General features: G+C 36.0%; 2 protein-coding genes and 1 long non-coding RNA gene across 5 annotated transcripts in view; all 3 read left to right on the forward strand.

The window, feature by feature from the left end:
- LOC126627982 (phosphatidylinositol 4-phosphate 5-kinase 10-like) overlaps positions 1 to 1,312 on the forward strand; it is a 7,054-nt gene extending 5,742 nt beyond the window's left edge. For 2 of the 3 annotated variants that reach the window (XM_050297564.1, XM_050297563.1), the window contains exon 9: positions 911 to 1,312. The gene's annotated coding sequence lies outside the window, so the exon portion shown is untranslated. The remainder of the gene's footprint in view (positions 1 to 910) is intronic. The other variant, XM_050297561.1, reaches the window with a different exon arrangement.
- Positions 1,313 to 18,589: 17,277 nt separating this feature from the next.
- LOC126630695 (uncharacterized protein At5g41620-like) lies at positions 18,590 to 23,032 on the forward strand. The gene is made up of 3 exons (XM_050300846.1): positions 18,590 to 19,111; positions 19,868 to 19,990; positions 21,289 to 23,032. Exons 1-3 carry the CDS (start codon positions 18,752 to 18,754, stop codon positions 22,738 to 22,740), a joined length of 1,935 nt encoding a protein of 644 aa, XP_050156803.1. The 5' UTR covers positions 18,590 to 18,751; the 3' UTR covers positions 22,741 to 23,032.
- Positions 23,033 to 30,497: 7,465 nt separating this feature from the next.
- LOC126629767 (uncharacterized) lies at positions 30,498 to 32,504 on the forward strand. The gene is made up of 3 exons (XR_007625846.1): positions 30,498 to 30,663; positions 30,906 to 30,969; positions 32,146 to 32,504. It is a non-coding gene; the product is annotated as an uncharacterized LOC126629767 (long non-coding RNA).
- The last annotated feature ends 39,585 nt before the right edge of the window (positions 32,505 to 72,089 follow it).

Below are 72,089 nucleotides of genomic sequence, written 5' to 3' on the forward strand. Positions count from 1 at the left end.
CACAACCCCCACAACCACTACCACCACTGTTACAACCATTGTAACCTCTGCACGCCAACCACCACACCTCACTATTGGCACCACCACCATACCTTACAGTTGTTGTTGCCATCACCATCATCGCGGTCTACTCCACCACCACTGATAATGTCACCGCCTTCACCACCATTATCATCGCCACCACCTATGACTGCAACAACCAACCTTACACCACGGTCGCCATCACCACCACCTTTGTTGCCACTACTACCACCAAAAGTGTTGCAATTGCCATCTCTACCACTAGCACCACTGCTACCTATAACCCTAACTGCCACACCTTATTATTAATACCACCACCACACCCCCACCATTGTTGCTGCCATCACCTCCACTATTTCTGCCAACAACCCCACTACTATGTCTATTTTTGTCATTATATACATATATATCACTTTGACATTAAATTTTACCAAACACTTTTACACAACTTTTCATAAATAACAATTTATCAAATGCTCAACTACTTCATTTTCCAGATAATTATCCTTAAAGCACAATATAAGCAGGTTTTTTTTTTTTTTGTTTTTTTGTTTTTAAACATAGCAATCCCAAACTGGCTCTAAACAGAGCCCTAAGTATGCACTGTAACCATGAAGGGTTTCTATTCTTGACACACCGTTAAGGATGTGATTTGCATCTCAATAAGGAACCGTTTGGAATTGTTTTTAAGATGACTGAAAGCACTTTTGGAGAACATGTTTTTGGATTCCAAAAGCACTTGACTTCAAGTGTTTTTTCAAGATTTACTTGCATTTTTGCTAAGGATTGGTACCAAAAATATTCACCAAAAGAGCTTTAACCATTTTAAAAGTACTTCCAAATGAGACATAATTAAGTTCTTAAAATAACTCTAAACATGTTTTGACAGGGATTCAGCCACAACATAGTCGAAGATTGAGCTAATTGATCATTTTAGACAACGTAGTAAAGAGGAGAGGTTTCCGGTCGAGACCAAGAGCTCTATCACTTGTCAGCTATCTCTGGATCCAAATGTCGCATTTCGTGCATGTTGTAGAAAATACAAGCTTCTGTATAAATAGGATTGTGAACTTGTAACTGATGGTAGTATTTATAGAGAAAAAAATAATTTTGAAGTTAGGTGCTTAGCGGTAAGTGTATCCCATTGCATGCACAAGTTGTTCATGATAGATGATTCTTGCTGTAAATTTCATAGGAACATAAACTCTCATGGAAATTAAACCTTCAAGTCATATTGTTCATAGTAGACTTCTGCATGCCATTGTATGCACAAGTTGTTAATACTAGACGATTCTTGCTATAAATTTTAATGTGATTACATGAAAATATTCATGTAATATTGTTCAATGTAGACCATTCTTTCTATAGATTTCAATATGATCATTGTTAACGCCAAAATCCGTTAAAAGGATTTATATTACAATGGTTTCACTCTTTGGGGGAATGGATCGTATAACTGGGTTGAACTTTGGTGGGTAGATCTTAGTGTGATCACTCTCCCTGCTTATCAAAGAATCCCTACGTCCATTGATTTCATCTGTATAAGTTAATTAGTTTAAATTTCTCTTACAATTATTGTATAGTATTAGACTTAGACATAGTCTATGTATATAAGTAATGGCAATTGCCATTGATCAAATCAATATAACAATTATCTGTTGGAGATTAAGCTTGCTGCATGATTGAAGATAACTTGGATTTCAAACACTTCTTGTGTGATTAAGTAATGGATTCAGTGTGTATGCAATCACTGAGAGAGCAATGTACTCTTTGCAACATTCTCTCTGATTGCTATCATCATACCTTCTTAACTGCTCGAATCCAACTTTCACCAAAATAACCATTTTTAAACTAAATTCAACATGGCCTCAGAGCTTGATTCTATCTGAATCAAAGGGCGTAATCTATGAAGAAGATTTCTGAGATTCTAAATGAAGAACTCAAGAGGTTCAGTTGTAACGGCTAGATCTGGAGGTGAGCTACGAGCTCTGATCTTCACTAAGATCAACTACGATTTCGTTTCAAGATGAAGATTGTATTCAAGTCTTATAATCTTGATATGTTTGTGGATGAATGTTATAAGGCACTAGCTGTGACTAAAGGAGAACAAGATGAGAAGAAGAAAGCTCAGGATCTGGTTGCTCATGATGCTAGAGCTCTCAAACTGATTCAGAACTCAATTTCAAATGAAATTTTCTCAAGGACTGCAAATCAAGAAACTGCTAAGGCAGCTTGGGATATACTGAAGCAAGAGTACTGAGGAGATTCTCACGTTCGAGCTGTGAAATTACAAGGTATTAGAAGAGATTTTGAATATGCCAGAATAAAAAATGATGAATCACTTTCTGTGTATGTTACTAGATTGTTTGACTTGATAAATAAGATGAAGATGTATGACGAAGATCTCTCTAGTAAAAGAAATGTAGAGAAGTTGCTTATAAGCTTGGCACCTATTTTTGATAATATTATATCTGTGATTAAGGGTACAAAGGATATGTTGTTGCAACTCTGAAAGGGTTTGAACAAGGGCTGAATAGACATGCTAATGATGGAGATGTTCACTGAGAGAGTATCCAATAGTCTTAGCCTACAATCCAAGAACAGCTCATATGCTGGGGGTTCCAAATGTAGAAAACCTGGAAGAACAAAGATAAGAAAGGAAATGTGAAATTTGGTGAAAAGCCAAACTATGTGCCTAAATTTGGGGGAAATAAGTAGAATACAAAAGATGGATGCAAATACCATGGAAATCTGCACTATGGAGAATGTTGGTTCAAAAGGAAAACCAAAATGTCACGAGTGTGATAAATTTGGATATATTTGAAGATAGGCAGCTTGAGCATCATGTGGTCACAGTGCAAATGACAGGGAACATATGCTTTCCTTTGCTTATGGAAGATATGAATATTCTATAGAGGCAGTGGTTGAAGAAAATATATGGGATTAGCATAGAAGGATAAGCCATCTGAACTTCCAAAGCTTTTATCTACTGGATGAAAAGGAAATAGTGCATAGGCTACCTGAGCTGAAAGGAAGTGGTGGAATTTGTGCTGGTTGTGCTGCAGGGAAGCAACATAGAAAAGCATTTGAGAAAGATCAAGTGTAAAGATCCACACAACCTCCGGAACTAATTCACTCAGATGTGTGTGGACCAATGCAAGGTTACCACAATTGGAGGAAATAGGTATTTCTTTACTTTCATTGATGACTGCACTGGAATGTGTTGTGTGTATTTCTTAACCTGCAAGTCACATGTCTTTGGAGTATTCAAAAGGTTCAAGTCAATGGTAGAGTTACAATCTGGCTAATGAAATTAAGAACCTATTGAGTGATAGAGGTGGAGAATACACTTCAAATGAGCTTCAAAGCTTTTGTGAATATATTGTGATTGAGAAACAATTGTTGAAATGGTGTTGCTGAGAGGAAGAATAGGACAATTGTTGAAATGGCCAAAAATATGTTACATAAGAAGAGATTACCTTACTACCTTTGGGGTGAAACTATTAATATAGCTGTCTATATATTTAATAGATGTCTTACAAAGGCAGTGAATGACAAAACTCCATTTGAAGCTTTTAGTGGGAGAAGACCAGGTGTGAAACATCTCAAAGTGTTTGGTTGTGTATGTTACGGTCACATCCTTGGAAAACTGAGGTACGAGTTGTATGAATGTTCAATTAGAATGGTATTTGTTGGATAAGGCAAAGCTGAAAAATGGTACAGAGTATTCATTCCAGAAACACGGAAGATTATACTCTCTAGAAGTATTCTATTTGATGAGAGCGCTATCTGGATTTGGAATTATGAGAATGAGAGGTCAAGCTCATCTCTCGTGAACTTGCACTTCAATTACAATGTCTATGCAATTGAGAAGGATACAAGTAATCAATCTGTAAGAGAATCACTGTTAGAAGGGAGTGGTTCTCAAAGGCTTAAATTCCCTAATCCTGTAACATAAATTGGTGAAGCAAGTTCTACGAGTTCCACACCAGTATCATTGAACCTGAGAGATATGAAGATGCAGCTACTGATAAAGCTTGGAAGAAAGCTATGTACAAAATTGAGATGATAAAAAAGAAAGAAATATAGGAGTTGGTTGATAGACCATCAGATAAATTCATTGTTGGGGTGAAATGGGTGTTCAAAACCAAATTGAAATTGGATGGCACCATACAAAAACATAAGGCAAGGCTGGTTGCTAAGGACTACTCACAAAAGCCAAGAATGGATTACAATGAAACTTTTGCTTAGGAAAGCTGGAAGTTATACCAACTGGATGTAAAATCAGCATTCTTGAATGGAGTGTTAACTGAAGAAGTTTATGTGGATAAGCCTGAGGGGTTCATTGTGCCTGACTCTAAAGAAAAGGTATATAAGTTAAGAAATACCCTTTTATGGCCAAAACAGGCTCCCACAGCCTGGTATGAAGAAATCAATTCCTATTTCTTGGAGTGTGGTTTTCAAAGAAGTTCCAGTGAAGCCACACTTTACATCAAAATTAAGGAAGGAGGAGAACCATTGATTGTATCAATTTATGTTGATGATATTGTGTATACAGGAAGTAGTATGGAATTGATAAAAGAGTTCAAGAATGATATGATTAAGAAGTATGAGATGACAGACCTTGGTTTATTATATCATTTCTTAGGAATGGGAATTGTGCAATCTGAACATAGGATTTTTATCAACTAGAGAAAGTATGCATTAAAATGTGAGTGGACAAAAGTAAAAGTTTTCTAAAACAATTTTATTTTCTAAACATACCAACCCCTTGTTTTGAAAACACATATAATACTACATATCATTCTTTATAATACTTTCTCACCAAAAAAAAAAATATAGAATTCCAGAATTACTCAATGGAACTAAACTAGTATAATTCACTAGAATCTATACTATATAACGAAGCCATATAACGAATCTATACTATATAATTCACTAGTATAATCCCCTAACTTTAGGGCTTGTAATTCCTTCGTTAAAACTATGTTTCTCAAATAGTTTTGGCCAATGCGTTTGTGGGACGAGTTCTATCCAAAAATACTAAGAGTGACCCCGAACGATCTACAGATTTTTAATAACTAATTATTAAAATTCACACTTTGTAACTAGCTGACTAAAGCTCTAAAATTACCGAAAATAATGTAAATCCCAGAAATACATAATAACTAAATTACAATACCGAAATCCAGAACGGGATTTCACAATCATTGTATTGACAGACTTTCCACGACTCCTCAGGCTATGAGTGTTCTGGCGTTTGAAAACGTCATAGAAGGGTTTTTATGATATTTTTCAAACGTAATTGAAAGTGTTTTATCTAGTAGTAAAACTTCTTATCACTACTCACTCAATTGTCCATTGGTGCTCCATGAATGATGATATACGTTTCCCTTATCATTTTACAGGTACAAAGATCAATATGATCATTACTCTAGGCGATTCAGCGAGCTCTATGATATAATCAACAAGAATTCAAATAAAGAAGATGCAAATTATATTCACGAACCAAAAGACGAATTTGTAGACGACTTTGCTAAAGCTTTCGCGGTAATTGACTTGTGATCAACCTCTATAGGTAGCAAGTTTTGTGTGTGTGTGTTTTAACTGGTAACATGTTTAAGCATTGCACTTTTATAATAGTTTGTTTCTAAATTGTAATCACTTTTGAATTCTAACATTTCTGATTGATTGTTATAGGCTGCTTTGGATGAGTTGGGATCTTCCGCTGATGAGGCGGGGAAAGCTCTTTTTCCAGAGTACGGGAAGAAAAAGATGGTAGTTGATGGATTCTTGTAGGTGGATAAATATAAGATTACCCTACAATTTGATCAGTTAATGAAAGATGTACAATGAAATGCTACTTAGGGGTGGGTTCAAAAAACCGAAAACCGAACCAGATCGAGGCCGAAAAAAACCGAACCGAAAAAAAATCGAACCGAAACTGTCAAACCGAACTGAACCAAATTTGACCAGTTCGGTTTGGGTTTTTGAGGTTCGGAAACCGAACCGAACCGAACCGATATATATTTAATTATTTTTTTTCAATATTTATAAATAGTTTAGTCATACAATAATAACAAAACAGAACTTGTTTCCAAGTTGGTTTCAATGAAACTTTTCAAGCTGAAGCGCATGGGTTCAAACCCTCATGCCTCCAGATTTCGGAGAATTTTTTTATTTTTTATGAAAAATCAACAAAACCCTTTAACCCTAGCCAGTAGCAGCCACACCTTTTCAATTTTTCATTTCCTTATCCCTCTCATCTGTACTCTGGACGACTGGACCCTTTCCTTCCCACTCCCAGCTCCGCCGCTCTTCGTCTTCTTCCTTCCCACTCCCAGCGACCCGTCTCACATCTCGTCGATTTGCAAGTGTCGCTGACTCGCCGTCTCACTCTCAGTCTCTCACCCCCGTGACCCGTGACTTCCTCTCGCCTTTTCGAATCTCAACCCACACGACTTCCTTCCTTTGCAAGGTATTTTCTCTCATGTTCTACAGATTTTGTTTTTAATTTCATGGGTTTTGTAGATTTTATTTTCAATTTCATGGGTTCTGTAATTTCATGGGTTTTGCGATTTGTTTTGGGTATGCTATTTCTGAACACTTAGTTGAAGCTAATTTTGGGGTTCTAAAGTAGGTAGGTGTAGAGAAATTTTCAATATTTAAGTCCATTTGTTGAATTTGCATGCTAAATTTGAGTTGGGAACTTTGCTTACTTGTTACGCAGTTGGATTTTTGAGCTACTTTTGCAGTTTCTTCGTCTTAATTTGCGAACAATTTGATCATGTTTGACTTATCATTTTATTTTTGGGGTAATATGTCAAGCTGGTAATATTTTTACCCCATCAATTCGAAAAGTTTTTGATAGATCCTTTTGATATTGGTGGAGAAATTTGTAGTTATATCAGTCAATCCGATCGTCGGTAATTCTGGTGGATGCTTGATTTTAATGCTGCTGGTGCTGGATACTTAGTCCCTTGATAATATTCTTCTCTGCATGTATCTAAATTTGTCGGTATACATTTTCGTATATTTTTTATTTGTAAATTTGTGAGTGTACTAAAGAGATCAAATGTATTATTTACCTCTTCAAGTTTGATAGTTCTCATATATATGTGTATATATTCTGATACTCTTCTGGCTTTCCTTGGTTAAAATGAAGATCAATTATTGATGCTTTCCAATTTTTTTATGTGCTGGGTCACATTATGTTGATTGCTGTTGAGTCAACAAATAGAGCAACACTGTGGAACTTAGCTAAAGTCAGCTACAGATTTTGTTAAAATCATAATGAAACATACAGAGCACGGCAATGAAATATACGGAGCAACATGATTCGGATTCAGGACTACCTTTATTTTCATTGTCTTAGAATGCTTATGTTATAATTGTGTTGGAGATGTTAAAATTTTAGATTACAATTTTGTTTTCATTTTTTCAAAAAAAAACACCGAACTGGGCCGAAACCGAACTGAGAAAAACCGAATCGAATACAAACCGAACCGAACACAAACCGATAGAAAATCAAACCGAACCGAACAGTAATTTTGGTTCGGTTTCCGGTTTTGGCAAAAAACCGAACCGAACGGAACCGAACCCACCTCTAATGCTACTTACAAAAGGGGGCCAGAAGTTTCTTTTCTACAGTTTGGCAATGGATTTTAGTTTGTCAATGAATTTGTAGGCAATTATGTGTAGTGTATAATACGATTGGCTTGATAAATTTTGAACAATATTAATATTGTCCACTATCTAAAATGATTGAATGTAAATTTTTTTGGACCTTTTAGCCTTTTAAATTTAGTCCCTCCTCCCAACATTCCTGGCTTCACCACTGTGTATGTGTAGTCAAGTTGTTATATACTGAGGGTGATGATGTTGAAATTAATGATATTATGTACTTGGAATATTTATTTTTTTATTTATATTTTATTTTTTATTTTTTTGCAGTTGTGGGCCGATGACGATTGGGATAAATGATACTGTCAATTTCTTCGTCTCCTAGCTATGTAATCAAGTAGATCTGCAATGGTGGAACAATCCATATAGTTATGTTTTGATTTTCAGTAGTTTGAGACAATTGGTGAATGAAGTATATCGGTGTCAGTCTGGCTGTGTGCATTATTGATCCATGCACAGATGATGAGCAGGAGCACATAAGGCTTGATAAAACATGTAATTTATAGCCTCTGATTCCTACCACATGAAAAATTCTTTCACCTTTATCTTCATCTCTTACTTCAACATATTTACTTTGAATCTTATGAGTATCCAATCAATCCATCAATCTCCAAGTTATGCAGTGTAACAACAAAGGGCTCGTTTGGATTGAATTTGATACTCATGTTAGCTATCTCAGCATCCGAGGGATGCGTCTGTAGAAATTACAGCTTGCTGCATTACTAGGATTGGAAAGTAATGTCAATATTTGTAGGAATAAAAAATGACGTTAGATGCTATAAGCGGTACGTGCATGCCATTGGAAAGTAATGTCAATATTACCATGTTGGTAACAACTTGTGCATACAATGGCATGCACGTACCGCTTATAGCATCTAACGTCATTTTTTTGTTCTTGCAAATATTACCTTGTTGGTTACAAATTATTCACAAGTTATTCATTAAAATACTTACGTACTTTTCATAAAGCATTTTAACATGCTACTAATAATGCGTTTTCAACAAAAGTGCTTGTAAATAAATATACAAGATGGACTCCTAAGTATTGAATTCCTAGAAACCAAACAGTCTCTATCTCAGTACCACTAGTAAAAAAAATCCCTTACATGACGAAACACATCGTGCAAAGTCAAATTATTTTTTTAAAACTTTGCGCGACGAAATCCAAATAGTTCGTCACCTAAACCCAATTTATTTTCTTTTTTATTTAATTTTATATTTTTAAATTGTAAAATAAATGTTTCATTGTTTTTATTATTTTTCAAAAACTTTGCGCGACGAAAAATTAATATTTTGTCGCCTAAACCCCATTTATTTTAATTTTATATTTTATATTGTAAACCTAAATTATTTTCTTTGTGCAACGAATCAATATTTCGTCGCCTAAACCTTATTTATTTTATTTTATTTATATTTTAAATTGTATAATAAAATTATTTTCTTTTAAAAACTTTGAGTGACGAATACTAATATTTCGTCGCATAAACTCTGTTTATTTTTTTATTTAATTTTATATTTTAAATTGTCTAATAAAACCAATATTTCGTAGCGCAAAATCGTTAAATTTGGGCAGGTACTGAAAATGGGACGTGGGAAATTTATTTTTTTAAACTTTGCTCGACCAATCCTTCGTCACACAAAGTTTTGGGCAACCAATATTTCGTCACGCAAAACCCTAAAAATTTGGGTGGGCGCCAAAATGGGATGTGGGAATTTATAATTTTTTTTAAGACTTTGCATGACTAATCTTTCGTCATGCAAAGTGATACGGTTTTTAAAACCAAAATAACTCCTCCACAATTTTCTCAATGCCTATGTAGTTCTCTTACCTCTCTTATCTTTCCCTCTCCCCAAATCCGACCATATCTCTCACACTCAATCTCTCCTCTCTCTCTCTCTCTCTCTCTCTCTCTCTCTCTCTCTCTCTCACTATCTCTTCTCACTCTCTCTCACTTACTCCTCTCTCCCTATCTCTCACTCACTCTCAATCTTGCCAAAAGGTATTTTCTTCGTAAATTTTAATTTATTTTTCATTAATATGATTTTTTGGACTTAATTTTAGGTTTGGGTTCGGTTTGGGGTCAGGTATAAGGTGAGGGGTGGAGTTTGGGGTCGAATTTGGGGTATGCCAATTTTAGGGGAGGTTATGCCCATTTTTTTGGTATTATTTTATGTTTTTTTTTTGTTATTTGACCATGTTTGTTTTTTCGTTGGGAATTGTCAAGACTTTGATGATGAAAGTTGAGGAGTTGAGGATTATGATGTTATCATACCATATCCCCCACCACCACCAACATAATAGACTTGTATTAGGATTTTATTATTGTAATTTGTTAATTTATATGTACATTTTTAATATAATCTATATTATGGATCATTTGATCACTATTTTTCATATGTAATTTTATTTTGAATATGTCAATTTAAATTAAAGTAATTAAACAAATAAAGCCATACAATTAAATTAAATTCAAAAAGTAAAAATTCAAAAAATCTTGCGCTACCAAATATTTCGTTGCGCAAACAATTACTATAATTAAATAAAATAATAAAAATAATTAATAAAAAAAAAGTCAATTTAATTAAATAAAAAAATAAAAACAAAAAACTTTGGTCATGCAAAATCTTGTGCTACCAAATATTTTGTCGCGCAGAATATTAAATTAATTTAATTAAATAAAAAATAAAAAACCAAAAACTTTGTGCGACGAAATATTTCATTGCGCAAAGTACCTTCACGAAATGAAGATTAATTTCCATGCGCAAACCCTATGCACGACAAAAAATTTGTCGCGCAAGGTGTTGAGTGATGAAATCTTATTTTGCGTAACAAATCTTATTTTGTCTCACAAAGAGTTTTTTGTAGCAGTGTACGTACATGACCAAATGTTATACCAGGCCAAGTTTCCCAATAAAGTCTATGCAAAGGCCGGCCAGTCACAAATTGGTACCTCAAAAATCAAAATACAGTAAATCCAATCTTGGACGCACCCAACAAAATGTGAGAAATGCAATGGCAAGGTACAAGTTTTACGAAAACAAGGAATGAAAGTTCCATGTTACTGTACCCTTTGAGGTTTAATCATTGCCCATGTTGGTAACAAAACCAGAAATGGGATTTTGTATATGTTCATCAAAAGCAATGCCCCCTTTGGACCACGCCATCTAGAACAACACCAAACCACACCAGTGGTCATGATCTTTTGTGGTACTTTCGTTGGTGGAATTCAATTGGCATGAAAGCTCTTGATGCAAGGTAGATGTGCTATATTTATGTTGGAAAGTCGCTAGATTCAACTCTCAACAATGACTATGTTGTAGTTGGCTTAGATAGTAATGAGTAATAAGGGTGCATATCAAACCGACTGATTCCACCCGAAATGAGTATTTTAGTTTGGTTTTTAATCTTCAAAAAGACAAACAATTTGCGTTATAACGTTATGAATTTAGAAACTAAAAAAAATGATTTGATTTTGTTCGCTTTCATCTAGTTTAGTTAAAATCGTAATTGGTTAATTTAGATGAAATTTGACTATAAAACTTATTCAAGCCAAACCGAGCTCACCCTCAGGGTTAAAAGTAAAAGAAAACCTAAGAAGCAAATTTGCATTGGAATTTTGGATAAAGTTTGGTTGTCTGACAATTGAATTGACTCTATACCTCGAATTTGCATTCAACAAGCAAAGCATTCAAGTGAAGAAAAGAAAAGGTGAGAAAGGAAATCCAAAATCGTAATCAAACGACATCAGGGAGATGACGGACACTTGCTGCCTGCACACAAAAAGCTGAAAGGCAACTAGAGCAATAAAGAGGCGTAATCCTATGCCTATAGACTGTTGCATGATAGGCCAAGGACCACAGTTTTGGGCCTTCCCTCTTCTGACTGACAGGTCCAGTGGTCCTGGTGGACAAGTGATCAGAGCTAAAATTTTGGCTTCAGTTATATACCTCGATTAACGTGTTTATTTAAAAAAAAAATTAGATTTTAATTCATAAATAAGATGAAATTTAAAAAAAATATCTTATACAAAATTAAGAATTGATTGTAGTCACTGAACTCTATTTAACACTAGCATATTAAATGTCTCTCTTTTTCATTTATAATTTTATGGTGTTCATAAATTAAATTTTAAGAAAATATTATAAATTTTAATTCTCATAATGGTAATTATCTTATATAAAAAAATATTTTCGTAAAGATTTTTTGGTACACATGTTTTTGCATATTTTCTTATGTGCCACTAATTCATTACAATATATTTAGATACGAACATTTTGGTACACTAGGTTAGTATGATATGTTTAGGTATGGACATTTTGGTACACTAGTTTATTATAATATATGTAGGTACAAACATTTGGGTACATTAGTTTAGTATCATATATTTAGATACGGAATTTTTCGGTACACTTATGTTTTTACATATTTTCTTATGTGCCACTAATTCACTATAATATATTTAATTACGGACATTTTGGTATACTAATTTAGTAAAATATGTTATGATAACAACGTTTAGGTACACTAATTAGAGGAAGTAAAATAAATATAATGAATTAAAATATGTATAATAATAAATAATTTTAATTTTAATGTAATGACATTAAATAAGATATCCATTAAATATTAAAACAAAAATATAGTATCAGTATGAGTTAAGTACACATTAGAGGACTAAAATCAATATTCAATCTAACATCAGGTTTTTATTGAATTTTAATCTTCTTCAAGGATTAAAGTTCAAAAAACCCCTATTTTTTTATTAGTAACATATTGTTTTGTTTGCATATTTAATTTAAAATTTTGATATTCCTAATATTATCTTTGTAAAAAGTCTCCGGATTGCAATGTTGGGACAAACATACTTCTCTAGTGATTAATTGAACAGACTGATTAAATTGGCTTAAAAAAAAAAATGTAACTTTCCTTCGCCTAGGATTCCAGTCCTAACCCTATATATTATCCTTTGGGGGTTGATCGGTTGGATATCAATGTTGGGATAGGATCCTCTCCGAATCATTTCCATTCATATTCGGAAGATCTTTCAATCTTAGCTGTTCAAAAGAAAATTGATCGGTTAGGAAAACGTTTTGGCATCATCGGAATAGGAAGTAGCTGCAATGGCAACAATGGCCATCATATCCTTTACATCGAATCCTTGGCAATGGAGTTGCGATGGCTTCGCAACTGTGCTCGAGGCAAGGCGTGCAGCAGCCAAAATTCAGGATTCAGAGAGGATCCTTTCTCATCAAAGTTGTGCTGTAATCGTCAAGAAAAATTATTAGTCTCGTGTTGTATGTATCTCTTTCTATATTATATGAGAAAGATGTGTATGGTTAGGGGTGTGCAACAGTTATGACGGACGGGTAACTGCGGTTATTTACCCATAGCCGTTTAAGCTTTTACCCACATAACCTTTTACCCGTTGGATATTTACATAAACGGGTATACTCATACCCATAATCGTTTATAAACGATTAACCATACCCATAACCGTATACCCATTTACCCATAACTGCTTACCTGTTTACTTTTTTTTTTACCCGTAACAACTTGAAAATTAAAAAGAAATTTGTCATAATTTTCTTTTATCTAACTATTAAATACTGTTATAAGTACATTTAACACGTATTTTTATATTAACGGCAATATTATTTATGAATATATTATATGTGATGTCTCCCAATTATTTGACGATCAATCTATTACAAGAAACAATCATGCATGGTTGTAGGTTAATTAATATTCTTGTATATATATAAGTACGCATCAACTTGCTAATAAGTTAATTTGATAAATATTTAGATTTTTATTTATAAACATATGTTCATCGATCCAAGCCATTTAATCGATTTCTAATTTTGGGGTCAAATATTTATTGAAAACTCGAGGCGAATTAAATTTATATATATATATATATATATATAGGTACGCATCATTTGATAATAACATGTTTCTAAATGCTTAGGTAATCATTATCTTGAATTGGTCAAAACTCCAAAAGACTCCAAAACAAAATTGTCGAACACTCTAATGCTTTAGCACATTCAATCATATATATTAAACATTAGCTCGTTCTATCAACAATATTTTTTTCTCAAGTGAGGCATAAAAAAAAAAATATATATATATATATATATATATATATATTATGGCCCTTTATAACCAAATATATATCGGGATACTAAACCTAGTTAGAAACTAAGTATTATTTTTTTTTAGTTTTACATATATCAAAATAAACAGTTAAATGGGTACCCGTTTATAACCGCGGGTAATACCCATAACCGCCCATTTAAATTTCACGGGTAAGTGGTTATACCCATAACCGTTTATTTATCTAACTGGTTACTAATAACCGTAACAGTCAAATTTAAATAGGTGGATAACTACGGTTACCCATAACCAATGAGTATTTACTCATCCTACGTATGGTAAACCATGTGAGATATTTAGAAAGCTATAATTATTTGTTGTAATGTATAGATGTAGGACGCATGAAGGCAAGAAAAGGGCAATTTCATCACGTGCATATCTTGTCATTTCTCTCTTTCAAGGGTCAAGATCTTCAGCTATCGTGTAAAACGTTTGAAAAATTGACCAACAATATCATTGTTTGCTAATTCTTAAAATTTAAGAGTCCCTTTACCAAACCACAAATGGTTATGATGTTTATTGGAGGTGTTTTCTAATTTATGGGTTGAGTACACAAGATAATACAATGTCATTTTAATTTTAGTAAAATATGCATCACGCTCATTATTTATAATTGATATCTGTTACTAAGTTAACTTTCAAAATGTCAAAAGTCTTATAAAATTCAAATATAAACCTACAATTACTACCCAAAAGCAAAAAAATGGTTTGATTTGCGAAAAAAAACTCATCTCTAATTGATAGTTGAGTTATAATTCTATAGAGGCCACCATACCATTATTTTGCCAAAGAGTGGCATCATGCTATCCAAATATAGCCTCTTTTAGCCTTTTTTTGGTCATTTTCTCAGTTGCAATAATTGATTTAAATTCAATTATTATAATATATGTAGGTACAAACATTTGGGTACATTAGTTTAGTATCATATATTTAGATACGGAATTTTTCGGTACACTTATGTTTTTACATATTTTCTTATGTGCCACTAATTCACTATAATATATTTAAGTACGGACATTTTGGTATACTAATTTAGTAAAATATGTTATGATAACAACGTTTAGGTACACTAATTAGAGGAAGTAAAATAAATATAATGAATTAAAATATGTATAATAATAAATAATTTTAATTTTAATGTAATGACATTAAATAAGATATCCATTAAATATTAAAACAAAAATATAGTATCAGTATGAGTTAAGTACACAATAGAGGACTAAAATCAATATTCAATCTAACACCAGGTTTTTATTGAATTTTAATCTTCTTAAAGGATTAAAGTTCAAAAAACCCCTATTTTTTTATTAGTAACATATTGTTTTGTTTGCATATTTAATTTAAAATTTTGATCTCCCTAATATTATCTTTGTAAAAAGTCTCCGGATTGCAATGTTGGGACAAACATACTTCTCCAGTGACTAATTGAACAGACTGATTAAATTGGCTTAAAAAAAAAAATGTAACCTTCGTTCGCCTAGGATTCCAGTCCTAACCCTATATATTATCTTTTGGGGGTTGATCGGTTGGATATCAATGTTGGGATAGGATCCTCTCCGAATCTCTTCCATTCATATTCGGAAAATCTTTCAATCTTAACTGTTCAAAAGAAAATTGATCGGTTAGGAAAACGTTTTGGCATCATCGAGATAGGAAGTAGCTGCAATGGCAACAATGGCCATCAGATCCTTTACATCGAATCCCTGGCGATGGAGTTGCGATGGCTTCGCAACTGTGCTCGAGGCAAGGCGTGCAGCCAAAATTCAGGATTCAGAGAGGATCCTTTCTCATCAAACTTGTGCTATAATCATCAAGAAAAATTATTAGTCTCGTGCTGTATGTATCTCTTTCTATATTATATGAGAAAGATGTGTATGGTTAGGGGTGTGCAACAGTTATGGCGGGTAGGTAAATGCGGTTATTTACCCATAGCCGTTTAAGCTTTTACCCACATAACCTTTTACCCGTTGGATATTTACATAAACGGGTATATTCATACCCATAACCGTTTATAAACGATTAACCATCCTCATAACCGCTTACCTGTTTACTTTTTTTTTGACCCGTAACAACTTGAAAATTAAAAAGAAATTTGTCATAATTTTCTTTTATCTAACTATTAAATACTGTTATAAGCACATTTAACACGTATTTTTATATTAACGGCAATATTATTTATGAATATATTATATGTGATGTCTCCCAATTATTTGACGATCAATCTATTACAAGAAACAACCATGCATGGTTGTAGGTTAATTAATATTCTTGTATATATATAAGTACGCAGCAACCTGCTAATAAGCTAATTTGATAAATATTTGGATTTTTATTTATAAATATATGTTCATCGATCCAAGCCATTTAATCGATTTCTAATTTTGGGGTCAAATATTTATTGAAAACTCGAGGCGAATTAAATTTATATATATATATATATATATATATAGGTACGCATCATTTGATAATAACATGTTTCTAAATACTCAAGGTAATCATTGTCTTGAATTGGTCAAAGCTCCAAAAGACTCAAAAACAAAATTGTCGAACACTCTAATGCTTTAACACATTCAATCATATATATTAAACATTAGCTCGTTTTATCAACTATATTTTTTCTCAAGTGAGGCATAAAAAAAAAACATATATATATATATATATATATTATGGCCCTTTATAACCAAATATATATCGGGATACTAAACCTAGTTAGAAACTAAGTATTTTTTTTTTAAGTTTTACATATATCAAAATAAACAGTTAAATGGGTACCCGTTTATAACCGCGGGTAATACCCATAACCGTCGATTTAAATTTCACGGGTAAACGGTTATACCCATAACCGTTTATTTATCTAAACGGTTACCCATAACCGTAACCGTCAAATTTAAATAGATGGATAACCACGGTTACCCATAACCAATGGGTATTTACCCATCCTTACGTATGGTAAACCATGTGAGATATTTAGAAAGCTATAATTATTTGTTGTAATGTATAGATGTAGGGCGCATGAAGGCAAGAAAAGGGCAATTTCACCACGTGCATATCTTGTCATTTCTCTCTTTCAAGGGTCAAGATCTTCAGCTATCGTGTAAAACGTTTGAAAATTTGACTAACAATATCATTGTTTGCTAATTCTTAAAATTTAAGAGTCCCTTTACCAAACCACAAATGGTTATGATGTTTATTGGAGGTGTTTTCTAATTTATGGGTTGAGTACACAAGATAATACAATGTCATTTTAATTTTAGTAAAATATGCATCACGCTCATTATTTATAATTGATATCTGTTACTAAGTCAACTTTCAAAATGTCAAAAGTCTTATAAAATTCAAATATAAACCTACAATTACTACCCAAAAGCAAAAAAATGGTTTGATTTGCGAAAAAAAACTCATCTCTAATTGATAGTTGAGTTATAATTCTATAGAGGCCACCATACCATTATTTTGCCAAAGTGGCATCATGCTATCCAAATATAGCCTCTCTTAGCCTTTTTTTGGTCATTTTCTCAGTTGCAATAATTGATTTAAATTCAACGATTAAATTTAAAAGCATCTAACAATAGTTTAATAATATTAACCAAACTATAAACTTAAAACTAATAAATTATTGAGGAGCTATGTTTAGTCTATTCGGTTAGAGATGATATATGAGAATGGTTTGATAGTGTTCATTTAACAACAATTTTATACAAGGTTATAATTCTGAACGGAACTATGTTTAGCTTTTCAGTTAGAGATGACCTAAGATCAAAGTTCTAAGAATGAATTTTAAGTTGTGAAGCTTAAATAGTAGTAACTTCTCACAATTAAACTGCTGGAGCCTAATGGGCCCAATTCTGGAGGAAGAGGATTCTCATCGGATCTATTTTGTAGGGATTTTAATTGTTTATTGTATATTGTGCAGTCAGTTTTCGTCAGATACTATTTATATTTAATTTTAAATAAAAAAATTAAATAATTTATAATCGCACGATACGCGATAAATAATTAAAATTTGAGAATTCTTAAGATCTCACGTGCAAATCCAATTTTGGAGGTCCCTGTCAGAATTCCTTTGACATATTATGGCTGAGGTGGATAAACTTCGGGGTAAATCGGGGGACAAAGAAACAGGAAACATAAAAATTCACTGCGGAAAAAAAAAAGAAAAGAAAAGGGAAATAGATGAAAAAAAGGGTAAACTGTCGGTTTACCCCCTGAACTTTCACCTCACTTTCGATTTCCTCCCTGAACTTTTTTATTGGAAAATTAAGGACTCAAACTAATTTTTTTAGCCAATTTGCCCCCTACCGTTAGTTTTTCATACATTCCATCCATATTTCCGTTAAGTGAGACCATGTGCATAACATGTGAGGATAGTTAAGTCATTTCAATTTAAAAATGATTAAAACTAGAGTGAAATAATAGAGGGAAAATTAAAATTGAGGATAGGAATTAGCGGGAAAAAATAGAGGGAAAATTATTATTATTATTTATTTTCAGTTTTTTAATCATTTTTAAGAGTGAAATAACTTAACTACCCTCACATGTTGTGCACATGGTCTCACTTAACGGAAATATGGATGGAATATATGAAAAGCTAACGGTAGGGGGCAAATTGGCTAAAAAAATTAGTTTGAGTCCTTAATTTTCCAATGGAAAAGTTCAGGGGGGAAATCGAAAGTGAGGTGAAAGTTTAGGGGGTAAACCGACAGTTTACTCATGAAAAAAAATGTAGGCAGAACAGAGCAGAACAAACCTCGACTCTGTAGGTTTGAAGTAAAAGAGAGTGAAAGAAGCAACCTTGTAATCTTGAAGCGCCAAAAAAAAAAAAAAAGCAGATACAAAAGCCAAAATCATGGGTTAGCAAGCACAGATTGAAATTTGAATTGAGAGAGAGAGATGGAGAGAGAGGAAAAAGGTTCGGAAAGTGAAAGGAAAAAGCAAGGAGGAGTGGTGGTTAAAAGGTTGAAACGCGGTGTGTTGGTGAGGAAAAGAGGGGGGCTTTGCAGTACTCCACCACCCATTTGGAGGCTCGTCGATTTCTGTTCTCAAAGTCACAGAAAACCCACCTCAGAATTTCTCAACCTTCACTCCGCAGCGTCAGTCTCTGCCAGAAAGCTCTGTTCCTCCGTCTGGGAAATCGAGCAAATGAGCAAAGCACGCGGTGGGCTCCACCGCAAGCAGCGGAGCAGAAATGGGGTTGGGATTTCCAGGCTTCTGGCGGAGGCTGAGAGTCCTGCTGGCTCAACTCACGACCAGGTGTGTGTGCAATTTGTGTTCTTTTGCTAAGTGTCAGATGTGTTGGCATCGTGGGTTTTCTTTTATTAATGTGTTTATTTTATTTTTGGTCGAATGCTCAGTCATGCTTTGTTTTGTGAAGCCTGTTGTAGAAATGGGATGCTTCTTCAAGTTTTTGCTTATTTGGGATGCTGCACATTAGTCCAAAGATTGTATCTGTTTTTTGCTTCTTTGGCACATTAAGATATACAATTCCGTAGATTTGAGTTAGGCCACTTGGTTAGAGCAATGTGTGAGCCCCCTTCCGTCCAAGGTCGGAGGCTCCGTAGATTAGAGTAGTTTTGTAAAAAAAACCAACAAAAGTGTGAGGCATTCTCATTGTCTTATGTGTGTGTCCATTACTTTCCTCAGAACTTTCAACATTTGTGTTTGTAGTTTTATTTTCTTGGGTTTATACACTTGCAAGTGCAGAATTTTTGAATTCCTTTTCTGCTGCAAATATGATTCAGAATTTCCTTTTTTTCAGAAACAAAAGTTTGAGTTGTTGATTCTTAATTGTCAAGGTTAATGTGTTTGGCATAGAGCTGTCTTGTTGGAACGATTATGCAGCAATAACAGTAGGGGAAAATTGTAATGTTCGGAAGAATTGCTCGTCGTTGTGTATGACTTGATAGTTGTTATCTTATTGTTGCTGGTTCCGAAATTTCAAAAACATGTGAAAGTGCTTTCATTTGTGTGTTTTGATTAATTACTGATCCTTGAACTTTCTCGTTCCAGCCAGCTAGTGCAAGCAGCTTGCGGAGGCTTGTATCAGCACCACTGATACAGAACCATCAATCAGTTGAGAGCAATGGTTGTGCACTCCAACCCCTATCTCCTGCTAGTTGTAGCTCATTGGAGGTGAGTAATTATGTCCCGGTAAAATAGGAAGTCGCTTCAAAGTTCAACAACAATTAGAATGAGGACTATGAGCTGAGTTTCCATTTCTTTGAATGTGCTTCTTCTTACTAACATGGTAATCAGAATGGCTGATTCATTGAATCGTCTACTAGTGATTAAAGGTAAATTCAATTGATAAGTAGACAAAAAATGTAAAGTGATACGTGTCAGAAAAAATCAATGTATTAAAAGGCGGGGGTGTGGCCGAGGCGTCCAATGGATAGCCCAGCGCGAGGCGTGAGGCGTAAAATTTTAATATATATTATATATATAAGTATATTTATAACAATACAATACTTTGTAAAAACAAATATAACTATAACGAAATCAAAGATAATATCATCTTCTTTATTACTAAGTCTAGTTGTATTTGGAAACTATGTCATATAGTCTCAAAATGTTATAATTATTTATTTTATTGTAAGCAATTATAGAGAACTTCAAGGAAAATAAGGATGAATGGTCACAATTATAGGAAAATTTCAAGAAAATAAAGACTTAATGTTGCAATTATAAGTAATTTAAAAGGAAATAAAGGCTGAGTGGAGTAGTTATAGGATATTTAAAATGATATAAAGCAATAATTATAGGAATTTAAAGGAAAATAAGGGGTTGAATGAAGTATTTATAGGGTATTTAACATGAAATAAATGGCAAAAATAAAGGGTTGAGTGGAGTATTTATAGGGTATTTAAAATGAAATAAAGGCTGAGTTGAAACTAGACTGGCAGAAAACATTTCAGAAAACCTGGATTTTGAAGAAAAAAACGCCCAGATGAACACCCTGGATGCTCCGCCGCCCAGACGAGCTCCGGCGAAGCCTTCCGCCCACTCCCTCAAAACAGAGGCAAGAACATTGACGCCTAGCCTCAGAGGCCGCCTAGGCGCGCCTTGAGGTGAGCCTTTTAAAACACTGGAAAAGATTCATCGACATATAGATTCCATGCTGGATAAAAATGTTTTCAAAGGACCATATAGGTTATGACATTATGTAACTACAAGAAATCCAAGAAAGAACTTTGAGGTATGATGTATAATTCATATAAACAATGTCATCCGTACAATTAGATTACTGTTTTGGGTTCTTGACTTTCACCAAAACAATTGAGAGCTAAGAGGCATGAAATGAAGAGAATTTTAATGCCTGAAAAAAGAGTTCCGTAATTATTCGTATTGGAACAGTTACATTGTAGAATCAATGTTATCCATTATCTGGGTCTGAGGGATTCAGATGCCTTTTGGTTTTCAATTTTTTGTAGGTGGCACCTTATAAGGGAAGGATGGGTGAATCAAGTCGTAGCTTTAAAACATCCACAGAATTACTCAAAGTACTCAATCGTATCTGGACTCTTGAAGAGCAACATGCATCTAATATATCATTGGTTAAAGCACTGAAAATGGAACTAGATCATTCTCATGCAAGAATTAAAGAGTTGTTGCATGAGAAAGAATCAGATAGGCAAGAAATGGGCGACTTGATGAAGCATGTTACAGAAAATAAACTTGTTTGGAAGAATAAGGACCAAGACCGAATCAAAGCTTCTGTCCAATCGCTTAGGGATGAGCTAGAAGGTGAGAGGAAGTTGAGAAAGCATTCAGAGAGCCTGCATTGGAAGCTAGCTCGAGAGCTCCCTGAAATGAAATCTTCTTTCTCTAATGCTCTGAGAGAGCTCGAAAGGGAGAGAAAAGCGCGTATCCTATTAGAAAACTTGTGCGATGAGTTTGCCAATGGAATAAAAGAGTATGAACAAGAGGTGCGATCCCTGAAGCAAAAGCCCGAGAAGGGTCACAGTGGTAACATCAGCTCTGACAGATTAATTCTCCATCTTTCAGAAGCATGGCTTGATGAACGGATGCAAATGAAGATGCCTGAAGCTCAGAGCGACTATGCGGAGAGGAATACAATTGTGGACAAGTTAGGTTTTGATATAGAAACCTTTCTTCAGGCTAAACGATCTATTGAGACAAAGAAAAATAGGAAGTTATCCCCAAAGGAGCTGAAGGGAAATTGCTCACGCCAGCAGTCATTAGAGTCCTTTCCATTGAATCAGGCTACAAGTGCACCACAACATGTAGCTGATGAAGATTCCACCGACAATGATTCACACTTTGTAGACGTAAGCAAGAGTGCTAGTGGAAGGCAAGTCAAGCGCGGCTCTAGACAGCGAAAAAATAATGTTGCAGAGGGCCAATATGAAGGAATAGCGAGATCTAATTCTGTGAGGGAGAAAGTATCACAGGAGAACACTAAGGCCAATAGCTTGTGTGATTTACAAGGGCAATTTGAAGAACGTATGACCAAAAGAGTGTCCTATAATGCAAACAGAAGCCAATCTGCAAATAGGGAACATGGTGAAATAGTGGGAGTAGAAAATCAAGCTCTGATTGACAATCTTGAAGAATCTGAGTACTGCGATTTGATCACAGGTCTAAAAGAAATACAAAGTAAACGACTTAGCACACGTGGAATGAAATCCAGTCATCCCGAAAGTAATTGCAGGGTGGAAACTTGTGTCCAGCCTGTGCATACAGGTAATGCTAGTCCAGTACAGCAATGGATGTCAAAACTAAGAACCCCAGATTTTGGGAAATCTCAATCTTCATGGGAATGGCCTCCAGGCCTCGACGAAAATACGTTGATGGCAAAACTACTAGAAGCCAGGTTAGAAGCAAAGCGCTCTCGCATGAAAACTTCCAAGGGGCCTCTCTAGTTTCTCATGGTAAGCTTATAACATGAAGAATATCTGATCTTTGAATTGAGGCCAGAATCTTTGGAAACTGGAGTTTCTTGTGCAAATGCCAAAACGCAGTATACTTTGTACATGAGGAAGTGTTTTGTTAGTCACCTTGTTATAAATATTACTTAGTTCTCATCCAAGTCTCCACTTACGATCAGTAAACCTCCCCAAAAAATTCAGTGACGATCTATGATTTTTTAAAATTTCTTGAATCTCATTCGAACAATCTAAAATCACACAATGGATTTGAACGTGGTTATTCTTATTTTTCTCTGGCTATGGATACAGGAACCAACTAAATTCCTTTGAGATCAAATGGAACTCTATTGAGAACTATCAAGAATGTACATAGGGCAAACGTATCAAACGTCAATCAAGAGGTCATACACGCTAAACAAAACACTACAACTTCACAATTACAAACTCATTATGAATACAAGATAATTCCACAACCGTAGAGGACTCGCATTCAACTAAAAAGAAAAATAACACCTCATGCCGACTAAATATTGCACGTTGTAGAATTATCATATGGAGCAATGTTTTAAAATCAAGGATAAATCATCTTCTTCATTGCTAAGTCTAGTTGAACTTGAAAATTATGTCATATGGTCTTAAATATGTTGTAATTATTTATTTTATTGTAAGCAATGATAGGGAATTTCAAGAGAAATAAGGCTGAGTGGGTGCAATTATAGGGATAAGGTTGTGTGACCGCAATTATAAGGCATTTCAAAAGAAATAAGGTTGAGTGGGCCATATGCTAGGTGACAATATTTGAATGGACAATAAAAAAAAAACAAAGAGTTAAGAGTTAAAGTTAGACTTTGTCATGTGGGAATTGGAGAGAGGAACTGAGTTTCTCTCTTTCTTCTCCATTGAAACCAAGAGCGGTATAGCTTTATGTGTTCTCTTCTCCTAGATTTAAAAAACAAACGTGAATTTCGAGAAGAAAAACAAAAAAGCCAAAAAGCAAAAAGAAAACGAAAAAAAAGCCTGGAAACGCTTTGGTGCGCCTCGACGAAGCCTAAACGACTTATTCGCTGACTTCCACTAAACAGAGGCGAACGCTGCCAACCGTCTCTAAGGATGCCTAGGCGCGCCCCAAGGCGATTTTTCTAAAACACTGTCGTGGAGGCACCAGGAGGAAAAGATTGCATCACCTTTTGATGATCTTGCAACCATTGACAAAGAAGGATTGTCATGAGTCACCTTCAACAAACACCAAGCTTCTTCCTCGTAATGTTTTTTCATGCACACAAATCACAAGAAACATCACCTTAACTCTAAACAACAGTCGCCACTCAAAGATATGAATTTGAGTCGAATGCAATAGACACTGCCAAGTAGGCCTGGCAATTCCTGACACAACATGACACGAAATTAACAGGTGTTCGGGTCGACACGATAACGAATCGGGTCATTATCGAGTAACCCGATAAGTACCTGTTAAGATAATGGATTGGTTCAGGTATACATGTGGATAACACAATACATGATAAGCAAAATATTAATTTTATAATTTTATAACCCTAAAAAAATACTATAATAATTATATATATATATTAAATTAAATTTTAAAAATTGGTGACCATTGGATGAGCTTAAATATACATACCATTTAATTTTTCAAGTGTTATAAACTTATACGTACAAAATAAATAAATTTAAATCTACTTAATAAATAAATAAATAAATAAATATATATATATATATATATATATTTGAACTTGATGGGATGCGAATTCTATGAAACTAATTTCAACGATCCAACCGTCAAACTTGTTTGTATATGCTTTGAGATTGCATCAGCAAAAAATCGCAAAAAACAAACATTCAACGATCAAGTAATGGGACAAAACTTTTCGACGGTTATAAAACGAAAAATCATGATTTAACGGTTATTTTAACTTCGATTTTGATAATGTTTTATAGCCACACTCCTTGATCCTATATGAATAGAATGAATGAATTCGATCTTCAATTTAAAATATTTACACTTTATACTTAATGAAAGTATAAATTATATATACTAAAACTCAGTTGCTGAGCATTGTTCATTAACAGTGATTTGACAAATTTGCCCTTCATTTGCTACTCATTCTAAGCTTTGTAATGTGAGTTGCACAGTTAATTTACTAATTTACTCCTCTGTACATGTGTTGCTCATCGTGTAAGGGATGAAGGTTGGAATAGCATGAACTTTTCCATTTGCTTCCAGAATAGATTCTTGAGCTCTTCCCCCTTCCCACTTCCTCCACGACAACAACGCCTCTAGCCCTTCTCCTCATAATGTGACAACTTCCTTGCCGATTCGAGCTGCTCGACCACAACATCAACACCTCCTCAACACGTTTTTCCGACATGCTTTACTTCGGTCTTCACCGTTGAGATTAGGGATGGGCAAATACCCATCGGTTATGGGTAACCGCGGTTACCCGCCCATTTAAATTTCACGGTTACGGTTATGGGTAACTGTTTAGATAAATAAACGGTTATGGGTATAACCGTTTACCCGGGAAATTTAAATGGGTGGTTATGAGTATTAACCGCGGTTATAAACGGGTAACCATTTACCCATTTATTTTATATAAGTAAAATTAACACAAACCATGTTCCCTATCGGACAAAACTTAGATAAATGCTATTGACTATAGTGCATGATTTCTATAGCTAATATAATATAGTTTTTCTTAACCACTTTAAATTTTATGGTCCATTATATATATTATGTTAATATTTTACATTCTGAGTTAAATAACCCAAGAATACTGTCTTTTAACAGTTTTCGTAACCCAAGAATACTTAGCAAATTTTATATTACCTTCATTGCTAACAGTTAAAAATATTGTCTGTAAACTATTATTAATTATTGGAATGATATAAGGACTTAAAAAATTAAAATGCGGAAATGTATGATGAATGTACCTATAACGGTGTTTAATTGTTAGAAAAAGAAAATTACGACAAAATTTTCTTTTTTAATTTTCAAGTTGTTAAAAAAAACACATAGACGGATGAAAAATGAGTAAATGATAAAAAAGAAAGGATAAACGAGTTTAAAAATGATAGCATACATAAGGCTGCCAACTAAAGAAGCATATGGTTTCATCTTCATCAATTTAGTCTCAGGTTCATTTTTAGGACATTGATCTCAAGAGAACTTATCACCCTTATTTACAGGAACATCAGCCTTATTGCAACTTTCCATATTAAACCTGTTAAGCACTCTTTCTATATATCCCTTCTGAGATAAACCAAGAAGTTTCTGTCTTCTGTCTTTCACGATTTCAATTCCGAGAACATAGTGAGCTTCCCCAAGATCCTTCATTTCAAAGTTTGAACTCAGCATGCTCTTAGTCTCTTTTAGCAACTGTACATCCGAACTTGCAAGCAAAATGTCATCGACATACAAGACCAGAAAAATGAACTTGGATCACTTGAACTTAAGGTAGATACAATCATCCATCTTGTTTTCAATAAACCCTTGTGAAGTAACTACTTGATCAAATTTCAGAAACCATTGTCTTGAAGCCTGTTTCAAACCATAGATTGATTTATTCAATTTACAGACCATATCCTTTTTCCCCCTTTCAAAAAATCCAGGAGGTTGTGACATAAAGATCTCCTCATCAAGTTCACCATTCAAAAATGCAGTTTTGACATCCATCTGATGCAATTCCAGGTCAAAATAACCTGTCAAGGCCATTATCACTCGCATGGAGTCCTTGGAAGAAACTGGTGAAAAGGTGTCATTGTAGTCAACACCCTCCCTTTGTGTGAATCCCTTTGCAACTAATCGAGCTTTATATCTCTCAATTCTTCCCTGAGCATCTCTCTTGGTCTTAAATACCCACTTGCAGTTTACTGGTTTAGTGTTATCTGATGGCTTTGCTAAAGAGCAAACATTGTTTTTTGCCATTGACTCAAGTTCCTCCACCATGGCTTGCTGCTATAAGACTGCTTGAGGGCTTTTGATAGCTTGTTGATAGGTCATAGGATCATCTATATCACCATAATCAAATTCTGTCTCTTGAAGATACACATAGTCTTGTGAGATCACAGCTTTCTTGATTTTGTTAGACTTCCTGATCTGTGGTTGTTCAGTCAAATTCTCATTTGTTTGAACATTGAGATTTTGATTCCGAGTCTCTGATCGATTCTTAATGCTTGCTTGATCATTGCTCTCAGCTTCTGCCATATCATCATCAAGATCATCGGCATTTGAATGAGTTCTTTGCAATACTGGTACTTGATTGTAGATTAATTGAGAACAACTTTCTGATTGCACCATCTTTTCAAAATCGAATTTTTCATGTGCCATATCTAATACATCTTCATCCTCCATAAAAATGGCATTGTGAGTTTCTTGAATCCTTGTGTATGCTTGTGTACAATAGAATTTGAAACCCTTTGACTTTTCTGAGTAACCGATGAAATAGCATGTAGTTGTTCTTGGATCCAATTTCTTCTCACTCGGGTTGTAGAATTTTTCTTCAGCTTTGCATCCCCATACATGAAAGTGATTGAAGCTTGGCTTTCTGCCATGCCATAATTCAAAAGGTGTCTTAGGCATGGATTTTAAGGGCACTCGATTTATAATATAGCTTGCAGTTTTCAATGCCTCTCCCCAAAGAAAATTTGGGAGCTTGGATCTTGAAATCATGATTTTCACTATTTCCATAAGAGTTCTATTCCTCCTTTCTGCCACTCCATTCTGTTGTGGGGTACCAGGAGTGGTATATTGAGCCACAATCCCTTGACTTTCAAGAAAATGAGCAAATGGACCATTTTGTTGCCCTGCTTCTGTATGCTTGCCAAAGTATTCACCTCCCCTATCTGATCTAACAACTTTAATCACATGGTTTAACTGTTTCTCAACTTCACATTTGAAGACTTTAAAACATTCAAGGACTGCCGATTTCTCACTTATTAGGTAAACATAACTGAATCTCGAGAAGTCATCTATGAATCTTACAAAATAAGTATTCCCACAAATGGTTTTGACAGGAAATGGCCCACAAATATCTGTGTGAATGACCTTGAGCAATGCATTACTTCTTTTAGCATCTAATTTTCTAGTATTAGTCATCTTGCCCTTGATGCAATCAACACATTCTGCAGCAGTTTTAATGTCTATTGCAGGGATCAAATTCATTTTAGACAACTGAAAAACTCTTTCTTTTGAAATGTGTCCTAGCCTCTTATGCCAAAGTATAAAAGATTGATCAGAAACATGCATCCTCTTAGTTGCAGTATTCAAAACATGTAAGTCCTCAAACTCTACATTGCACTGTATTTTCCAAAGATGGTCATGCTGAAATGCTTTTCCATGTAAAGATCCCCTTTTGAAAAACTTGACACACTCATCATCTCCCACAAAAACATGCCCTTGTTTAACCAGTTTTGATGCAAAAACGAGATTTCTTCTCATTTTGGGCACATATAACACATCATTCAGTTGCATTGTAAAACCAGTGTCTAATCTTAGTTTGACAGTGCCTATGGACTCAACAGAAACTTTGGTTCCCTCTCCAACGAAAACATTAAAACTATTTGTCTTCTTTTGTTCTTTAAAACCATGCAAAGTGTTAATGATATGCACATATGCGCCGGTGTCAAACCACCAAGAGTTTGTGGGAATATCAACAAGGTTTGTCTCCTCACGGACATAGACATCAATTCTACCTTTAGATCTCAGCCACTCCTTGAATATTTCGCAATCTGTTCTATAGTGACCCTTAGTCTTGCAGTGATGACATCTAATCTTTTCAACACTTTTAGTTTTTACCTTAAATTTATTAGACTTAGAGGAATTGAAACTTTTAGCAGGCACAACAGATTTATCATAAGATTGTGGTTTAGAAGATTTACCAACATTGGACTCCTTCTTTCCGTTGGCAACTTGGACAAAATTGACAATTTCAGGCTCTTTTCCATTTTCTTGTTTTTGTCTGTTCTCTTCTTGCACGCATTGAGCAATGAGTTCATCCACTGTCCAAGTCTTGCCTTGAGTGTTGTAGGACACTTTGAGTTGACTGAATTTGAGCGGCAATGCTTGGAGTATCATAAACACAAGTTGTTTATCTCCAATATTAACTTCCATGGAGTTAAGTTTTTCAGCTACATCAGTCATTTTCAGAATATGATCTCTGATTGATCCTCCACCTTCAAATTTATAAGAAGTCAAGAGGGACATATATTGAGCAATCTCAGCCTTTTCTGATTCTTTAAATTTGTTCTCAATGGCTTGGAGATAATCTTTTGCAAGAGCTGACTTCTTTATCCCACCACGCACAGTGTCTGTCATACCACTTTCTAGTATCGATAGTGTCACTTTGTTGGCCCTGGTTCATCTCTCAAAATCAGCCTTCTCAGCCTTAGTGCTTTTGTCTGTTAAAGCCTCAGGTTGTGGATTGTCAAGAGCAATGTCATACTCATTTAGTGTCAAAAGCAATTCAATCTCTCTTCTCCATCTTTTGTAATTGCTTCCACCAGTGAGTATTGGCACTGCTGCTAAGTTCAGTGATCTTAGTGAAATTGCATTAGACAACAATGAAATCATCACTATGAATCTTAAAGATTCTTGATTTCAGTCTTTTCACTACCAAACTTATTCATTGAATCAACTTATTCATACATATGATCTGGTATTTTAAAGACACATAGAATAAGCAATTCAACGGGATTCATCAATATCTGCATTAGAGTCACCACAGATTGCACAATATACATATATATAGTCTCTGATATCAGATATATAAGCGGAAGCATCTTTCAAGAACAATCTGTATTACTTTTGACTTATGCCAGATAATCATACATGAATCATTTCAATGTTCTAATCCTAATCCCAAACAGTCTATATAATTTGAAATAAATTCGAATTTCAAATTCATACCTTTTGTAGTTAACTTTCAAGATTCGTCAATTTCAGCATCTATTTCGACTAAGAATCATGAATCAGAGAAGTAATTAGGAAGAAAAGGGTCGATCTCAGATGATAAGAGAGAGTCCTCTTCGAAGAGCATACCAAGCGACACCGTTTTTACCTTTTTTTTTATGACTTGGCTAATGGCTATTTTAACGAAAACGACACCGTTTCTAACTAAAGGCTCTAAGAACCCTAAGAGCCCAGTTCGAAACCCAGGTAATATGTTTTCATGCATTTTTTTTTTTGGTTGAATTCAATGGTTGAACCCTACTGACTCTGATACTACATGTAAGAACAAGTTTATAACACCTTATTCAAGAATCAAAGATTCATCCAATTGAACCACAGCCAATACAAATTTTGTATTTTAAACAGATATAAGAGTCAAAATCCTTTGAAACATACCTGCACTATTTGATCCTGATGAAGAAGCCATTGCATCCTTATTGCTCAAAACCTTCTCCTCTTTAACGATAACAAAAACTCTTCTAATCAATAGGTCTTAGAACTCTACAAGCTTACAATCGCAAGAGCATGGGTTTGAGATATATATATATATATATATATATATAGCATTCCTCTGTCCATTCCCTATCAGAACCGGACTCAGACTCAAAGCTACAAACCAAACAGAATTATGAGACACTATAAAGTTCCAATACCGAGTCTTATTCCAAAACCAATTAGAACTTCTCTCAATCCTGTTAACCCAAATCATTGAGGATATCTTAACTACTTTAAACAAAAGACTTTTCTATATCAATCTTAAACGATATAACCGGTCCCAACCTATATTTCATACTCACAATCTTACATGGAGGACTGGGTGATCAAGTATTAACTCATGTTAAAAGAAAAGGTAAACCATGAAAATCCCAAAGTGATATCCCATGACCTACAACTATTTTCTTATCAATCAAATCATTATTGGAAGCCTACTCGGAGTCTCCATCTCTTGGAAGGTAATTTTGGAGTTGTTATTGATTTTTGTGAATTATTTGATATGGGTTCTGTTTATTTGTCGAGTTAGATACTTATTTATTGAAATTTTTTCTTTACTGTTGATTTTAGGAATTGATTGATAGGTTTGGTTTCTGGATTCTCTTTCTTTGTGGAATTTTTTGATGATTTTAATTCTTAAAATCTGGGTTTTGTTTATTGATTGCAGTGTTGTATTAATTTGCGTTTTGTCTATTGATTTCAGAGTTGTATTAATTTGCGTTTGATTGGAAGGGCTGCAGAGATTTGATTCAAATTGGTGGATTTGGGTAAGAAAGAAACCTAAATCTTTTCTTTTGGTTTCAAAGCTGAACGGACATGCTATGTTTGCATACGTGTTTAGATTTACAAAATTTTCTTAACATGCATGCTTCAATGGTAGAATAGAATGGATAGAACATGTACGGTAGCTCGCTTTTAGATCTTCATTTTAGGTTGAACAATTGTTTTCTTATATATCTTAATGGTAGAAGAGAATGTATATATCTCATTGGTTGTAATGGTAGAAGAGAACGGACATATACCGTCGGCTATAATTTATGTTCACAAGATTTTGATATCATCATTTTGAACGTTTTGCAAGAGAATGGATGTATAGCCGCATGGATAGGTGTAGTGGAGAGTCAACTTTAATAATTCTTAATCCCATTCGTTACATATCTGGTAGAAACACTATCAAATTGTACATGCAGTATCTGTTGCTGCAGGAGGAGGTTGGAAAGGTATTCCTTAGCAAAATTGTTTGTATAATTAGGTATATACAGGAACCTTTTAGGACTGTAGCCTTTTGTCAAATGAGCTTTCCAATTTATGATGGCTGCCTTTAGAGTTAGATTGGTTTAGTTAGCTATTCTCAGAGGTATGACAGCAATATGCATCAGTTGAGAGGAATTCTGCTCTTCTCGAACATTTCATGCTTTATGGTCTTTGTACTTTGGTTGATAACTTTTCACAACTTTTGTCATTCTCTTTAGTTTTCTTCATAGATAGTGTCCGCGTTAGTGTAATTAGAGTTAATCATCTGATACCAACAAGCTAAAATTCTATGTTTGGATTGTGTGAGAGACTCAGTTCTGTGAATGTTCTATTTACTGTGTTTTGTACTGCGATGATTGGTTGATTTATCTGTTCGTTTCAGAAACTCTGTTTTTTTTATATTTTTTTTTGTAAATGAGTATATTGTATGTAAAAATCTTTCTAATGTTTTCATTGTAAATTTTCGTATTCTTCTATGATACAATCTTTCATATAATTTTTAATCCCAAATTCATAGAACTTGACATAGGCAGGTTTTTGAACTGTTTTCCCATTTCATTTAGTTATACTTTTGATCATCAATTTTGGAGTTGATTTTTTTATTTAGAGGGGTGATTGAAAAAAGGAAGTTTTTATGTACGGAATGACTCATAATTTGGTATGAACTAAATCGGTTTTTCTTTATATAGGTCAACATGACTGAATATATTAGCAGACTTGCAGTCATTGCATACATGGAATACAAGAAGGTTTGCAATTTGACACATTTCAACATTTTCGATTTTGGATTATTTGCACAACAATTGAACATTGTGCTTGATAAAACTGAAAAAAGGAAAATCAAGATAGGATTCTTGGATTTGTATCTGTATGAGCTTTGGTTTTAGTGACTTCTTAAATTTGGTCATGATTGACCGCTTTTTTTAACTCTGCTTAAATTGTTTTCCGGGAACCAGTCATTTGTGTTGTTTCTTCTCTCAACTCTTCGCTCTTAGTTGTCTTACTGTTGGAGTATGGATCTTGATTGATTTGATTGTTTTAATCTAAACTATTGGTAGTGATCTTTTATTTAATTATCATATTATTGAAAGAATGGCTTAGTACAATCAGATTTACAAAAAAAAAAAAAATATCATCAAGTTCTCTGTTACAGTATGTTGAGAATATGGATCTTGATTGAATTGATTGTTTTAATCTAGACTGTTTCATACAATTTCCAATTCCGCAGCAACGCAGGGGCATAAATCTCTAGTAAACTCTAAGTATTAGTGAATCTATCGTTTTGATAAGATACGCATCATACGAAACTAATTTCAACGATCAGACCATCAAACGTGTTTGTAGATGCTTCAAGATCGCATACACCAAAAATCGTAAAAAACAAACATTCAGAGATCAAGTAACGGGATAGAACTTTTCGATGGTTATAAACGAAAAATCACAATTTAATAGTTATGTTAACTTCGATTTTGTTGATTTTTTTACAACTACACTCCTTGACCATATATGAATACAATGAATGAATTCAATTTTCAATTTAAAATATTTACACAAGTGGATACCACAAAATCTTATGTTATACTTAATAAAAGTATAAATAAACTCTAAGTGTTAGTGAATCTATTGTTTTGATGGGATACGTATCATACGAAACTAATTTCAACAATCCAACCGTCAAACTTGTTTGTATAAACTATTTCATTTTGCATATCTTTGCACATTTAATATTTTGTAATAGACTAGTAGTGTATGATGTTTTTTTATTAGACTCTTATTTTCGAGTGTAGATGTAGTACTTAAAAAACAAGTGTGTTTTAATGTTTTGAAATAATATTTATGGGGTAATGTGTGGTATGTGCAAATTTATGAAAAAATATATTTTTTAACGGGTCATAACGGATGTGATATGACACGACTTATTAAGATAACATATGTGATATGACACGACCTGTTAAGATAACAGGTGTTACACGAAAACGACACGAACATGTTGAAAAATATATGTATTTTGGTTTATTTGAATGTTTGGTTTTCTGGGCTTAGCTCGTTAGAATTAGGTTTTGTTAGAAGTTAGGGTTAGTTTATTATAAATAGAGTGCTTTGTTATTTAGTTGAGAATCAAGTCATTCACAATGTAGCCTCTTAGGGTTTTGTAGCCGTTTCCGCATTCTCTATTTGATATCAATAATATTTCTAGTTTTGTAATCCGTTTGTTCGTTCATTGTGGTATGCGCACTCTGATATTCAACTTGGTATCAGAGCAGGTTCAATTCTTCGGAATTTAATCTGTTCTAGATGGGTATCAATTTGTTCATCAGGTTGCCCACCGCGACGATCACTCGAGTGCTTGGACTGGTGATCATTCGAGTGACGTTATGAAAGTTGGATTTTTTGTTTTTTGTTCAAGTTTGTTCGGAAGTTGGAATTTGTATTGGCATGGAAATTTGGCATTGGCATCGGCATGGGCATCAGCATTGACATCAGAATTTGAAGGCTTGCATCCACATCTGCTTGTTGGCAAACTCATGTCGTGTACTGCCATGAGTTTGACGGGAGGTGTTGGAAAATATTAGTATTTTGGTTTATTTGAATGTTTGGTTTTCTGGGCTTAGTCCGTTAGAATTAGGTTTTGTTAGAAATTAGGGTTAGTTTGTTATAAATAGGGTGCTTTGTTATTCATTAGAGAAGAAGTCAAGCTATTCACAATGTAATCTTTAGGGTTTTGTAGTCGTTTTGGCATTCTCTGTTTGATATCAATAATATTTCTAGTTTTGTAATCCATTTGTTCGTTCATTGTGGTATGCGCACTCTGATATTCAACTCAACATACACGATCTATTTGCCAAGCCTACTGCCAAGGCTCTTCTTGAGAAAGAGAAGGCTTTTATCAAAAATATATATTTTTTAAGACAAAAAGGAACCCCAACCAAAGGTTAGGAGATAAGAGATATATAGGGAGGGGAAGAGACGAAATAGACCCAAGGACAAGGGCAAAAGTAGGCAACATAGTTTTTTTTTTATATTTTTCTCTTTTGCAGTTAGGGTTTTAAGGTCTAGAACCAACTATGAGAGTGAAAAGTCGTGTCATGTCACTTGTCCGTCAATATTGAAGGAAATTTTGTGAAAAACATGTTCATTTGAGCAACATCTATAGCATGCAATTAACAAATTAAAGGCGGAATCATGCTTGCATGCACTCAAAACAAAACATTACCCATTAAATTCAAAGCCTAGTAGTTAGGTGAACCAAGACTCAACTCAAAAGAAAGTGAGTTGAGAAATTTATACCTTTGTAGATTCCTCTTTGCAAAAGCAAAGGATAATCACCCAAGAGATAGGGTCTTCATTCCTTGCTTCTTAGATCCATGGATTTGGATGGAAGAATAGGTTTCTCCAAGTTCTCAAAATTGAGAACCTCTAAGTCTCCACACCTAGGTAAGATTTTAAGAAGAAATGAGTGACCTAGAGGAAGTAAGATTGCTAGCTATTTTCCTCTTGGGTGGCGCCTCTTTAGAGAGAAAAGAGAGCTTGTGTTCTCATCCTTTCCCCAAAAGAAAACCCTAAATGAATTTTGGCTATAAAGTCATATTTATACCTTCCTTCATTGGAGTGGCAAACTTGTAATTAAAGCAAGTTCACTACCTTCCTCTAAATGGCCGGCCTTAAGGGTTTATTGGGCTTTCAAGCCCTTTGTTTATTCAAGTTGTCATACAACTTGAGTTAATGGGCTTGACATTCAAATCCCATTGGGCCTTGCGGCCCAAAACTAACCCTAGGTCTATAACGAACTTATTCGTTTGATTAATTAACATATTAATTAATTCTAGCCATAAATAAATAATTAAACCATTTAATTATCCTTACTCATCTCCGTTGTTTCTTCAATCTCTACCTTACACGGTGTACGATCCATTAGGTTCCTTTTAGCGAGGCAGTGGGCAATTAGAACTCTTTCAAATCGATTGTGAATTGAAACTTACTTTCAATTCTCCCTTTAGTGATTATACACGTTTAGGGCTTCCACAAACCATGAGTGACACCTAGCAGTATGTCATTGTTACCCAAGCTAATCAGAAGAGGTTGAGACCAATTCAGTTTAGGATTACAATGCAATACGGTCTTTCTCTAATACAATACTCTTGACCACATTGTTTGGATTGATATTTTATTCATGTCTACTATCCAATGTGATTCATTTACTTATATGATTACCTTGAATGTGATTTGGAATGACTTCCTAAATCTCATTCATACTCTGGCCAGAGATTTTTAATCATATCATAAAGTATTCTCCCTCAAACTGTTTGAAGGTTAGAGATCCCTTGTTGCGCATTCACTTGCCTCTATGGTTAAGTGGCTTAACCCCAACTATGCCGCGGACACCCGCGAATGGAGTGACTTTGACATAATCAAGGATCAAGGACCTAACCACAAGACAACTATGATGCCTCAGGTCAAATGACTACTTTGCATTATCCCAACCATGAGTTCTCATGTGACATGAGTATGAGAACTCTTCGTTGATCGTGTTCAGTGAACTCATTCCTTATTGAGCACCTACGTACTTGTCTTGGTGTCAGTCACACCAATGACTCGAGACCAGTCACTCTCACTAAGAGAAGACATAGCACATACCGATCTTAACGAACTGTTAATGCCCAATTGGCAATCCTATGATCAGGAACGTTTAGAATATGTATACGAAAGAGAATGGTCTCATAAATCTAACTTGTTTAAATTACATTCTCCTAATTACATATTCCTTGGACTTATCGTTTAAGCATATAACAGTTGTATGAGACGGCTTAAAACAATAATCTATGCCCTTGATATTAAACTAGATTAGTTTAACATGTGAAATGTCCGTAAAGTATCATCATATGATTGGTTTTAGGGCACATTTCCAACAAATATATATAGGGGTGTGCTATCCACACACTCCTTTTTACTTCTCTCATATCTCTTGTTAATTTCTGTCATTTGATCTTCTTCAATTCATCTGATCCGATGGCTGAAAATTAAAGGGTGTGAGAGAGGTAAAAAGGGATGTGTGGATATCACATTCCTATATATATACAAGGCCCTAAAGGACCTCTTGTATTTGGGTGCATAAATATGCACTGGAGATTTAAATGCAGGAAATCTCTTGCATGTGTCTTGGGCGACGCGTGTCATTGATAATTGTTCTCTTTAATAAACCGAATAAAGAAGTTTTTGTTTTTGTTTATTTTTTTTTTTTGTAAACTAACGAATAAAGAAGTTAGAAGGAGAGAATTTCCATCTTCCTTCTAGATATAAAAAGGGTGACTACTTACTGAAGTAAAAGAAACTTTGGCAAGCTTCATTTCATTTGGAATATAATTGCTTGCTTGAAGTGAAATCATGGGATCATTGACTTTCTTTTAGAGGAAAATGATAAATATGCACTTTTTTTCTCCTCCTACACGTCATTTGTACATTGTTTTATTTGATTTGTTCAATTCGGTGACAAAAAAATAAAAAGAAGTGTATTTGAGGCAAAAAGAGCATGTGAAGATCAATCCAAGTCAATGCCGAGATTCACGTTAGTATCTAATTAGAGGTATTTGTAGATTCCCTCCCCCTCCCCCTCTTTCAATCTTCTAAGGAGTTGCCATTTATTCCTTGAACTTTAATTTGAAGTTTAGTCAATTGACCCCAGAGCTTTTATAATTGGCCAATTTTCCCATGAACTCTAATTTTAGCCTTTACCCCCTGAACTTTTATAATTGATACACCCTGACCTGGAATGTCTGCCTGGACTCCGAATCAAGATGTACTGGCCGACACTAGGAAGGTGACGAAGCCATAAAGTGTAGTGAAGTGAAAAATGTGAATAAATTTAAATCTAAAAGTGCCTAAATATGAGAGTGCACTAGTGAGCGGGAATGAACCCATTTCACACGTGATGTCAGAGCATAAGTAAAGATAGGAAAAGTAGAATGAGAATTATACCATCAAAGGTAATCTCCAATACCTGGAGGGCGAAAAAATAAGGGTGAATGGGCCTAAAAATAAAACTTTGTAAAAACCTTTTCGAAAATATAATAACCCCTCGCCGTAAAACAAGTATAGTTTCCAAAATATACATACTATGTATAGTATGAAAATACTACCGTAGACTGCAATATCTCAAGAATTCAATATGTCACAATTGTAAATAAACACCTAAGGTCCAGTAATCATATAATCTTGCATAACAAATATATCATATTGAGTGCTCATCGACATATGTTGACACACGAGTTCATGCTAAGATATTCTGACATGAACATCACTGGGTGTAATAATGATATACGCTATAGTACTACAATCATGTGAAGACTGGCACTATGCGCATCGCATACGAGTCCTAATTGCCTATAGCATCTAGGACAGGACTGGCACCTACAATGGATCCAAGTGAGTGTACGATGAGATGTGAACATACACGTGAAAGACTGGCCTTGGCCTGGGCAAGTACTAACACTGGTGTAACAACGATGAGCAGATAACGTAAATAAAATCATACAGCGGTATATCAATAATTTAAGTCGACATAATACTATTCACTTCCATAAATATAAATAAGGCATCCCGTAATAATATGCATACCTGTGCATCCCGTACGATTCATAATAATCTCACAATTTCAATCATCGCGACAATTCTCATAACGTTAATTTAATTTTGGCATCACTTAGAAAATGCATTATTAATCTATGTATGGAAACTCCAATAATATATATACTATATAAAAGAAAAGACCCATTCACCGAAGAAGATGGCGAGTTGGTGGTCACTATCCTCGACGCTAGTGGTTGCAGAGGAATGAAAGAGATTGAGAGAGAGAGAGAAAGAGTTGCGGAAGAAGACAAAGGGGAGAGAGAGAGTTCGAAAGTGTGGGGATAGGGAGAAGGAACATATGGCAAGAAAAGAGTGGAGAGCTTGGGTGAGTGTGGGCCCCACAGGACGTAAATATTAATAAAATAATAAAAATATCCCTAAAAAATATTAAAATAATAAAATAATAATATAAAATAAATATATAAAATATAAAATATGTTGTAAACTTTCCTAGTTTATATTTGATTGTATAAATCTTATATTAGATTGGATTCTAGCTATCCTTTCCTATTACAACTTGTATTCCTTGAGGATGAAGAAATTTATTCTCTCCTTTACTACTATAAATAAAGGCATTATGTAGGAGGGATATAACACACATTCCCCTACAATTCTACAAACACATATCTCTCAATTTCTTTTCTCCTTGCCACCAGCCCCTTACCTTTGTCACATTAAATAGGCTACAACACATTATCAGTACACTCCTACCACTGCATTTAGGAATTTGACGAGGAAATTTTCTGCATCAAACCAGTTCATCCATATCATCACACAATCAGGTTCTTTCAAAACAATGGTTTTTATCTAGATATTTTTGCAGCCCTGATAGCATGAACATTCACCATAATGCATGACCCAACTTTACGTTTTTCGAATTTTAGATTCTACATAAATTGTGTATGCATTGTATTCATAATTGTTAAATTATGTGAATTTGATATTTGCCAAGAATTGCATCAAATATATGTACATGCATTAAACTATTGAATTGAATATGCTTTGAATTGAATTGTATATGAATTGAACTGAAAAAAAAAGAAAAAAAAAGGGAAACAAAAGAAATGGGAAACCACAGTCTGGGTTCTTTGAACCCATGACCTCGAGCCGCTTGCCCAAGCCTGTAGCTTGATGGCTGAGCCGTGCCGAAGCTAAGAGTCCCAAAGCCGGAGCCAAAAGCTCCAGGTAGAAACCTAGAAAACCAGACACCATTGATGGTGTCCTTGTCCATATCGACCATGGGCATGGTCTGTAGTCACCACCCTGAATGTTTCGTTCACGTCGCCAACGACTATAAGTTGTCCCACACCGAAATTTTTCTATAAACCCGATTCGAAGTTCTAGGGTTTTTTTAGAACGATTGAGTTTTTTTTTTCAAAACCTCCGTTCATATTTGAGGTCTCTGTCGACCCACGGACTCACCCCGAGCATCGTTGTCCCAAACCGCGGCCACCTGAAGCGTTGGCGCTAGTTTTTCTTCCCCGACGAATGCACCCAACAACAACTGAGGTGTCTTTGGACCCAACCCAAGCTCTATTAGACTCTATCTCTCGGCTTGCTCCTTATTTCCTTTTTTGGACTCCCTATATTAGCCCAAAACCATTTGACCAGCCCATGCAAAGAAGAAAAAAAAAGTTTATTTTTTTATTTTGTTATTTTTTTGGGCTAATACCTTTGCTCGGCCCGTTGTTCCCTTCTCCCTTGGGTTCACTGCCCGTGCTGCACTCGATCCCAGCCTGCAGCTGGTACACCAGTGCACTTGCATTGTGCTGGATTGGATCTGTACCCTATCTGGGCCTCTATTTCATGGGCCCGACCTTTTTCTTTCAAGGTAGCCCGTTTGCTACTTTGGGCTTAACCCCCGTGGCCTTATCAATTAACCCAGCCCAATTTTTGGGCTTGACAACATGTTATCAAATTTGCTCAGCCCACCCGTAGGGCTTAAGCCTTCTTTTGGGCCCCAAGTTTTATTTGCCTAATTACTTTAGGCCCAATGGGTTTTATATTTTTTAACCCACACTTTAAAATTGACCCGAAGTCCAAATAATTAATTCAATTCTAATTATAGACTCGAAGTTCTATTTGCATATTTTCTTGTTGCATATTTATGTGTATATATTTGCGTTTGTCTGCAGGAACATATGAACCTAAAGTTCATAATTATTTTGAAACTTGAAGTTTCTATAAACATGCCTTGTTTGAAAACGTGAAGTTTTTCACTTAAAATCATCACCCTGAAAACCCGAAATTTTTTCATGCAAATATTAACCAATACATGTCTATTAGAACATATGTTCTACTTCTATGTGAATGGATTGATTTTTTTTTTCTCCATTGCACTAATCACATCTTGTCCTTTATTTTGTGATAAGAACATGTCGAATTTGAACAAATTCGACTTCACTGCTTTGGAGGTCTTTGGAAGGAACTACCTCAAGTGGGTCCAAGATGTGAAGCTCCACGTCACTACAAAGAATTTGCATCCTGCCATTGAATAAGAGACGAACAATCTGGTTGGTGAAGTTGTGAGAGCCACTGCTATGATCTTCATCCGAAGACATATTCATGATGCCTTGCTAACCGAGTACATTGCTGAATAGGATCCACGAGCATTATGGGTTGTTTTGGTTGATTGTTTTGATCACCAAAAGGACATCTTATTGAATGAATATAATTCTGAAATTTTTCGAATCCGATCACTTCTCATGTTTTGTAATGAGACTTTGACCAAAGATGATTTCTTGGAGAAGACTTATTCGACCTTTTCTGCTTCTAATATTGTCCTGCAACAACAATAAAGAGCTCAAAAGTTCACTAAGTTCTTGAATTTGATCTCTATTTTACGTCTCGCTGAAAAGTAGAACCAATTGTTGATGAAGAATGATCAAGCTTGATAGGAGCATATTTATGCGACTTAGTTAAACTTGTTTTCTTGCATTTTCGTAGTTAGTTTGTGTTTATTATAGTGATTTAAGCTATTTTCGTGTTTGTAGGTCCAAATGACAAAGTTGGCAAGAAAGTACATTTTGAAGCAGTTTTGGGCACTAAATGGATAACACATGTATGGGCCAAGGTGGATGGACGTTTTTGGAGTTCAAAAGGCTAGGAATCTGATAAGGATATGAAGAAATTAAATTCAAGACAAAGAAGATTAGGAGTCAGCTCAAAAGAAGAAACATTATCCAAAACCTTATCCAACCTTATCTTATCCAAACTAACCTTATATTATCTTATCCTTGCCTAATCTAGCTTTATCCTATCTCATCTTATCCAAATCAGTTTGTGACTTAATTCTAGTTGCAAGGGGACCTAAATATCTATTTCTAGAAGCTAATTCTAAAAGTATTTCTTTCTAGAAGCCTTAATTTCTGCCACAAAACACATTTTTTCTAGAAACCCTACGAAAGTGGCGCCTCTTCCCTTCTAGAAGGCTTTTGCCTTGCCTTGCAAGCCACTCATTTTCCCTCCAATATGTGCCGCACCCTTCCTTACCCAATTCCCTTTGGATTCTAATTTAATTAGCCTTTTTCCTTGTAGATTTGGGTTATGCAAATCATTTTCAGAAATTAATTGGGCCAAACCTTTTTCTAAGTGGATTTAAACACCTTTGCCGCACCTTAGGGCCCTAATTCTCTTAGTGTGTAGATTTCTAACCCTAATCTGATTCACCCTAGGGTTTATGCCGTGCCTATATATATGTGTTTTAAGCCAAAATTCTTGACAACCCCTTACCATTCAGAAACACAATCTGATGCACCATATTCACCATTCTACAACCCTTTGCTGCAATTTTGGAGAAGAAGGACCCTTGCCGTGCCTTCCATTGATGAAGGAGGACCTTGTGCATAAGCAACCTGCATCCTTAGGAGTTCTAAGAGTTCTTTCTTCTCTCGTTTTAGTTTCAATGTTTATTTCAATTCGCTTTTCAATTGCTGTGAACATGTGTAACTAAGTTCTTATTAGTTAGTGGTGAATTCGAAGCCATGGACATATGTTTAATATGAATTGATTCCTTTCAGTTATTGTTTCGTAAAACATGAATGTGATTTACTTATCTATTTGATTGATAACTTATTCTTGTGTGTTGATTAAGGATGCATACTTAGTTTGCATACATGAATCTGATGCTAAATTATAAAGGACTTTCACCTAATCGTTAGGAACTTATAATTACAAGTAGTGGAGATTGTTAGTCACAATCGTGTTAAGTAGATTCTTGGCAAGACTATCATGCAGTTCATAGTTATAATTGCCTTGTCAATGCTTATGATTTCCATGGAACTTAATGATCTTTGAATGTATCTATATCATGCTGTTCATATAGGGAACTTGAGAAGAATAATTTGGTTGCGATGCGTTCAATTCAATGAATTCAGGGAAATCTGAGAGTTAATTTGTGCATTCATGATTAATTTGGGGCATTTTCCTTCATGGTTTAAAGAAACAATACTGGAAATCGATTTATGTTGCATATGTTTATGTGTGGAGAAGGACCTTCTAACTAGTTTTTCACCATTCAATTCACCCAATTTCATATCTAGTTTGCTTTAGTTTACAATCTGTTTAGTTTAATCAAATTCGTCCAAATCATCCCCCCTTTCAATTAAGTGTCTTAGATTACTTAGAAAAGTGTTTAAATCTGTCTAAATTAGTGTTTTAAGTCTCACTAGTGTTAAATTCAAATTCGTCCAAATAGTCCCTAGAACCTGTTTTGAGTCTTTTTAACTTAGTTTTGCTAATTTGAGTGTTTTAGGTCAGTTTAGAGTCTATAGAGTTTAGACTTGTGTTTTTAAGTCTAGTTTAGTGTTTTAGAGTTTAATTTAAGTAGATTAGCAGCCCTAGTTAATCCCCGGTTTAGAACGATCCCTACTTACATCTTTACTACAATTGTCAATAATAAGGTTTAATTTGCGTGTTGGATTATTTCACATCAAAGCTCGACCTACTAGGGCGACTGTGATAGGAGCATATTTATGCGACTGAGTTAGCTTGTTGATTTATGTTGTTATTTCTTAGTTAATTATGTATTTTAAGCTATTTTCGTGTGTTTGTAGGTCCATAGGCCTTATGAAGCAATAAGATGCATTTTGGTGCATTTTGGAGCAGTTTTGGGCTTGGAATGAATAGCACATGCAGGGAGCAAGGTGGATGGACGAAATTGAAGACTAAAGAGGCTAGGAATGTGTTAAAGAGAAAGAAGAATTAATGTAAAAAGGACAAAGAGCTCAGCCACAAAGGGGTGTCATTCCACCATTCACCTTTCCATCATTGCCGTGCACCACCATTGCACTCCCTTTGGATTCCTATGCCGTGCATCATCATCCATGTTCCCTCCATTGACTCATTTGTTACATCATTCCACCTCCCTTTCCTTTCTTTACCATGTGCACAATCATTCATGTTCCCTAGCTGCAACACCACTCCATTTTACCCCCATGATTTGCATCATCACATCACTTTCACCTTTGAATCATTTCAAACACCACTCAATTGCTACACCATTCCTTGTTCCCTCCATCATTTCAAATTTCATGCATCATTACATTGAATCATTGCACTCAATTGCTACATCATTCCTTGTTCCCTCCATCGTTTCAGATTTCATGCATCATTGCACTCAATTGCTACACCACTCCATGTTCCCCTCCATTGCCATGCACTTCCTCTATAAAAGGAAGTGTGTGTAACATAAATTTAGTTCATACTTTGTTAGATCATTCACTCCCATTTCAACACAACCTTTATCCAAATACATCCATTCATCTTCATATCCATTCCTCCATACAAACAAACCTTCAAACACTCACCAACACCTTGTGCCGTAGCAAAGGAAGGGAAGGAAAGTTCTTGGACGTGCTTGCTGTCCAACTTGGATCGTTGGAGCGTTTAGGTGTTTTCTTTCTTTTGTTTCTAATGTTTAAATTCATTTCCTTTCGTTTTGTTGTAAATATGAGTGGCTAAACCCCTCTTGGGTAGGGGTGATTTTAAAGCCATGATTATGTGTGCAATATAATTTGATAAATTCCAGTTATGAACTATTGAATCGTGAATGCAATTGGCTTAACTATTTGATTGATAACTTATTTGTATTTGTTAATTAAGGCTCGACACTTAATTGGCATGCATAAATCCGTTGCTAGAATATAAGGAAGTTTCACATAATCATTACAAACTTATATTCACATGTAGTGAAGGTTGCTTATAAACGATCGCGTTAAGTTCAATTCCTAGCATGAGTGACATGATGTCATAGTTGCAAGTGCTTTGTCAATGCTTATGATTTTCATTAAACGTAATGATCTTTGATTGTATCTCTATTATGATGTCATGTAGGGAACTTTAGAAGAATGTTTTGGGTTATCGAATGATGTCATCCAATCCAATAAAACAAGGAAAATCTGAGAGTTAACTAGTGATGTCACGGTTAATTTGGAGCATTGTCATTCATAATTCAATGAAGTAATAACTGGAAATCGAGTTGTTTGCATACATATCATGTGTGGAGAAAAAGCCTCTAGCTATCCCATCCATCATCTTATTTCTCAAATTTGTTTTACAATCTGTCTAGTTTTTCACACTTGTTTGTTTGTTTCAACTTCATCCAAAACTCAATCCCCCTTTACTTTAGTGTGTCTAATTAGTTAGAATCTGTTTTAATTTGTGTTTTTAAATGTTTTGATTCAAGTAAAAGTCAATTTTCGTCCAAAGTCATTCCTAGTGTCTAATTTAAGTTTATTTAGTTGTTTTAAGCTGTTTTGAGTATTTTAAGTTTGCTTTGAGTCTTGTGAATCTTGTTAAGTGTTTTTAAGTTTAGTTTTATGTTTTTGAGTCAGTTTAGAGGTTATTAGCAAGCCCTCCTAATCCCCGGTCTAGAGCGATCCCTACTTATACTTGTACTACAATTGTCAAAAGAGGGTTAAATTTATGTGTTAAGATAATTGTCGCACCAAGTTTTTGGCGCCGTTGCTGGGGATTAGCAACTTTGCTAATCCTTTATTATTTATTTTTGTTTATTTTCAAGTATTTTTGTGCCTAGTTGCTGATTTTACTTGTTTTCTTGTTTTAGGTGGTTTATGACTCGAAGTTCTCAACCTGTTCATAAGCACATATTTGAATTTGACGACGATTTTGAACGAACTTTGAGACGAGCAAGGAATCAACAAGATCCCCAACCATCTCAACCTGCACTAGATCTTGAAGAAGACAAAGTAGAAGAGCAAGAGGAGGCCATGACAAGGACTTTTGAAGAAGTCCAAGATATGGCAGTAGACAATCAAACAATCAAGGAGCTTTCCACTTCGGGATTGGACAATGCTCTGCCTTTATGCATTCAATATCCAAGGGCGGCCCAAAACAAGACCGACGAGTTCGAATTAAAGTCCAGTTTATTGCATCATATTCCTAAGTTCCATGGGTTGTCCATGGAAGATCCTAATAAACATTTGAAGGAGTTCGAGGTTGTTTGTTCGAGCATGACCCCTGTGAATGTTGATGGGAGCATTCTGAAAATGAAGGTTTTTCCCTTTTCTCTCTTGGAAAAGGCTAAAGATTGGTTGTATGAGCTAGCCCCCAGAACTGTCACATTATGAAAGAGTATGAAACGGGCTTTTTTGGAGAAGTTTTTCCCAACTTCTCGAGTTATTCTACTACTCAAAAGGATTAGTGGCATTCAGCAAAACCAAGGTGAATCTTTTCCCACTTATTATGAGCGTTTTAAAACCCTTGTTGCTTCATGTCCACAACACCAGATGAAGGAAAAGCTTCTTCTTCAATATTTCTATGAAGGGCTTCTACCAATTGAATGCCAAATGTTAGACGCTTCAGTGGGAGGAGCTTTGGTGGACAAAACACCCATGGCTGCCAAGACCTTAATTGCTAATCAAGCATTGAATGCTCAACAATATGAAGGCGTTGGTCAAAGAGACAACTCACGGTAGCAACAAGTTAATGAGGTAAGTGCTATTTCTGAACTTCAAAATCAAATGGGTAATCTTACTACTCTTCTTTCATAGGTGCTTGAAAAACCAAAAGAACAAAGTGTAGGTGCTTGTGATGTGTGCTTAATGAATGGACATCTCACGGATAAGTGCCCTCAATTGATCGAGAACGGAGGGTGGGAATCTGCCAACGCCTTGGGTTTTGGGAGTCAAAACCAACCAAGGAATGATCCGTTCTCGAATACATACAATCCAGGTTGGAGAGATCATCCAAATTTCAAATGGAGGGAGCCTCAACAAACCCAACAACAAAGTGCATTCAGACAACAACCTCCGGGATTCTATCAAAGGTCGTATGCACCCTCATAACCCCAAACACAACCTGCCCAAAATAACTCAGGTTCGTCTTTTGATAATTCTCAAGTTATTCAGTTACTAACTACGTTGGCGAAGGGTCAGGAAAATCAAGCCAAAGATATGCACAATTACGCCAAGGAAGTGCAAAAATCAAGCTCGAGAGGTGACTGAATTGAAGAGACAGATGGGACAAATGGCTGAGTTCATGGGGTAATTTAGTAGAGAGCCAGGTAAGTTACCTAGTTTGACGGATGTCAATCCAAAGGGAGGCTTCGAATCTGCCAAAGCCATCACCTTACGAAGTGGATAAGAAGTTGGATCTGATCCCAACCCATACAAATCCAATCAAAAGGAGGATGAAAAGATGCAATCTGAGGAGAAAGAACAAGGCCTGCCCTCGGCAAGGATTGAGCAATCGTTGCCGCAGCCACCTACACACCCTAATTCGACCACCAAAGGTACAGGGTTCAAATTCCATGACTTCTAATTCCATTCCAACCAATGCACCTTTTCCTCTCAAGTTTGTGCAATCAAAGAAGGATGAGAGTGGCAAAAACATCCTTGACACATTTAGAAAGGTGCAAGTCAACATTCAACTTCTAGATGCAATTAAACAAGTCCCCAAGTATGCTAAGTTTCTGAAGGAGCTATGCACTACAAGGAAGAAGGCTTCAAACAAAGAGGTGGTAAGCGTAAGTGAGAATGTCTCAGCTGTGTTGCAACAAAAACTACCTCCTAAGTGCAAAGATCCAGGCAGTTTTACAATTCCTTGTGTTATAGGAAATACTCGCTTTGAATGCAATGTTAGATCTAGGTGCATCAATAAATGTCATGCCTTATTCAATATATGCATCTATGAACTTGGGAGAATTAAAAAAATGATGGAGTGATCATTTAACTGGCCGATAGATCTAATGTGTATCCAAAAGGTGTTTTGGAGGATGTTTTAGTGCAGGTAAATCACCCAGTCTTTCCGGCGAACTTCTACGTGCTTGAAATGGAAGACTCGAACCATTCCTCTCAATTACCAATATTACTTGGCCGACCATTCATGAAGACTGCCCGTACAAAGATAGATGTATTCAAGGGAACATTGACCATAGAATTTGATGGGAAGTTATTGATTTCAATATTTCTGATGCTATGAGATATCCTCATGATGGTCACTCTTGTTTCTCTATTGATGTGATTGACTCTTGGGCGTAGGAATTCCTTGATGATTTGAATGAGGATGCACTTGAAAAGATTCTTACGCAAAGCATTGGACTAAAAAATGAAGGGTTAGCACTTAGGCATGCACACGGCAACAACAAGGAACATCTTGCTGTGCTTATTCAAGAAGAATTGGTGGAGATGGTTGCTGCCCTAGAGTCAAATCCAAGGCATATTGGTAAGTCTCCTAACCTAATTTCAATTCCCATTTCGACTAACAAGTTACTTCCTTCTGTAATCCAGCCCCCCTTCCCTAGAGCTTAAACCATTGCCTAGCCATTTGAAATATGTGTTTTTGGGAGAGCAAGAGACGCTGCCCGTCATCATCTCTTCTTCACTCACTGCACAAGAGGAGAACAAGTTGGTGAGGGTGCTTCGGGAATACAGAACTGCCAATGGGTGGACATTGACCGATATCAAGGGAATTAGCCCTACCACTTGTATGCATCGAATACTCTTGGAAGAAGGAGCCAAACCATCTAGAGAAGCATAACGCCAGCTCAATCCACCCATGATGGATGTTGTGAAGAAGGAAATCATCAAGCTACTAGATTGTGGAGTGATTTACCCAATTTCTGATAGCCATTGGGTTTCGCCGGTCCAAGTTGTTCCTAAGAAGTTTGGAGTCATTGTGGTAAAAAATGAAGATAATGAGCTTGTGCCCACCCGAATCCAAACCGGATGGATAGTTTGTATTGACTATCAGAAGCTCAATGCTACGGCAAGAAAAGATCATTTCCTGCTGCCCTTTATTGATCAAATGCTAGAAAGGTTAGCCGGTCATTCATTTTATTGTTTTCTTGATGGCTATTCCCAGATTGTGATAGCTCATGATGACCAAGAAAAGACTACCTTCACATGTCCCTTTGGTACGTTTGCTTATCTACGCATGCCATTTGGGCTATGCAATGCACCAGCCACATTCCAAAGGTGTATGGTAAGTATTTTCTCAGAATTTGTGGAAAAGATCATTGAAGTGTTTATGGATGACTTTAGTGTCTTTGGTGACTCATTTGATGCATGCTTGAATAATCTTACTCTGATCTTACAACGATGCATCGAAACTAATCTTGTCTTGAATTGGGAAAAGTGCCATTTTATGGTAAAACAAGGTATAGTTTTGGGGCATATCATATCAGAAAATAGGATTGAGGTTGATAAATCTAAAATAGATCTTGTATGTCACTTAACCTCTCCCACTTCGGTGAGGGAGGTTCGTTCTTTTCTTGGCCATGCAGGATTTTATAAGAGATTCATTAAGGATTTCTTAAAAATCGCCCAACCCCTGTGTCGTTTACTCCAAAAGGAAGTAGCCTTCAAGTTCAACAAGGAGTGTGAGACCGCTTTCAAAACCCTCAAGGACATGTTGACGTCGGCCCCCATCATCATGCCACCAGATTGGAGCCTTCCATTTGAGCTAATGTGTGATGCATCTGATTATGCCATATGCTGTTTTAGGCCAAAGGAGGAACAAACAGCCCCACGTCATCCACTATGATTCCCGGACACTAAATGATGCTCAGTTGAATTATTCTACCACTGAGAAAGAACTTCTTGCAGTTGTATTTGCTTTAGATAAATTTCGTTCATACTTAGTTGGCACTAAAGTGATTGTATATTCTGACCATGCAGCATTGAAATACCTCTTCACCAAGAAGGAGGCCAAACCAAGGTTGATTCGTTGGATGCTCCTACTTCAAGAGTTCAACATTGAAATAAGAGACAAAAAGGGGAGTGAAAACATGGTGGCTGACCACCTCAGCCGTTTGGTGCACGAGGAGGACTCCTTACCCATTCCAGAGACCTTCCCTGACGAGCAATTGCTGTCCCTAGAGGTAAGTGAGCCTTGGTATGCTGATTTGGTTAATTATTTGGTCACAAAACAAGTTCCTAGCACTCTAGATAAATACAAGCGTGATCAACTCAGAAATGATGCATGATTTTATGTGTGGGATGATCCATATTTGTGGAAGTATTGTCCCGACCAGATTATTCGTAGATGTGTGCACAATTCTGAGTTTAATTCAATTCTTGCATTTTGCCATAGTTATGCATGTGGGGGTCATTTTAGCACCCAAAGGACATCCCTTAAGGTTTTAGAGAGTGGTTTCTATTGGCCTACATTGTTTAAGGACACTAGAACATTTTATATAACTTGTGATAGATGCCAAAGAACAGGTACAATCGGTGCCAAAGACCAAATGCCGCAAACCCCCATCTTTAATGTGGAGATCTTTGATGTATGGGGTATGGATTTCATGGGACCCTTTCCGCCCTCATATGGTTTTACTTATATTTTGCTAGCCGTTGATTATGTGTCGAAATGGGTGGAAGCCAAAGCCACTCATACTAACGATTCTAGAGTGGTGGCAGATTTTATCAAGGCTAACATCTTTTCCAGATTTGGCATGCCGAGGGTGTTCATAAGCGATGGAGACTCCCACTTTTGCAATCGCACCATTGAGGCGCTGTTTAAAAATTACAATGTGAAACATCAAGTTTCCACGCCATACCACCCTCAAACAAGTAGCTAAGACGAAGTCTCGAATAGAGAAATCAAGCAAATCTTGGAGAAGACTGTTGGGCCAAACCAGAAGTATTAGAGCTTGTGTTTAGATGATGCATTGTGGGCATATCGCACTGCCTACAAAACACCTCTTGGGATGTCTCCATTTCGACTAATCTACGGCAAGCCGTGTCACCTACTTGTGGAATTGGAGCACAAAGCGCACTGGGCTGTGAAAACATTCAATTTGGACTTAGATGCTGTTGGAATAAATAGGAAGCTCCAACTGAATGAACTTGAGGAGATACAGAACGAAGCCTATGAGAATGCACGAATTTACAAGGAGAAAACAAAGGCGTTTCATGACAAAATGATTCGGGGAAAAACATTCTCAATTGGACAGAAAGTGCTACTATTCAATTCCTGTCTACAATTATTCCCTGGTAAGTTACAATCTAAGTGGATTGGGCCATTTGTTGTCACTAATGTTTTTCCCCATGGTGCAGTCCAAGTTAAAAGCTTAAGGAACGACGACGAATTCAAAGTGAACGGGCATCACCTGAAGCTATACTATGAGAGTGATGTGGGGCAGATTGTGGAAGAAATCCCACTCAGTGTCATGGGCCCTATCCAAGCTTAGAAGGAAGTTTCGTCCGGCTGCAAGACGTTAAAGCAAGCGCTTCTTAGAAGGCAACACATGTTTTGCGTTCCTAAAAACCTTCCATTTTCTGCAATTTTATTTTTCCATGATTGTCATTTTTATTTGTTGCTTGTTTAATTGTTTTTTGTTGTGGGTTTATTTTTGAAACATTGATAGATATGCAAGGTATTTTACATTAAAATTCGTTGAAAATGAACAAGAGGCAGAAAAATACAAGATGGAGCCTTCACAAAGGCTGCTTAGGAGAAGTCTTAGTAGTCGGTGGAGCATTAGCAGTTGGCGGAGCCACAGAAGGAGGAGGTATTAGAGGTTGATCATTTGGAGCTTCACTACGTGGTACAGCCCCAGAAGACGAAGGCAAATGCTGTTGGAACAAACCCACAAACCTCTGATGATCAAACCCACAAACCTCTGATGATCAAGTAAAATCTGACCATCAGATTCTTGCATCTGGTCAATCTTCCTCTTCATGTTTGTAGCATAGTTATGTGCAAGCTTGTGCAACTGTTTATTCTCATGCTTGAGCCCTCTAATCTCCTGTTTGTGACTCATCACTTCAGTCGCCAATGATTCAACTTGACAGGTTCGAGCAAATAGACGTTGGGCCATATTAGACACAGAACCTGCACACTGAGAGCCAGAGAATCCTTAACAGCTAACTCATCAGACCATTTGGAAAGTAGTCTGTTATCTTTAGGAGTGACAAGGTTTCGGGCCACCACCGCAGCGGTCATATCATTCTTCATCACCGAATCCCCAATGGTAAGAGGATCAGTAGGGGATATGAAGGATGGGCGCCATATGTTGTCTGGAGAAGGCATGGATGCCTCTTCACCAAGGTTCAAGTCAAAACGACGGTCGGAGGGGACATACATTTTCAAAGGTGTTGAAGAAAAAAGTGGTCGGACAAATTGAGATCTTAGAAGTGCAATGAAGGGAGTTTCTATGGGCAGAAATTCAAGTGTGCTTAAAAACGAACTGCTTATCCTCTATAAAAATTAGCACTTGACGGGATTCCAGAGATTGAAGAGGCGAGCTCAGAAATTGAAGAGGCCAATTCAAAAATCGAAGAGGCGCTAGCTTTTTCAAAAGCTGGGCTTGCTCAGAAACCACAGGCCATCCTCTATTCCAGATTTGTCCGCACTTGTCACATGCAACCTCTGCACTCGACGAAGCTTAGAAATCGAAGAGGCAAGCTTAGAAATTGGAGAGGCATTTGCTTTTCCAGACATGTCAGCATCTGTCATATGCACACTCAGCTTGCGGAAATCACGGGCAATTTGTCGAAGCGCCGATTTTAGATATCGAAGAGGCATTTGCTTTTCTAGACGTGTCAGCATTTGTCACATGTACACTCAGCCTTGCGAAAATTATGGGCAATCTGTCGAAGATTTCTGGTGACGTAGAAAGCACGTGAAGATTACTATTCAATCATCCAACGGTTGCCGACAAGAGTGAAAGAATAGTACCGGTTATTAATTCATATAAATGTCGACCTTCACCCTCAATTGCAAGGCAGACATACATAACCCTTCTTCATCTCCGAGAATGCCTTCCCAACAAAGCTTCTCAAGTCACTCAGTGTTCCTTATTCCCTGGGATACCTCTGCAAACAACCCATCAAAAGCAAAAGTATTTCATATCATGAAGGTTGAAAGCAAGAGTATCTCATATCATGCTTTCTCCCTGTCCTTCTCCTTGTTGTTGTTTTCATCTGCGGGGACAAAGAGAAAAAGAGCAATCAGCCAGCACTTGGTATCAATTTTCCAATCTGGAACCGACTGCCTGGAACCCCTTCCTAATTGCTTACCTAGCCTTGCTCTCGAGTACTCATCTTCAACATCTTATGCTTCCTCTTCGTCTACCACTTCTACCTAGGGAACAAATAAGGGAAGTGAAAATGATACCTCGAAGCATGTGGAGACAATGTGCTAATTCATCCTCAGCTAGGGACAAGGGGAAAGAAAGCAAATGGTCGGCACTTGGAAAGATTGAAGAAAGAAACAGACCATCACCTCTACCCCGTGCTTGCCTGCCGTTTAGAAGAAACAAGCAGAGAAGAATGCAGACTGCATAACCAAGGAACTCTAATATTCCTCACTCAGATTTCCAAACCAGTTCGAGATCAAAGCTGTGGAAAGTCAACAAGATCATCTATCTCCAAAACCAGATTTGCGTTCTTAAACTCTACTCTGTCTGGTTTTTACTTTGCCATGCTTGTCATGTTTATTCGTTGTTTGTTTGTTTGCTTGTTTTTGTGTAAGTTTATGCTTGAAACATTGAGGAAACTGTTTGATTTAAGTGTGAGGGGGGGTAACCAAGTTGTTTTGCATGAAATTCGTACGAGTTTATCACCCATTACTTCTAGTGTTGTTCCTTGCTGTTTTAAGTGTTTTTAAGCTGTTTTGGAGTGTTTTAGTGTGTTTTGACATAAAAATCCGAAAATATCATAAAAATTTGAAAAACTGTTTTGAAAAACTCAAAAAGAGAGTTGTTTTTATGTGTTTGTTTGTGTCTTAGGGTACCTTTCAACACAATGATGAGGATTTGGTTTTTAATTACATGACTGTTAAAGAGAGTTATAAACATAGATGAAAATTTGATTTACTCTTTGGTGTATGCTTGGTTGTGGTTATAATTTATGAATTCACATGCAATGATAAAGGAAAAATCAGTTTTTGTAAGATGCTTGAAGGAAGGAACTCAAATGAACGCTACAACCTTGTGAGACTTGAGCCTAAACGTTTATTTGGAGAGTTAATAATCTGTGCATCATTGTTTTCTAAAGTCGTTGCATGATCTCATTATTCTTTGCTTGGTTGCTACTTAGAAGGCGTTTCATCATTTAGTTCCAAATGCTAGAACTCATGCCTATTTCATTCAAAGCATGCTATTGATTTGCATAACACATATTCAAGATGAAGTTGTGTAGTGACCACCAAAGCCAAATTGCCGTGCCCCTATTTTATTATATGTTTAAGTTTAACCCCGTTGAGCCTTGTTAAGCCTTGTTAAGCCTATGGTCTTTGTTAATCCACACTATCCTTACCTAGCCTAGTTTTAGGACCATCCATACCCTTGTTCTTGAAGCATAGTAAAGCATGACTTAAAATGAACTTTATTTATTTATTTTTATCAATGTATTGCAGAAAGCAAGTGTGGGGGAAGTGATTCTTGTGTGTGTGTGTGTGTGCCAAAGTCCTTAATAAGGTACGGGTAGAAAAAAAAAAGTGAAAAGAAAAAAAGTTTGTTAAAAAATGGTCCAAAACATTGAATACGGTCCTAAGTGTTGCTTGAATCTTCCCTTTGTGTTTAAAAGTTAATTTCTGCATTATTAAGTGAATTCCAAGTGTCTATTTCATTACTTTGCTTGCTATCGCTTTAAGAACGTTTGCTATCCCTATCCTTTCTTTGTTAGCCATTACCCCCAAGCCCCGTTACAACCCTTGACTTCAATCTTGAGTGTTTTGTGTTTCAATTTGTGGAGTTCGAAATTGGTATGAGCATATGGTGTCACTAGTTCTCGCATCTAAGTAGTAGCATTCCATTCATGAGATCATATCTAAACATGCTTAATAACTCCAGAAAATTGCTTTCTTTGTTATAACATATGTGAGTCCTAGTCTTTCGTGTTTACATTAATCTTCTCACATATACTAGTGTAGGGTGTGTCGTCAGAAAATGTGTGTGAAAATAGAGAGTATCTTGTAAGAAATTGAGCAAATTCTCTAAGGCATGTTACTACATTCAAACATCGTTTTAATTGGTTAATTGTGAACTAGTAAGTGGTGACTGTGATTAAGTATGTGCTAGAGTGTAAAGATGACCAAAATCTATGGGAATGATGATTTTTAACATGTCATGTTTCATTAAAAATTCCTGAGGCAAATGTTGGAAGGTCTAGGTTGTGTTTTGTTTGTTTCGTTTGTTTTGTTTTGCTCGAGGACTAGCAAAAGCTAAGTGTGGGGGAATTTTATAGGAGCAAATTTATGTGACTGAGTTAGCTTGTTCTCATGCATTTATGTTGTTATTTCTTAGTTAATTATGTATTTTAAGCTATTTTCGTGTGTTTGTAGGTCCATAGGCCTTATGAAGAAATAAGATGCATTTTGGAGCAGTTTTGGGCTTGGAATGAATAGCACATGCAGGGAGCAAGGTGGATGGACGAAATTGAAGACTAAAGAGGCCAGGAATGTGTTAAAGAGAAAGAAGAATTAATGTAAAAAGGACAAAGAGCTCAGCCACAAATGGGTGTCACTCTACCATTCACCTTTCCATCATTGTCGTGCACCACCATTGCACTCTCTTTGGATTCCTATGCCGTGCATCATCATCCATGTTCCCTCCATTGACTCATTTGTTGCATCATTCCACCTCCATTTCCTTTCTCTACCATGTGCACAATCATTCATGTTCCCTAGTTACAACACCACTCCATTTTACCCCCATGCTTTGCATCATCACTTCACTTTCACCTTTGAATCATTTCAAACACCACTCATTGCACTCAATTGCTACACCATTCCTTGTTCCCTCCATCATTTCAAATTTCATGCATCATTACATTGAATCATTGCACTCAATTGCTACACCATTCCTTGTTCCCTCCATCATTTCAGATTTCATGCATCATTTCAGATTTCATGTTCCCCTTCATTGCCATGCACTTTCTCTATAAAAGGAAGTATGTGTAACATAAATTTAGTTCATACTTTGTTAGATCATTCACTCTCATTTCAACACAACCTTCATCTAAACACATCCATTCATCTTCATATCCATTCCTCCATACAAACAAACCTTCAAACACTCACCAACACCTTGTGCCGTAGCAAAGGAAGGGAAGGAAAGTGCTTGGACGTGCTTGCTGTCCAACTTGGATCGTTGGAGCATTTAGGTGTTTTCTTTCTTTTGTTTCTAATGTTTAAATTCATTTCCTTTCGTTTTGTTGCAAATATGAGTGGCTAAACCTCTCTTGGCTAGGGATGATTTCAAAGCCATGATTATGTGTGCAATATAATTTGATAAATTCCAGTTATGAACTCTTGAATTGTGAATGCAATTGGCTTACTTATTTGATTGATAACTTATTTGTATTTGTTAATTAAGGGTCGACACTTAATTGGCATGAATAAATCTGTTGCTAGAATATAAGGAAGTTTCACATAATCGTTACAAACTTATATTCACATGTAGTGAAGGTCGCTTATAAAGGATCGCGTTAAGTTCAATTCCTAGCATGAGTGACATGATGTCATAGTTGCAAGTGCTTTGTCAATGCTTATGATTTTCATTAAACGTAATGATCTTTGATTGTATCTCTATTATGATGTCATGTAGGGAACTTTAGAAGAATGTTTTGGGTTGTCGAATGATGTTATCCAATCCAATAAAACAAGGAAAATCTGAGAATTAACTAGTGATGTCACGGTTAATTTGGAGCATTGTCATTCATAATTCAATGAAGTAATAATTGGAAATCGAGTTGTTTGCATACATATCATGTGTGGAGAAAAAGTCTCTAGCTATCCCATCCATCATCTTATTTCTCAAATTTGTTTTACAATCTGTCTAGTTTTTCATACTTGTTTGTTTGTTTGTCTCAACTTCATCCAAAACTCAATCCCCCTTTACTTTAGTGTGTCTAATTAGTTAGAATCTATTTTAATTTGTGTTTTTAAATGTTTTGATTCAAGTAAAAGTCAATTTTCGTCCAAAGTCATTCCTAGTGTCTAGTTTAAGTTTATTTAGTTGTTTTAAGCTGTTTTGAGTATTTTAAGTTTGCTTTGAGTCTTGTGAATCTTGTTAAGTGTTTTTAAGTTTAGTTTTATGTTTTTGAATCAGTTTAGAGGTTATTAGCAAGCCCTCCTAATCCCCAGTTCAGAATGATCCCTACTTATACTTGTACTACAATTGTCAAAAGAGGGTTAAATTTGTGTGTTAAGATAATTTTCGCACCAGACTGCTGTGCCTGAATCACATTATAGCATAAACTAATGCCCAAAACACCAAAAGAGGTGTGGTAGGGGCGGCCAGAAGCCATCCCACCAATGTCAACAGAGTCAAGGCCCATCCAAAGGAGGAAGCAAAGCCTAAAAGTGCTCAAACCTCACTCCTAAGGCCCTGAACTTCAAGAATATAGGCAAAGCACTTGAAACCATGGATACGGATATGTGCTATCGCTATGGTTCAAAGGACCATTGGTCCCATGTTTGTCGATCTCCCAGAAGGTTGTAGCTGAATATCATTCTCGTTGTAAGAAGTTTGAATCAAACTTCGTGTAAGTGGACAAACCGAAGACTACAAAGATGGAGGTTTCTGACTTTCAAGAGGATACCACACCTATGGAAGATTAGAATCTTAGTCATAAACTATTTTTTTAGTAAAAATTACACAATGGGGCTGAATTCCACCTAGTGGATGAACCCCCCTTGTTTTTTGGTTGATTGTTGAACAATTTTCCATTACGTTTGGATTATTTGTTGGTTATTTGTTTTTTGGAACTTTTACGCATGTGACCAATTCAAATTAATTTTTCATTCTAGGTATGGCTAGTGGGGAAGTTAGTTATCTAGAAGATAGTGCAACCACGCACACCGTTTTATGTGAATACATCTATTTCACTAACTTCATACCTAAGAATGCACCTCTAACAACCCTCTCAGGCCCATCTTACCTGATAAAAGGATTCGGTAAGGCACGTATAATGTTGTCCAATGGTACAATCTTGACCATTTCTAAGGCACTCTGTTCTCCATGTTCCAGAAGAACATTGTTGAGTTTCAAGGACATTAGAGATAACAATTACCATGTTGAAATCCATGTAGAAAACGAAGTTGAATTTTTGTGCATAACTTCTTACGAATATGGCTAGAAGCGTATTCTAGAGAAGATGAAACGTATCCTGAGTGGTCTGTATACTACGACCATACATCCTATAGAAAACCACTATGTGGTCGGCCCTACTACTGGGACCGCGCACGAAATTACACTTTGGCATGATCGTTTGGGACATCCTGGACGAATAGCGCGCCGTATCCTCAAATCATCACACAACATCCACTAACCCAAAGTTTTGGTTCGATCCAAGGAGTTACATGTCAAACATGTTCCATGGGAATACTTATTACTAAGCCTTCTTATAACAAGATTCGTTCGAATCCTCCCATTTTTCTACAATGGATTCAAGGGGACATTTGTTGACACTTCCACACGTTGGTCACACGTGTGCTTGTTGTCCACAAAGAACACTGCATTCTCCAAACTGTTGGCATAGGTTATCAAGCTCAGGGCTCACTACCCTGATTATTTGATAAAATCTATTCGATTGGATAATGCTGGAATTCATATCTAAAACTTTTGATGACTATTGCATATCGGTTGGGGTTGAAGTTGAACATCTTGTACCCCATGTTCACACCTAGAATGGCCTGGCAGAGGCTTTCATTAAGCACTTACAAATGATTGCTCGATCATTAGTCATACGTACCAAGCTCCCGATCGCTGCTTGGGGACCATACAATATTGCAGCATCAAAGTTGGTCCGCCTGAGGCATGTGTGGTATATGTGCCGATCTCGCCACCCTTACGTACAAAAATGGGGCCTTGGTGAAGGATGGGAATCTATGTTGGATATGATTCTCCTTTGATTATTCATTACTTAGAACCTTTGACAGGTGATCTGTTTACCGCTCGTTTCGCAGATTGTCCCTTCTATAAGACAGTCTTCCCTTCGTTAGGGGGAGATAAGAACGTCAATGTTCCTGAAGAATGACACGAAATATCTTGGACGACTCTCACTTTGTCTCATTTAGATCCCCACACCACTTAGTAAGAGACTGAAGTGCAATGCATATTAGATCTTTAGAGCGCATCTCAGAGCATGCTAGATGCTTTCACTGATCTAGCACGAGTGACAAGATCATATATTCTAGTTGTGAATACGCCTGCAAAGATGGATGTAGCAAATGTACGACGGACTTCCCTTTTGCAGGTTCGGGGGGCCAATTTAGGTGATCCACGTACATTAGCGGCTAACCAATCATCTGCCCCTACACAAAAGCATGGTAAACCTCTTGGTTCAAAGGATTCACACCCTCGGAAGAGGAAATCCACGGCACAAGGTCCCGAAGAGCCTACCGTTAATCCGATTATCGCTTACTCATTGTATTCAATTCATGAGGAAATTCTAGATTACGAAAGCATCCTTGAAAAGATGAATCCTCCTTCGGAGAATCGTGAAATTTCAGTCTATTATGATAGCTTAGATGATGTGTAGCGTAGAAATGAGATGATTGTCGATGATGCATTAGCATTTGTAGTAGCTACTGAGATCATGTTGAGCAATGACATTGAACCGCGTTTCGTTGATAAATGTCGACATATAACTGATTGGTCAAACTGGAAACAAGCAATCCAAGTCGAACTCGATTTGCTTGCGAAACGTAAGGTGTTTGGACATGTAGCTCCTATTCCTCCACATGTGAAGCCAGTTGGCTACAAGTGGGTTTTCGTTCGAAAGGGTAATGAGAAGAACGAAATTGTGCATTAGAAAGCTTGTCTTGTTGCGCAAGGCTTATCACAACGCCCTGGGATTGACTATGAATAAACTTATTCACCCGTTATAGATGTGATTACTTTCCGCTACCTTATCAATTTGGTAGTTTCAAAAAAACCGAGTATGCAGCTAATGGACGTAGTAACTGCGAATCTATATAGGGATCTTGATACGGAAATCTATATGAAAATTCCTGAAGGACTTACATTGACTGGTTCAAATATTTCCAAACCTCATAACACGCTCTCAATTCAGTTGAGGCGTTCACTCTACGGTTTAAAACAATCAAGAAGAATGTGGTATAACCTTTTGAGTGAGTATTTGACTAGTCAGGGATATGTGAACAACAAACTATGCCCTTGTGTGTTCATTAAGAAATCACATTCTGGATTTACGATTGTTGCAGTATATGTCATCGGTATATGTCGATGACATAAACCTTATCGGAACTTCTAAAGAGCTCGCGAGAACTGCCGCGCACCTGAAGTCGGAATTTGAGATGAAAGATCTAAGAAAGACTCGATACTGTCTTGGTCTCGAGATAGAGCACCGTTCAGATGTAATCCTAGTACATCAATTGAACTACAACCAGAAGGTTTTGCGCCATTTTAATGAGGATAAAGTAAAGCTTTCAAGTACTCATATGGTCGTTCGATCGCTAAATGCAAAACAAGATCCCTTCCGTCTGAAGGAGGATGATGAAGAAATTTTGGAGCCTGAAGTTCCTTATCTAAGTGCGATAGGCACTTTATTGTACTTAGCTCAATGCACTAGACCAAACATCTCCTTCACTGTTAATCTTTTGGTAAGATGTAGTAATGCACCAACATACAAACACTGGACTGGCGTGAAAGATAACTATCGTTACCTTAAGGGTAGTACAGATTTAGGCTTGTTCTATCCCTATGAATCCTCGAGTAATGCTGCACCCTCTAATTCTTGAGTCGATTCTCGCCTTGTTGGTTATGCCGACGCATGATACTTGTTTGATCCACACAAGGTGTGTTCTCAAGTTGGTTATGTCTTTACCGTTGGAGACACCACAATCTCTTGGAAGTCAACTAAACAGACCTTAGTTGCCACCTTATCTAACCATGCTAAAATTCTCGCCTTACATGAAGCAACTCGGGAATGCTTTTGGTTGAGAGAAGTTGTGAGCTATATTCAAAGCTCTTGTGATCTTTACCCCACTGTTGATGTCCTGACGATGATCTTTGAAGACAATGCAGCATGCATCGAACATCTCAAGAAGGGTTATATCAAAGGAGACAACACCAAACACATTGCGCCGAAGTTCTTTTTTTCACATCAACAACAAGAGCATCAGAAGATTGGAGTCACGCAAATCTGTTCACAAGATAATCTTGCCAACCTTTTCACCAAATCACTGCCGAAGGTGACATTTTAGAAGCTTGTTCATGGAATTGGTATGCGTAAACTTTTTGAGTTGTAACATTGCTATTTCTCTGTGGAATTGTGTCAGACTTAGGGGGAGTATCCGCAAGAATACTTGCTTGATCTTAATGTACTCTTTTTCCTTATGATTGGGAGCATTTTTTTCTACCTAACTAGGTTTTAACGAGGCACCCACCTTGGGCTGGTCATATCCATGATGACGTCCCGTAAATGTTTCTATTGACTTTGTATTTCTCACACATTTTCCTTAGAGTATGGATTTTGTCCCTACTTGGGTTTTTGCCATAGCCTTAGGATTTTTTAGTAAGGCTTACTACCTTATGCAAGTTCCTACCTTATTGAGAATAAGCGTTGTTCCTTAGAATCAGTGCTGACTAATTGACTTTCTTAACTTCTGCATGATGTTAAATCTACCTTGAGTATTTATGCACTTAAGAGGGAGTGTTGTAAACTTTCCTAGTTTATTTGTAAATCCTAGATTAGATTTGATTCTAGTTATCCTTTCCTATTACAACTTGTATTCCTTGGGGATGAAGGAATTTCTTCTTTTATTTACTACTATAAATAAAGGCACTATGTAAGAGGGATAACATATACATTCCCCTACAATTCTACAAACACATCTCTCAATCTCTCTTCTCCTTGTCGCCGGCCCCCTTACCCTTGTCAGATAAAATAGGCTACAACAAAATAGTAATTTTTGCAAAAGTAATTTTCGGACTCGTAGTTTTGTAAAACCTCCATCGTAACTCCGATTTTGATTCCGCTTGCACCTACGCGTTCGTACCATCGAGATTTTCGAGAATACGTCAAAATAGTGACTGGTACACGTCACAAAATGATGGTCAACAAAAGTCATCAATGTCACCTCCAATGGCATTTTCGTCAATTCACTCTTTTAAAATTATTAAAAGTTGAAAAATAGGGGACGGGTTGTTACAATCTACCCACCTAAAAAAATTTTAGCCCCCGAAATTTGAAATAACTTGCTATACATAAAATAGTGAGAAGATAGAAGAAAAATAAATAAAGAAGAAATCAAGCTAGAGTGGTTGCATAAAAGAGAATCCCATTCCATTGCGATCGGATTGCAGTGATTCCTCTTTCATGCCTCCAAACTCAAACTTTTCTTCTCCTTCAACACAACACTATAATACAATATCTTTATATAAGCACAAGGTAAAAAAATACATATATAATAACATAACAACAAAATACGTATACACAATAATGTAAAATTTAAAATAGTTGTACTGAAAGTAAAATTGAATACAGAAAAATTTCATCTACGCACTCGTAGTGTCACGTACACCGAAGATATGTGTGTAGTATCTTTGGGTCAAGCCCAAACAATAAATAAAATAACTAAATGAATAAATAAAAATACTAACGTAGACAGCCTACTTATCCATTTGCTTAACAAATCCAACGAATAAGTTATCGATATTACGTCTGCAGCCCGCAATAGCGACAACTCACTATTGTCTCGATAAGCAAGAAATAATTTCCCGAGGGTGCAATATTACCATCATGCCCCCATTGGGAAATTGGCATAAATCACCCAAAAAATGCCTTAATCGCACTCACGTACTACCCTTTCGAGCGACATCGTCAATAGTACACAATTTCCTATATCGTAATCTTGATCTTTCAGATACCTGTTCTCAATACTCTTCTCTCAATCATGTACATTGCATAAAATCTGTTTACAACGCCACAAATGGTGCCATACCTAAAATCAAAATTATAATCGAAGTTACATGCAACTCTAACAGGGATAGGTGTTAGTTGTAATCATGCTAAACCTATAGAATGGGTAAACTTAACATGTCCACTAAGGTATGGATAGTTTGTTTAGACTGGCCATTAGTCTGAGGGTGAAATGTGGTACAACACAAAACTTAGTACCTATGGGCTCCAAGAAGACTTCCTAGGACTTGGAAGTGAAACACGTATCACGGCAAGATATAATAGTGTTAGTCACACAATGTACCCAGACAATATGGTTCACAATGTCTTAGCAAGCAAATTAAAAGTGAATTTCCCTTGGATTTAGCGAAAAAAAAAAACTATATTGAGAAGGCTAAAAAAACACTTAAGAATTTGAGGGTTAAAACATGTCCATCAAATCTATAACACGAGATAACTAGATTGAATGCATAACATCTCACTATAACGGTAGCTTCCGGAATATTCAATCACCAATGGTAAAGATTCATTTAGCTGAGCATTTGTTAGGTGATTGGGGAATTTGTAACATCCCATATCGCCTAAGGAAATGGATCATGTAAGCCTTATATGTATATTCCCTTCTCTACCTAGCATAAGGCCTTTTGGGAGCTCATTGGCTTCGGGTTCCATCGGAACTCTGGAGTTAAGCGAGTTCAAGCGAGAGCAATCCTATGATGGGTGACCCACTGGGAAGTTCTTATGTGAGTTCCCAGAAAAAAAAACCATGAGGGCGTGGTAGGGCCTAAAGCAGACAATATCGTGCTATAGTGAAGTCGATCCCAAGATGTGGTGGCGGCCCGGGCCGGGATGTGACAATTTGGTATCAGAGTAAATCTTTGGCCGGATGTGTGCCGACGAGGATGTTGGGCCCCTAAGGGGGGTGGATTGTAACATCCCACATCGCCCAGGGAAATGGATCATATAAGCCTTATATGTATATTCCCTTCTTTACCTAGCACGAGGCCTGTTGGAAGCTCACTGGCTTCGGGTTCCATCGGAACTCCGAAGTTAAGCGAGTTCGCGTGAGAGCAATCTCATGATGGGTGACCCACTAGGAAGTTCTCGTGTGAGTTCCCATAAACAAAATCGTGAGGGCGTGGTAGGGGCCAAAATCGGACCATATCGTGCTACGGCGGAGTCGAGCCTGGGATGTAGCCTGGGATGTAGTGGGGGCCTGTGCCGGGACATGACATAATTAATGGTCATAACTAAAATTCTAAGGTCCGAGCGATTCTCCTAGATGGTCTATCTGCTTCAGAAACAATACGAAGTCCAATAGGGTAGACGTGTACCCACGATTGACTGAAATGCTTCCAGCACAAAAAGATGAATATGGAATCACAGTTAGAGTAGATGTTGATTGAAACGCTAGAAAATATGATAAATTCAAGAATGAGAAATTTTATCAAGTGATCTAAAGTGTAATCCCTCTGGACCAACGGAAAGTGAGTTGACTAGTCAAGTCAGTTGATAATCATCGAAACATTATCATAATCTCAACATGTACAAGATACCTCATACATGGAGCTTTTGCTGATAATTTCTCATCTTATTTGGATACAGAAAGTGATTACAACCACTCGAACGATTTCTTGATGAATTGTAAGTAACGTCATATCAATAATCATGAATTCCAATTGAAATAAGGTAGGACAAGCTGAAAGTGTTCAAGGGTAGATATGTCTTTTGCTACAGTAATTAGTCATTACGTTTGTAAAACCGGGGTAAAACATGATGGTGCAATCGTAGGCATTGATTTGGTTTTTCCATCGCCATTGTCAGAAATCTAGTTCCTTTCAAATGAAGATATATTTGAGAGGTCTAAGGTTAGTAAAGATTTTGGACACGTTTCTCCACAGAGAAGTGTCATTCGATTTTCAAATGAAGATGATAACTGTTGACTCTAGGCCATGAATCAGATTATTCATTTCGTACAGTTCCAATCATTGGGAAACATAAGCGATACTTCATCGTGCTGCATCAGTACGCAGCCAATACATCCAGAGAATCATCACTGTGGATTTTGAAGTTATCGATGTTATCGAAAAGTGTACGAAGAATGGTCTAAACAAGACAACGCCTCAATTGTCACAACTTTAATCATATTCTACGTCTTAGGTTAAACTAAATTTCCTCGATTGACATGTGAGGAGAAACGTTATAGCTGAAAAATTGCTAACAAATTAGCGATAAAGACTGAAAATGCCAAGGATATCTCATAATTTACAACAACACTCTGTAAGGATTTCAATTTCCACAGTTACAAACTTTTGGGAAAAGAAAAGAATATCGTCTACTGAGATCACGTCTCCCAAGAAAAGTACTAATCTAAACAAAGGTAACATTTGAGGAATTTGGTATAAATCTGCCTACCTGTGTTTAAAGAATTTAGTCTCGCTGTCGAAGTAGATGAGAAAGTCGTTGATAAGACTACTACAAATTCATTAGGCTAAGGAAAAAACTAGGGCTCTAGAAGTTTGTTGAAGAGACCATCAATTCGAAGTATGGGTTAACGGTTTTAATTGCCACCCAATTGAGTTGCTAAAATCTAGGTATGATCCGAAGGTCCGGTCTATCATTTCCGTGACTTGGTTTAAGGTTCCCTAAGGTGAAATGTTGGGTTAGATAAGTCTCTAACTGATAAGATTTTGTAACTAAGTTTCTCCATGACGTTGAAGTTCAAGATGATGCAAAGAAAATAGGTGTAATAATAGAAAGTGTATCAATGGTGTACTCTACTTCCCATTTCAGTGGTATCCCAAGTAAAAATTTTGAGAAATGACACCAGAGATATACATCCTCGAAACGTGCTAGACTACTTCCTTTCATTACGCCTCGTACTAAAGGCCTTCACAACTTCCTTGATACTCAGTTTTGCTCTTACAATGGGAACTTAACTCGTGCTTCAATTCTAATGTTTGCCCGCGGAAGTGACCACAAAGATAAGTGATCAAGAATATTCTAGTTTCTTAATGGGTAAAATCGTTCGTTAACACAACTGCGAGTTTACTATCCTCCTACAAGGCTTACTCGTAAGTTTACACGATTGAATTTCTTCGGCTCGGGTAGTCACTGTTAATCAGTCTAACAATCGCACCACTAATTAACGTATTTATGATATTTTGATATTGTTCGTTACCCTGAAACTATGAATCGACGTTCTGGCACAAAGGTACCACTCCTAGATACTAGCATGTGTCCGGTATCAGAAATTATATCGCTTGAATATTGGTTGACAACTTTTGGATATCGGACACTATAGTCAATTAGTAGCGCCACCATAGACTAATTACAGGTTAGAGCTCGCTTAGGTGAATGGTTTAAGATGATTGGTATGGAGTTGGTCCTAAGAGGTGGTTTCATTGATCCTAGGGAAAATTGATTACTACTTCTAGGATTTCTACTACCTGAAAGTATAACAACTCGTACTCTCAGGCCTATACTCATCAAAATGACGAGTACAACATTGAAAGTAAGTCTAAGAACTAGTGTTAGTTGAAATGTCCTAAAGCCAAGAGAAGGAATTACTAATAACCTACTTTGAAATGGAATCTTCCTCCTGAAGTTTCGGAATTATAACTAGTGCGTTTGAGAAGATTAGTGCCATTGGGGACCAAAAGTGACTGTCCCCCAAATGTTCTTCTATCGAGTGCTACCACTTTAGCATCACATCGCCACTCAAGACAAATCCAGAGATTTCGACGAAAAGTAAAGCTTTGTAGAAATTTTAATATGTGGTATTCTAACGGGTATTGCCAATGAATCAAACTATTTCTGATTTCCTATCATAGAAGGGTTGATAAGGATGATTGGATAGTAATGGAATTGATGGGTAAATCTCATGTAACTATCAATACAGTAGCCTTGCTTCAGGGCCATTAACTTGTCTCAAATCTACATCTTTCATTCGCAAGGAATTCTTTCGCTTAAGGTCTAAAGGCGTTCACCAAAATGATCTCCTAGAATATGAAAAAGTTGTCTCAATTGTTCAAAACTTAGGAAGAGCTAACACGTTTTTCGTATTCGACGAGGTGGCAAGATTCGACATTAGGTTCAATATCAAGAATGGTTACATCACGTGTGTGATGAACGCAATACTACCCAAACTTATGCTTTGATACCAAATTGACACACCCCGATCCGGAATGTTCGCCTAGACTCCAAATCAAGCTGTACTGGCTGACACCAGGAAGGTGACAAAGCCATAAAGTGTAGTGAAGTGGAAAATGTGAATAAATTTAAACCTAAAAGTGCCTAAATATGAGGGTGCGCTAGTGAGCAGGAATAAACCCATTTCACACGTGATGTTAAAGCATAAGTAAAGTATAGTAAAAGTAGAATGAGAATTATACCATCGAAGGTAATCTCCAATACCAAGATTGCAAAAAATCCTCATTGACACCAAAAACTTTGCCATTAAAACTTGGAGGGGTGAAAAACAAGGGTGAGTGGGCCTAAAAATAAAGTTTTGTAAAAACCTTCTCGAAAATATAATAACCCCTTGCTGTAAAACAAGTATAGTTTCCAAAATATACATACTACGTATAGTATGAAAATACTTATCGTAGACTACAATATCTCAAGAATTCAATACGTCACAATATTTTGTAAATAAATGAGTCCATGCAGAGATATTCTGACATGGATAGGACTAGGTGTAATAATGATATACACTCTAGTAGTACAATCACGTGAAGACTGGCGCTATGTACATCACTTACGAGTCCTAATTACCTATAGCAATCAAGGACAGGACTAGCACCTAAGGTGAACGTACGGTGTGATGTGAACATACATGTGAAAGACTAGTCCTAGCTCGGGCGAGTACTAACATCGGTGCAGCAACGATAAAAGTAGATAACGTAAATAAAATCATACATCGGTAAATCAATCATTTACGTCGACCCAAATTCACTGCCGTAAATATAAATAAGGCATCTCGTAATAATATGCATACATGTGCATCCCGTAGGATTCATAATAATCTCACAATTTCAATCATCGCGACAATTATTATAATGTCAATTTAATTATGGCAACACTTGGAAAATGCAATATTAATCTATATATGGAAACTCCAATAATATGTATAAAAGAAAAGACACATTCACAGATACTTGTGAGGTCACAACTGTTCGAGCGAAGGAAGTCGGAGTTTACATTAATAATCGCACCAAAATCAAGACAAGTCGTGGTCAGAATCGGTCGAAAAAAGGCCTGCAATTATTGACGTCATCGCCAGAAAACTGGGGAGACTTCCTAAGGTAATTACTTGGTCGGATTTGTTAGATTCTCGTCGAGATCCTCTCGGATTTCGAACGAAGCTCGGTGTTGGTTTGATGAAGCTCGCCGGAGAAAATGACGAGTTGGTGCTCACTGTCCTCGGTGTCGGTGGTTGCAGAGGAATGAAAGAGTTAGAGAGAGAGAGTTGCAGGAGAAGATAGAGAGAAGAGAGAAAGAGTTCGAAAGTGTGGGGAGAGGGAGAAGGAACACATAACAAGAAAGGAGTGGAGAGCTTGGGTAAGTGTGGGCCCCATAGGCCGGAAATATTAATAAGATAATAAAAGTATCCCTAAAAAATATTAAAATAATGATATAATAATATAAAATTTTGAATAAATATATAAAATATAAAATAGTATTTTTACAAAAGTATTTTTCGAATTTGTAGCTCTGTAAAACCACCATCGTAACTTCGATTTTGATTCCACTTACGCCTGCGCATTCGTACCATCGAGATCTTCGAGAATACGGTAAAATAGTGGCTCGTACGCATCACAAAAAGATGGTCAACGAAAGTCAACAATCTCACCTCCAGAGGCATTTTCGTCAATTCACTCCTTTAAAACTTATTAAAAGTCTTAAAAATTGGGACGGGTTGTTACATTAGAATTTTTCATCCATCTTGATCATGTACATGGCACATGGAAATTGTCTGATGGAAAAAAAAAAGTCTTATTGTCCTTAAGGTCAACAACATTTATTTAATTTTTTTCCTTCTTCTCTTCAACTAGTTCACTCTGTACAATTTTTGTTTTTTTTTTCTAATTTATCCCTAATATTGACAACTATGAATCTTCACTAATCTTTCTTTTTCAGCAACATGGTTATGATGCCATTTCATTAGCCTTCCTCATGACTTGATTCACATGACCATATCAATTTCAAATAAGAAAAATAATTACTCACTCATCTCAACAAATTCAATACTAACTGGCCAATTATAATCAGCTAAAATTAAAATTTAGAGATGAAATTGTTTAATTATGAAAATTCAAAAGAATAATTGGCTAAAATGAAAATTTAAAGGAGAAATTGACATCTCCTCAAAAGTTAAGAAAAGTTCGGTGAATACCTCATCTAAGACGTCATTCATGATTGTGATGGCCATGAATCTAGTCCTCAGCTTCTAGATTGTAACGAGGAGACGGACAATTGGCAACACAACCACTTGCATACGTATGATTTTCTAACCACTACAAATGAAAAAAACTTGGGTTTGCTCGGTTGCTTTTGACCATGTAAAGAACTATAATTTAATCCACCAAATGGTGTTTAATCTGTATTAAAATCTAAAACCCAAAAGCGGACCACATTCTTAGGCTGTTGCTGACTACAACATCAACAATCCCTTCCCAAATGGGTTCATTGAAATATTTAAAACTGTTTTCTAATTTGCCAAGAATATTTAAACAACACAAACAAAACATTTCTGTTAGATTTACACTTCCTATGGGATAAGTTTCATATATTCTTGATAAGGATATTTGGTATTTGTTTGGCAGATTTTCAATTATATGAATACTCAAATTTTATAGCTAATATGACATTCGAAGTTTTAATAATTTAGTATATAATTACAATTAATCTTGTATTTTTATTCTATAGCTTTTTTCTGTAATATTTTATTTGTATGATAACATGATCTGTAAAGCGTCGTCTTTATGTACTTTTTCATCTTTTCAAAAATCTAAAAACAAATGATTAAAAAATTAAAAATAAATAAATAAAAATTGGGGATGAGTCCCACCCCCACTACATGCAAGTAAGATTCAAGAAAAGTGTGGAGTGCATGGAAATAAAATTTATTTTGCATAACCCAAAATTTCTTGGTACCTTTTAAGGATCCAATTAATTTTTTAATACCACATAGTGGTTCAGTTGTTAGGAATAAATTTTAGGCTTGTATTATGTATGACATATCATAAATTTAATTTTTGGTATTGGTGAATCATATGATGGTAGTCAGAAAAAGCTGAAATGACTCTATGTCTTCTTAGCTCTCGAAAAGGTAGCCTGCCATAACGAAGCTCTCAATAAATTTCCGTTAAAAAATAAAGAAAAATAAATAAATTTGGGAACTCCGTAGTGAGTGTAACTGTACACCTCTGTGTGTATAGTTTTCTTCTCTTAAATTATTAGTTTATTGCTAAAACGATGACAAAATCGAACCGATTGGGGATTTTTAAATTTATAAAATAATGTCCGTACTATGTTTTGTCTGTTAAAAGATAGGGACGAGGAAATTGAAAAGTAATTCTTTTTCATTATCCAGTAACATGATTAAGCTTATAGAAAAATAATAATTGTGCAGTAGCATAAAGATTTTTTCTTTTAAATTTTCAAGTGTAGTGGACCGCTATGGAAAAGCAGCTAGCATAAGAATACACTTTGTGATCGATGATGGTTGAAGCAGTAAAATATATCTTTCGTCGAGATGTAGCCACTGCATAGAACATTCATTGTAAACTTTAAACATTGAACTCCGAAGAATCATTGTTCGTGACAACTGACAAACATAAGGCTATGTTTGGATGAAAGTTTTCCGAGTTCATAGGAATTGGAATAGGATCCTATTCGGATCCTCTTTGTGAGGATTTTGGAGATCACTTCATCGTGTCCGTTCATCTGTCATCATCTTGCAGCTAGAAATCATATTGAATTTTTTTATTTAAAATTGAACACAAACAGTACTTGACGAAAGCTAGCCGCATGATGTACGATGAACGGACATGATGAAGTGATTCCGGAGATTCTCACAATGAGGATCCTCATCCATAGGAATTGATGCCAAATTATGAAATAATATATCTTAAAATGTGAGAGGAAAATGTAGATGATACAATCCAATTAGGCATTATTATATCCTCACGTATGTCTGCATAATGCTTATGAAGGTAGTGGCGGATTCAAAAAAAATTATTCGGAGGGTCACATGTAAATGTTCACAAACGTTTCTTAGACATATAATAACCTTAAAAATTAAAGGGTTAGTATACAAAATATTCCCTGAGATTTGCATGATCAATAGAAATGGTCCCTGAGATTTAAATCAATAGAAATGGTCCCTGAAATTGTCCACCATCCATGATTTTGGTCCTTCTGTTAAAAACTCTTTGGGCAATTTTCAAAGCTTCGTAACTCAATCGATTCTTAACCAAATTCAACCCATAATATATCAAAATGATGATAAGAAAGTATAGAACAAGATTTTACCTATTTGGAAGTCCAATGATTGCCGGAGATGGCCGGAAAATAGACTGAAAGGTGACTCGTCCGCGGAAAAACTGGAAAACTAGCCGGAAACTGGGTAAACTTTAAACATTCATAACTTCTTCAATACTCAATGAAATCGAATGATTAAAAAAACGAAAATCATAATTCTCGACGAGATGAAGAGAACGGTATCTTTCTTGACTCCTAACTCGCCATGGTATGGCCAGAAAACGGCTCGAAAGTGGCTAACTCGGTTAACCACTTTCGAGCTGTTGTCCGACCAAACAACGACGAGTTAGCCTTCCAAAAAAAGTACCATTATCTTCTTCTCAATGAGAAGTATGATTTTTGTTTTTGAATCACTCAATTTCGTTGAGTATTGAAGAAGTTATGAACGTTTAAAATTTACCCAGTTTCCGGCGAGTTTTCCAGTTTTCCCGCTGACCAGTCACCTTTCAGGCTATTTTCCGGTCATCTCCGGCAATCATTGGGCTTCCAAATTGTTATAATCTTGTTCTAAAGTTTCTTATCTTCATTTTGATATATTATGGGTCAAATTTGGTTAAGAATCGATTGAGTTACAAAGTTTTGAAAATTGCCCAAAGAGTTTTTAACGGAAGAACCAAAATCATGGATGGTAGACATTCTCATGGACCATTTTTATTGATTTTAAATCTCAATGACCATTTCTATTGATCATGCAAATCTCAGAGACTATTTTATATAATAAGCCAAAATTAAATTGCAGTTCTATCATTCATAACTTATAAAACGCTGCATTATAGCTTAATTATAAATAGAAGAAAAAACTTTGCTCTCCATATAGATCACCATGCTATCACAAACTATTGATCTCCCATTAAGTTATGCAATGTACTTTTCACAATATTCATAGAGAAAAGGCTCTCGCCAAAAATAGTAACCGGTAGAACCAAAGCCTAAAAGTCTAAAACACACATATAAATTAATCTAAATAAAAATCATAATGATTCACGTCAATAATCAAATCTAATTATCCATAAAGAAACAATTTTCAACCAATTCATTGTTTTAAATAAGTTATGAAGAACTTACTTTGAAATTTAGGTGGTTATCGGAATGATCGCCGGAGTAGGGAGGTAGGAGTTTGGACATTA

This window comes from Malus sylvestris, chromosome 7 (genome assembly GCF_916048215.2).
Source record: "Malus sylvestris chromosome 7, drMalSylv7.2, whole genome shotgun sequence".
Classification (NCBI taxonomy): domain Eukaryota; kingdom Viridiplantae; phylum Streptophyta; class Magnoliopsida; order Rosales; family Rosaceae; genus Malus; species Malus sylvestris.

What these genes read in the sequence shown, in the direction of transcription:
- LOC126630695 (XM_050300846.1), top strand. Translation starts at nt 18,752, where the DNA reads ATGGAGAGAGAGGAAAAAGGTTCGGAAAGTGAAAGGAAAAAGCAAGGA. An exon ending in CTGGCTCAACTCACGACCAG is followed by an intron (nt 19,112 to 19,867) that starts GTGTGTGTGCAA and finishes TTCTCGTTCCAG; the next exon opens with CCAGCTAGTGCAAGCAGCTT. An exon ending in CTAGTTGTAGCTCATTGGAG is followed by an intron (nt 19,991 to 21,288) that starts GTGAGTAATTAT and finishes AATTTTTTGTAG; the next exon opens with GTGGCACCTTATAAGGGAAG.